This window comes from Podarcis vaucheri (genome assembly GCF_965113315.1).
Source record: "Podarcis vaucheri genome assembly, chromosome: 11".
Classification (NCBI taxonomy): Eukaryota; Metazoa; Chordata; class Lepidosauria; order Squamata; family Lacertidae; genus Podarcis; species Podarcis vaucheri.
Genome location: NC_138749.1, coordinates 23,373,134 through 23,426,940, shown reverse-complemented (window position 1 = coordinate 23,426,940; position 53,807 = coordinate 23,373,134). Strand labels below are relative to the sequence as shown.

The window sequence follows — 53,807 nt, the reverse complement described above, 5'->3', positions numbered from 1 at the left end:
TGGTTACAATGTCGGACTAGGATCTGGGAGACCTGAGTTCAAATCCCCACTCAGCCACAAAGCTCATTGGATGACCTTGGGGCAGTAACAGTCTCTCAGCCTGACCTACCTACAGGGTTGTTGCGAGGACAACATGGGAAGGAGGAAAACGATGGAACCCCCTTGAGCTCCTTGGTAGGAAAAATGTGGTATAGAAATGCAATAAAATAAAAGATTTAATGCACCATTTCTGCTTTAAGAACACATTGCAGGCTACACCCACAATAAAACACCAGACTAGAGAGGCCCAAAGTCTCAGTGCTGTCCCTTGCACAACTCAGCCTGTGTCTCTCTTTGGTGTTCCGGTTGCAGTGGCGTAGCGTGGGTTGTCAGCACCCGGGGCAAGGCAAGTAATTTGCGCCCCCTAACCCGTGGATTTGCGCCCCCTAACCCTAACCCCCAGATGTTGCGCCCGGTGCGGCCGGCCCCCCCTGCACCCCCCCCCACGCTACGCCACTGTCCGGTTGTGTGTTCATGTTTTTAAGTTCAGTCCTGGTATGTTTATTATCACGTTCACTAAAAATCTTGGGGGGGGGGGAGAACTAATAATTTGCTGCCCTTTCCAGACAACGCCTCCCCCCCCCCATCAGCCGCGGTGGGGGCTTGTTAGGATCGCGTCTCAAGTTACACCAGCCACCTCCCGGGGACTACAGCCTGGAAAGGATCTTCTCCCAGGAGATCGGTTGGGGAAGGGGGCGAGCCAGGCCCTTCCGCGCTTCTTTGCCCGCCGCCGCGCTCTTTGGCGCTGCTGTTACCTGCTCTACCCGCGCTGCCCCGCGGCAAACAATGGAGGAGTTTCCGCTTCGTGCAGCAGAAGCGGGGTTTTGCCCGGGATCGGAAGACAAGACTGAAGGGAAAGTGGAGGAGGCGGGGGCCGCGCCGTTTGTGCGAACGTTGCGCGCCGCCGCGTTCCAACGAAGGGAACCTCCTTGCGTCAGAACACCGGCTCAGCCAATCAGGAGTCGGGGCAAGGGATTCCCGCTCTCCTTGCCGCTTGTTCTGTCTCTTTAAATGGTTCCAACCGAGGAGAGACCTCAGTGGAGACTGGGAATAGGGTAACGCAGCAAGGGGGTTCTCTGCGGAGACAAGCAGCAGGTGGGCATAGACTGGAGGAGGGGGAGAATAAGGCAACCTCAGGAGAGCCTCTTGAGAAGCAGCAGGCAAGATCAGAATCTCCTCTAGTTGTTTGGAAACATTCATTCCTCTAGCCTAGGGGGGGGGGGAGAGGATTCCATCTAGTGGGGGCGGATCAGAAAAGAGAAGCGATTGTTCAGCTCCAGCAAGTAAGAAGCCAGCAAGCCCCTCTTCAGAGATGGAGTGGAAGTTAGAAAGATTCGCAGCCCGGAAGGTCAAGACGGATGAAAGTGTGTTGTGGGTAAATCTACGTCCTTCAGTCTCTCTCCGCCCCCCCATCACTTTTTTTGTTGCTATCTTTTCTTTACCCTTTTTTTTTTACATTTATATCCTGCAAAATTTTAATTTCAACGCTCAGTAGAGTGATCTGAGTGCATTAAGCACTGGACAGCTTTGCAATCCTACCCGTGTCTCCTCAGAAGTAAGTCTTATTTGAATTCAGTGGAGCTCCCCCCCCCCCATGAAGTTAGGATTTCAGCCTTAATTAAAACTTCAACTGTTAAGGGTGCAATCTTATGCACATAAGACCTGGGAGAAATCTCTTGTTTAATATGGTGGGACTCATTTCTGAATACACCCACATTGGCTCATGATGTTAGGGAAAAACTATAGTGGGACTGACTTCTGAGCAATCACACATTAGATCACTGTGTTAGAAAACCTTTGGAGGCCAAGACTGGGGAAAATTAAGGTCGGTGCCTCTAATTATGATGATGATGGGTCTGTTAGGGTGTATGTGGCGTTCCTTAAAAATAAGGACCGTCTAATTCTAATACAATAAATTGCAAGTTACGGAAGGCTACACAGCCTCATTCTCTTTCCCAATCAAGACGTGCTTCCAGATTAGTTAGGATGGGTAGTTTTTTTGTTTTGTTTTTTTAACAAAGCCCTATACAGAAATGCACCATGAGATGGATGGGAGGGTGTATGTGAAAGGTCACTAGGCCTGGGCAAACGCAGCATATGGTTTGCTACAAGTCACTAAGAATGTGAACTGACGTCTTTGTGGTTCAGACCTGATACCTAAAGGTTGAACTGCGTTATTGTAACATCTCTGTACGTTTGCTTTCTAGGAGAAAATAATGAGAACTCTGGGGACAAACCTCCAACAGACCAGAAACCTAAGTTTGCAGATTCTGGCTAAGGTGAGTGTTTATAAAACTGCAGAACTGACTCTGCAAGCTTTTGATTGCCTGCAACACTTTTCTGTCCTCCGGAAGAGAGTATGGGAAGTGATAGGCATTGTGTGGTAGTTCTTTCCTCCAGTATAAGCTTACATGGATGTTCTAGGAGCCAAAACAGATGAATGTGTTAACAGTGTGTAAATGTTGGTTGTGGCTATTTACTGTTGGGAGTGTTTGGTGGTAGAAGCAGTGCTTTTTTCTGGGGGGACGCAGGGGTACGCACACCCCTAAACATTTTGTGAATCTTGGTACTTTTGTCCATTTACTGTATTTATTTCCCCCGATTTGAACTATAAAGTGGTGATTTTCTTGAGTCAAAATGAGAGAACCCCTACACATTCTTTTAGGGGAAAAAAGCACTGGGTAGAAGCAATTCTGCGTTGTAAGTGAGAAGGAGCAGACGCTGAACGTGAACACAGGAATGTACCGCTTTGGCAGTGCAGTACTAGCTGGCTGTTTTGGATACCTGTTGTTTTACAGCTGCTGGTTGCACTCCATACTGTTGCATTCCCAAACACCGCAAATGTAATGGGAGTGCGCCCCCTTGCGAACACTACTGGGATGCCCAGCTTTAAAAGAGGTGCTTTAAAATTCCAGATTTATTGCCTTGGCTCTGCAGTCAGAATCACTAAACCATTCTTTAACCACCTTGACAACAGGGTGGCTTTTTATTTTTATATTTTGGATGTCTTGCCCACTCTTTATCATAGGGTCCTAAAGGCTGGTAGCAACGATATAAAGGTAGTAAAATCAGTTAAAATGATTCAGAAGAAAATGGTGGGTTCTAATCTATCTATATACATACACAGACGTATGTAGTTGAAAGGCTGGGGCAAAGAGGTGTGTCGCCTGCATATGAAGAAAGCTATACAACGAGGGTGCCCGTTGCACCTCTGCCCAGCTTCCCTGTTGTCGGAGTGACCCTGCTGTGAAGCTGTCTCTCTGTGTGTGTGGTGGAATGGCAGTGTATTGTTAGCTGGCTGAATATCTGAAAGGCACCAGCTGACATTCAGCTGCCAGCCTACGGCACATATTGTGATCATCGGACAACTGCAGGGGTTTGTATAGTAAGATCTTCGAAAATGTTCTGGCATTATTTGAGCACGTTTGTTAGCTGCTTTGCAGAGTTCTGAATGTCACAACAATCTTCTTCAGGCGTGGTTGTTCAGAGTGACAGTAAAATAAAGGAATAAAATGATTTTTATGGATGGGTCTGGTCACCTTGAAGTGCTTGGGAGGTTCTGGGAACTAGGATATATCTAATTTTAATGAATGTAACTTACCCAATATCAATGACTGCATTAAAAGTAAATCAATTTCCATATAAGCAGGGAACTGGACACCTAATATTGATGCCCCCTACAATATTCCTTTCATTATCCCATTTTGTTTTACATCTGCATTGGGCAGCCATAAAAAGGATCTTGTAAGCAGCCATTGCCAACCTGGTGCCCTCTAAGCTGTTTCAAACTACAACTTCCATCAGCTCCAGCCTCTGTGCTGGCTAGGGGTGATGGGAGTTGCAGCCCGAAACAGCTGGAAGGCACCAGGTTTACAAAGTCTGGTCTAAAAGCATGCACTATTTCTGAACAGCTGTTTATTTTAACAAGAGATGGCGTTTCGTGTAGCATCTCTCACCCTGGCATATCCATTTGATTCCGTTTGACCTCTCTCTGTGTGTTTGTGCGTGATGGCTTGGCAGTGTACTATTAGTTAGCTGTTGTGCCTATTCCAGCAACTAAATACACTTCCATATCATTGCATGACCATGCGTCATAGGCTAAATGCTTTCCATTTGTCTCTGATGGAAGAGGATCGTTAACAGCCACTGCTGCAGAAACCCACCAGTGCCTGCGGCGTTGTGAAAACTTGCAATAAGATAGCCTGTTTCGGATCAAACTGTTGGCTTTTATGAATTTGTTCTCTGCTCTTTCCAACTCTGGCCAATTGCTTAACTCATCTCTTCCAGACTAGCTTGTCTGCTGAAGTGAATATATTGCCATATGGTGAAAGGGAAGAAAGGAGTAACAGTAGAAATAACAGCGATGGTTGGGGTGGGGAACTTCAAGCTTGGGGGCCAAATGTCGCTCTCCAGGTCTCTCAGCTCCTCTAAGGCAGTGCCCCCTCCCCAGGCCCCACCCTTTAATGGTCCTGCTTTGTGACGTCCTTGAGTGTTTTGGCCCAGCTGGAATGTGTCCTTGAAATGCAATTATGCCTCTTGCTTGCATGGATGAATTGTATGTAGAAACCTCTGGCTTTTGCATGGCTGGAATATAGCCTACTGTACAAAGATTAAGAGGGTCGCAGGTGGCGCTGTGGGTTAAACCACAGAGCCTAGGACCTGCCGATCAGAAGGTTGGCGGTTCGAATCCCCGCGACGGGGTGAGCTCCCGTTGCTCGGTCCCCGCTCCTGCCAACCTAGCAGTTCAAAAGCACGTCAAAGTGCAAGTAGATAAATAGGTACCACTCTGGCGGGAAGGTAAACGGCATTTCCGTGCACTGCTCTGGTTCGCCAGAAGCGGCTTAGTCATGCTGGCCACATGATCCGGAAGCTGTACGCCAGCTCCCTTGGCCATTAAAGCAAGGTGAGTCGGTCACGACTGGACCTAATGGTCAGGGGTCCCTTTACCTTTACCTTTACAAAGATTAAGAGGCACTGGCATGCATCCCCCAAAAGGCAATGTGGTCTTCAAATTGGGGAAAAAAAATTCCTTCTACAGTATGCGCTGTGGCTTTGGGAGTCCAACGCAGGAAATGGGGATCTAGCCCTTGAGATCCTCTGGCACAAAGATAAGTCACATCTTTGGTAGATTAGGCAGACTTAAGACTGTCTCTCCTCAATGCCAAAGATGTTTATAAGGATCAAGGGATTTCAGAAAAGTGGCATTCAGAAGCATCTGAATGGCGAGATGTCTGATTCTACAATGTAATATCCAAAGGGGAAACTTTTAGTCAGACTGTATGCTGAAGACTTCTGGAGGACCCATATCACTGGGGTGTTCAAGTGTCTATTACATGAGAAGTCACTGCCGTTCTGAAATTCTGCTTCTTCTGCACGTGCAAATTGTTCTCAGTCTGTAATGGGAGTATTTACAACCAGCAATGGTTACATTCATTCTTTGTTCCGCAATCTAGTCTGCATTACCCTTCACACATGTACAAAATATGCAAGAGAGATTCAATGCACATGTTTAAACACCAAAGTTCACACAATCTTCTCCACACAGTCTTTCAATGTGTGAGCCAACCCCACTGTACAACTCTGCACAGTGAGGTGTTGTGTAGTGTTCTTGTCTCCATCGTTATTAACTTTCAGGGGGAATCCCTGTTTACCCAGGTATCTGGTGGCTGAGGAACACTACTGTTCTTGGCAACCCCAAGATCATTGGATGGAGGAATATTTTTAAATGCTTTTAGAATGTTTTAAACTGTAGCTGCTTTTATATTTTTTTATTATTATTAATAATGCGTTAACTGTTTCAGAACATTTCTGCTTTGCTTTTAAATTGTGCCTCTGTTTGCCACTCTGGGCTCCTTCTGGGAGGAAGGTAGGATATCAATTCAATAAATAAAAATATATATTCCCACTTGATATCTGCAAGCTCAAGCTACTTCAGAAGGAGTTCTGCTCACGTACCAATGTATGAATACCATACAAGGAGGACCTCCTCCCCTATTGCCAGTCAGGATTCTTCCTCAACTTGGGAAGAGCTTTAGACATGTACATCGGTACATCAACATAACCCCTTCTGATGTAGCTTGAACATGGGGACATCAGGGGAGTGTGGCAATTCCATAGCCACCTCCACACCTTCTTTCATCATGCTGAGGTTTGTGAGGGGGTTTGTCATATGTGTCCCCCTCTGAATAGACTGTTTCAGCAAGCAGGGTACAGTGGTACCTCAGGTTAAGAACTTAATTCGTTCTAGAGGTCCGTTCTTAACCTGAAACTGTTCTTAACCTGAGGTAACATTTTAGCTAATGGGGCCTCCCGTTGCCGCTGTGCGATTTCTGTTCTCATCCTGAGGTAAAGTTCTTAACCTGAGGTACTATTTCTGGGTTAGTGGAGTCTGTAACCTGAAGCATCTGTAACCCGAAGCATCTGTAACCTGAGGTACCACTGTATTAGGATGTGATATTGAGCAATTGCTAACTTCATCTGTTCTAACAACATGAGGTAAAATGTTTGAACTGCTGAGTTTACCAAAAGCCCAAATAATCCTTATCTATACAGGACATCATTGACACCAAGCAGTACAGGAGACAAACTTCACAGGTGGATGATCAATATTTCCCAATAACTGAGGTACGGATTCTTTTGTATGGGACTCCCAATATGAACTGTATTGGTAACCTACCATTCTCCATGCAAAATAAAGTAGAGAAACAATTATTACACATTTTAGGTGTGGTTTTTTTGGTAGTATGAAGAGGAGAACTTACTAATGGTTAAACTTGCTATGCTCTTGCACTGGTATTTATGAATGGCCTGCCATGACCATGGGATGTGGAGGAGAGCGCATGCAGGATATCTGTCAGCAAGGGACTGTGTTAAGGAAGCTTTTGACATCATGGCAACAGTTTCCCCAAAGTCAGCATTTCTTACTGGACCTGTAAAGGGTATCCATTCATTTGTATAGGATCTAGTAAAGGTTCCCTTTCGGAGTGACTACTGCAGTAGAATCTGAACCTGCTCTCGTCACTTGGGACCCCCAAATACTGACCACCAAACTAGTTCCTGTCCATGTGGCCCCCAGAAGAATATAAGATGGAACTTTTGCAAAGCTAAACACTGACGGGTGCCCCACCCCTCTTTTCACCGGAAGCCCCCCCCCTTTTAGGATCACATTCCATAATTCTGTTTCTTGGTCGTACTACAGCAGTGATGGGGAACCTGGGTCAAATCTGGTCCTTCAGGCCTATCAGTCTGGTTCTCAGGAGTCTCCCCAGCTAGAAACCTCCCTCCCCCCGCAAAAACTATTTGGGCAATCATTTCTGTAAACTCTGGAGTTCTTCCAAGCCTGCTGATACCTCCCTCTTGTATGTGGATAGTGGTGCTTTGGTTTCCTAAGTGTCCACACTCACAAGACTGAATTTGCTATTAGTATGTAGGAAAATTATAATTTCCCTCCCCCCCCCCTTAATGCTCCAGTTTACTCAATCGTGCAATAGAAAATTATTTTGCAAACCAGTGTATAGAAGAGAACACCCCAGCAGACTTGGCTGATTCTATCTCTTTTTTTAAAATAAAACTTCTTCATAAAAACTATTTACATTTTGTTATCCCCCCCCCTTCACCTCACCCCACCCGCAATGGAGCTTGCATTTCTTGCTGTTGTTGATAAAATGCTATATTTTATCAGCTTTAAACAGAATGATTCAATGGCAGGACAATTTCTCACGCTGTACTTTCAGTAACCTGCTGGGAAAGAAAGAATACCTTATTTTGATTCATCTAGGACGGGGTAGAGAACCTGTGGTCCTCCAGATGGGACTACAATTCCCATTATCCATGACCATGGGCCAGATCCAGGGCTCAGCTGGGTGAATTGCACAGCATACCGATCCTTCTCTTTGCTCATGTGGTTTAAGAGCTGCTCCTTAAACAGAAGAGTTTTCTGTCGAAAGCTACCAAAATTTTATCCAGTAAGAAAAACCACTGCTTGTCCAGCTTTTACCATTATTAAGCAGGAATGTACTAAGGGCCGAGGAGAGATGTTGCCCTGTGGAATCCAAAAGGCACACCCGCTTTGTCAGAGGTCTTCTCTTCTTTTCAAAATGATCTGCCTAACCAGAGCAGCTATATCTGGCTTGATGCTTTCTATGGGCTCTTCGGGTCTCCAGAACTTCACGACTTTCCCATCTGGGTTGATGAGATACTTCCAGAAATTCCACCGAGGCATAGCTTTGGAGGAATCTGCAAGGACAAGACAAGATTAGTTTGTATTGCAAGCAGAAAGGGGCACCATTCAGATTTTTTTTTTTAAAAAAAAAACAAAAACAAACCCCCCTTATAAGAACAGAAGAATGTTAGAATCCTAGAACTGTAGGGTTGGGCTCCAAGGGTCATCTAGCACAACCCCGTGCAATGCAGGAATCACAGCTAAAGAATCCCTGACAGATGACAGAAGACCCAGCTGCGGACTCAGTCCAGTGGTCCATCTTAGTCCAGCATCCTGTTCTCACAGCGGCCCACCACTGCCGTTTTCAGAAACTGGTATTCTGAAGCGTACTGCCTCCAAAAGATGCGTCAAAGTGCCACTGAGATCAATAGGAATGATGTGCTTAGCTCCCACTGATTCTCTGGACTGCCAAATTCTTCCTCCTAATGAATTACAGTAATATGAAACTAGGCTCCTGGAGCTAATCATTATTGCTGATCAACACACAGTCCATGGCTGCCTTTCCACATCTCTGCTCATCTCTCCCCTTTGCTCAATTCAGTGGGGTTAGGATTTCATCTTAAGGCCTAGAATCTTGGTGGTGGTTTAAAAAAAACAAGATTCTTGGGAAGCTGGGTTCTGTGTCCAGTACCACATTTTGTATGTTTTCCTGTCCACTTTCCCCCTAGAGGTAATGCTGTACATGCTTACCTATTAGAAACTGAAATGCTGGCGATGCTTCACTTCCTAGAATCTTTATTTTCTTGAAAATGGGGAAAGTTACTCTGTAATTTGATTTTGCAAGATATTCAATCTGCCGGCTTGTGTCTGGCTCCTTTTCCCCATACTGATTACAGGGGAAGGCTAGCACTGTGAAGTGGTATGGTCCAAACTCCTTGTGCAGTTCCTGCAGCATGATGTAATTTTTTTCTGTGTGCTGGCAGTAACTAGCCACGTTAACAACCAGAGACGCCTTCAGGGAGACAGAAAACAGGGCAGTGAGAAAGAAAGAGGATGAGAGACTGCTTATGCCAAAGTTAACAAAATGGCTTTACATTCTGACCATCTCAGTTATTTAAATGTAGGAAAAGTATACATGTTCAGCTTAGCTTCAATTGCAGAAAAACAGCCATCCATTTATTCAGCATTGTTTTAGCCACTGGCTGCTACAAAGTAAACTTCTTCAATTGCAGGAAGGAAAATATTAGTACCAGCGATTACTGCATAGGACTGTTCTCCCCCACTCTGGAGAAATTTGCAGGGATTATGTAAACCATCAGCACAACTTCAATTCACCGAAATGCATTGGCTAGATTATTCCTAATGTTTACAAAATCCAATTGTTAACAGTAACAGATGCATTTTTTAAAAGAAAGAAATGGGACTATTAAAAAGCCCAAGAATCAAACTCATCAATTGTTTGCATTTCACAATAGTTAGCCATTGGATTCTGCAGACGTTTGCAGCTTCGGTAATAAAACAAGAGAATCATTTTGATGACTTACAAAAGAACAGGCCTGTTAGAGCAGGCCAAGAGGCCAGCTGGATCAGACCCTCTGTTGACAACAACCAGATGACTCTGGAAGGCTCACAAGCAGCACAGGAAGGCACCAGCCCCCCCACCCCCTTGTAGATGCTAGATCAGGAACGGGGAACCTGTACTTCAACAGGTGTTGAACTACAGCTTCCATTTGCCCTGAACGTTGGCCGTGCGGGTTGGGGCTAATGGGAATTCAAGTCTAACAGATCCCCTTCTATGTGCTAGATGTTCATTGCATCTGATATTAGGAGAAGCCCTGCCGTTGCTGAAACTACTTTGTTGGAAGTTAGAACGTCTCCATTTACACCAGCAAATATTATGAACTGTTTCTTGTACTCAGGAGACTTGGATTCCCACTTCCAGTATTCTTCTAACTGCTAAAATAAATCTACATTCACAGTGTTGTTGTTTTTTACAACCAGACTGCATCTCAAAGGACGTAAAATGTCATTATTATGCACGGAGAAGACAATCGCTCCATGCAAAGATTTCAGAAACAAAATACGTGTCACTTACTTTGCCTCTGTATTTCTCCAACGAAACGGTCCTGCCTTTCGGATCCATCACTTCAAAGGAATAAAAGTCTTTGGGCTTTAAGTACTTAAGTTGCAGCAGGCCGAGTATGGCTGTGAACAAAACCATAGAGAAGAAAATGATTAAAACCCTGGTTTTCAGCCTCGAGCTTTTCAAAGAACACGCTGCCAGAGGCAGAGGCAGAGGCGGCTCCATTTTGGAGGATTTTGGGGGAAGTCTCAGCAGGCCTGGAATGTGAAGGAGGAGCTGAAACACAAAACTCACAGCAGCTTGGAAAGGGAGGTGGAAGAGGGAGCCAGAAGGCAGGCTGTGTCCTGTCCCCCCCCCCCCAGCCCAGACTTTGCCTAAAGTTCTAGGCTGCGGGGTCTAGAAACTGGTCTATTCTTTATCTTTAGAAGAAATTTATTGACAGCAAGTCAGCATTTTAGATCCCCTTTTCCATTTAAATGCAATGCCTTCTGTTTTACAATTTGGCAACAAACCATATTTCCTTCTCGCTTTCCTTCTCTCCCACATTTTTCTCCCAGACTGTCATCTGATCTATGGTTATGCAGGGGATTAGAGTGTTGTTGTTGTTGTTGTTGTTGTTGTTGTTGTTGTTGTTGTTCTTCTTCTTCTTCTTCTTCTTCTTCTTCTTCTTCTTCTTCTTCTTCTTCTTCTTCTTCTCCTCCTCCTCCTCCTCCTCCTCCTCCTCCTCCTCCTCTTCTTCTTGATTGGTTTCATTAGAAACTGGTCTACTCATCTTGCAAATGAACTAGTGGGCATAATCTGATTCTCAGAAATCGCTTTGTTAATGTTAACGAGAATGTATGTAAAGGACCTTGAACAGTTAGAAAGAGTAGGCTGGATCCAGGGTAAACAAACAAGCACAGGCATGTCTACTCAGAAGTAAGTCCCATCAAATTCAAAGAGGCTTATCCCCAGGTTAGTAGATACAGAATTGCAACCAATGTTAGTTGCACTTAATTCCCACTGGGACAAATAGGGCTTTTATCCTGTCAGGCTTCACACATTTATTTCACTGATACCTAAATGCCGCTAACTCACAGCACAGTTTCTATACCAGGCTAGTAACTCCCTCTGAGTTAAATTGGTCTTATTTCCAGAGAAGTGCAGACTTACTCTGGAAGCAATCTATAAATAATAATAGCAACAACAATAACTATTGAAACAATATTTGACTGCACAAAACCTAATCCATTTATTTATAGTGTGTTTAATAAATATAAGCAACTTTAAACTATTATGTATCACTGTTGTTGTCACTTTACTGCTTTTTGTTTTAAACAGACTCCAGGCAAGACTTCCTATTCACATTTTAAAAGTTCCCTTGTGAAGAAACTGGCATCTTCTCCAGTTGCTAGTAGCCCAATTTCCACAAGGTGGCAGCAGTCATGCAGCAGAAACCAAGGGGAGCAAAGTTTTGCAGAGAGTCCTGCTACCTCAGATGATGGGCCTGATCTGATGAAAATCATGATAGTTCCAAGTCAGTGTACAGAGATGGGTGCTTCCCTCAAAGTAAAGGGGTTATTCTAGTCATTACTCCATAACTCCAGATTAATAAATGCAAAAAATTTGAAAATGATATACAGGTGGTATTTTAACACCTAATAAACTAGCCAAGATGTAGAAGACTATATCAAGTAAATGCTGGAGAGGCAAACAGTCTGAAGGATCATTTTTTTCATATGTGGTGGACTTGTAGAAAAGTGACAGGCTTTTGGGAAATGATACATAATGAATAGAAGAATATGTTTTAAATTGTGATCCCCAAAAGTCTGAAGCATTTCTTTGGGGAATAATATGGTGCAGAGGTCCCAGAAAGTTGCTTAGATTATTTATGTATGCTACCACAGCAGGCAGAATTCCATAAGTGCAGAAATGGAAAGAAGAAGAGGTTCCAACAAAAGAGGAATGGTCTTTAAAACTATTGGACTGTATGAACATGGCGAAACTGACAGCAAAATGTTTGTGGAAGAGTGGAGATCCTTTTCAGACTCTGAGAAAATGCTATAGTCACATGAAATCGCAGGCAGGACTGCAAATATAAGCAAAGGAATGAGAATGATAAAGGAATGTAATGTAGGATATATGTTATAGAAATAAGTATTACATTTAAGGTGGTAGATGAAGGATTTGAACAGAAATGTCATGGAAGTAAGGATGGGAAGTCAAAATGTTAAGGGAATATTGCATTGAAACTGAACCGAATTTGCTAAATTGTAGGAAAATAAATAATTTATGGATCAAACAAGCAGATCTCTGCTTTCTGTCTCTGTAAGCTGAGTTTGGTAACATGGGGAAATGTTCAACAATGCAACTACAGCTGACAGTGAACAAAACAGGTGATTAAAGCCTAACATTGTTTTGGTGTAACTGAACAAATAGAGCTCAACCAGCTTGGCACATCCTGATTATTATTATTACTAGTCTAACAACAACAACAACCTTCCACATGTCTCAAGGTGACATTTAAAGACTAGGTTCCTGAAAAACTGTGTCTTCATCTCCTGACAGTTTCCTGAAACTTGACACAAACATCCTTAAAACACAATTAGAAGTACCGTACTTCTCCAGTTAATCTGTGCCAGGAAGCAAGTCCTTTGCACTTATTTAGTGGCGTAGCGTGGGTTGTCAGCACCCGGGGCAATGCAAGTAATTTGCACCCCCTAACCCGTGGATTTGCACCCCCAACCCGTGGATTTGCGCCCCCTAACCCGTGGATTTGCGCCCCCTAACCCTAACCCCCAGATGTTGCGCCCGGTGCGGCCGCCCCCCCTGCACCCCCACGCTACGCCACTGCACTTATGTGCACTGTCATAGCTGGAACAAGCTAAACTGTCATTTGCCAAAGGTGGGCTGGGTGGGTTTCTGAAGAGTCTGTATTCAAGATGAACCACAAAAGCCACTGAAAGCCAAGTGCCATGAGAAATGTGGGTGGAACTGTGATTTGCGTATGAGCTGGAAATCACCACAGAAAGGGGGGTGGGCAACCTTTCTCAGCCTCGGGGCTGCAGCCTGCTGTGGGCAACCTGCCGGGAGTCGCCTGCACACCCACCTGCGTTGTCTCTCCATCCAAGAAGGCCTTATCTGAGTTCATGGACACAGCCAGTGAGGCAAAAAGAGTTGAGGAGGACAAAGAGTGGCCAGTGAAAAGTGTGGCTGAGGAGAGGGGACACTGTTAAGTTGTGGATGAACATATCAGATGACACAGCGATTCTTCAAACAGCTCTTGTTTATTCACAGGCCAGAACAGAACTGAACTGAAGGGTTCAGCCAGCCTGCTTAAACAGAGCGCCACTACAACACAACAGTAACCACTTTCTGTAACTATCCAATCACTGAATGTCACTTTCAATCCCTTATTTGCATATGTGGACCTGAGTGAAAACTATCTACAGTATCCCCCTGCTGGCCCAGGGTGAGAACTTCAGTACATAACAGACATGGCCTAGGGAGGGTCCTAAGAGCCCAGATGTAGAGGGTTGGAGGCAGGGCTGGCCTTAGACATTTTGGCACCTGAGGCAGACCCCAAAATGGTGCCTCTTTCCCTGCTGAGGAAGAAAGGATGAGGAAAGATCTACATCAGGAGTAAGAGAGGAAGAAAGATCTACCTTGAGAACAGCTGCCCCTGTGGATTTTGACACCTGAGGCGGTTGACTCGCTTGATCTTATGGGTGGGCTGGCCCTGAATAAAAATCTACATTGGGATCAGCTGCCGCTGTCACCTCACCTGGGTGGCTGGCCCTGGTATTTGGCCCCTGGGACTGAGGTTCACCGCTTCTACTCTCATACACACCAAACTGCCTGAGCACTGTTCTTGCTGGGTCTTCTTCCGAAAGCAGTGCCTGTCCCTTCATAAGCTCCGAGGCACTGAGAGAGGATGCAACCACCCAGCCTTCTGCCCTTACTGACCCTCCTCTTGCCACCCTCTTCTGTCTGCTGTTGCCAGCAGCGCTATAGCTTTGCCCCCATTGTAGTTGGAGTCAGTAGGGCAGTTAAATAATTTTAGACTCTGGTTTTATCTTGCCGCCCCCAGATGCTAAGATGTGGTCTGATAGGGCCCTGTTGTTAGATGGTAATATTTATTATTGTGAGCCCTTGTGGTCAGTTTGCAGAGTGGGGCCCTAAAGTCCTGGCACCACTTCTGGGAGAGGAGATGGGATGAAGGGACTACTGAAACAACAGTGTGAGAGGCACAGGATTATATCCTCCCTTGCTGTTGCAGTGTTTTAAAGAGGTGAGTCTCCCAGTCTTTAGGGGATGACCCGACAAATACCAAGTCAGTTTTTAAAAAACGAATCAGCAAAGTTTGTCCTGTGTTACAAGTTATGGTGCTGGTTAAAAGACTAGAATCCGTGGCTGAAAAGCTTTTGGTAGCCCTCAGCTATGCTTGCAATAGTTCAGTTACAGGATTATGGTGCTTGCATCTAGAGGAGGACTGTTGGGCTGCAGTTCAACATACAGTGGTACCTTGGGTTACATACGCTTCAGGTTACATATGCTTCAGGTTACAGACTCCGCTAACCCAGAAATAGTGCTTCAGGTTAAGAACTTTGCTTCAGGTTGAGAACAGAAATCATGCTCCAGCGGTGCAGTAGCAGCAGGAGGCCCCATTAGCTAAAGTGGTGCTTCAGGTTAAGAACAGTTTCAGTTTAAGAACGGACCTCCGGAATGAATTAAGTACTTAACCCGAGGTACCACTGTATATTTTACTCAAAAGTAACTTTAACAGAAATCAAATGGGACTTGAAAACCAAGGGCTGTCCTTTTCTCCACCCTCTTCTCAAATTATAATACAGAATTTACAAGCATTAAGCAAATCTGTACTGTTTTTCTCAAGGGAATGTGGCATCTGCAACAAAATGTTGCAGCGTGGAGTGCTCCTGTTCAGGATTCTAGTCAGCCTGGAGACTCCATTTCAACATGGGGCTCGAACCCACAACTCTGAGATTAAGCGTCTCATGCTCTACTGACGGAGCTACCAAGGAGCTTTTGCTGTATCTGGGAGCAGACAGGAAGCCAGTAGTCTCCTCCTGCTGCCTGTATTAAGGGTTCCAGGAAGGCTGCGTCCAAGGGAGAATCAAACGGCTTCTGGTGATCCTGCCTTTCAAGACAAAGCAGGCCTGTGGCTGAGAGATTCCTGAAAAAGCATACCAGTGAGGAATATGTGTTTAAGTTGAAAGTTAAGTTCTCATATAAAATTCCCTTCATGCCACTACATGAGTTTCACATTCGCCTCAAGAAGCGTATCATGTGAACTGGGCATTTACAGGGCAGTGGCAATTCCCAATATTAGGATGCCTGGGGAAAGTGTTGCCTTAATCATGGTATTTGCTGCTAATAAAGACTTTGATTTTTCCATTTGTGTTTATTTGAGTCCACATACTGTTAACTCACACAGGGACTCTCAATGTTAGTTTCGTTTTCTAGTTTGGTTTCTGGTGAGCTCAAATGCAGTGGGAACTTGTTATCTACAGATCTATGTGAAAGGAAAACGGTGATCTGTTATTTTCCCCCAATTTGGTTGAGTTTCTTCACGAGTCATGCATGGAGGGGTGAGGCGGTGGCAAAGTCAATGTGGTGCAAACGTGACAGTGAAGTTAACCTGTTGTTTCCTGCAGGCGTGTTTTCACTACACCATCTTGCCTCTTCCCCTCTCAGTCCCACTCTAATTTCTTGCCTAGTGCAAGGAGACCTCTGTATCTCCTGCCTATTAGCTCCTATTGAGGAAATGCCAGCACCTGAACTATTCACTTCTTTTGTCAAGCCCAACACCCTGGCTAGAAATTGACTTTCAGCAAGGGTGGGGAACCTGCAACCTTCCAGATGTTGCTGTACTACAACTCCCATAATCCATGGCCATTGGCCAAGCTGGCTGAGTCTGATGAGAGTTGGAGTCCACCATATCTGATCACAAGTCCCTCCCCCTGCCTTAGGGCTAAACCATAGTGGATGTTTTTGTCACAAATCATTATAGCAATCCCATATCAATATATGGTGATCAATAAATATATTGTACTTTTGGCAAATTAGACCCTGTTACACATGGTGGATTAGAAAATTTCAGTCTTTTATCTCCATGCAGCATGGCATCCCGTAATATTTCACATATTTATCTTCTGTTAAATGTTTGCCACAAAAGATTTTCCAGGGTTCTAAAACATGTGGGGCACTTCAGGAGTACAGTGGCTCCCCACTTCAGATGTTTGCCCTCCAATCATGGAGGCCAAGGATGATGGCAATGGGAGGCAGTGTTTGTGCCTCGTCCATTTTCCCATCCCATTGCATGTTGACTTAACAGCAAAGAAGTTCTGAAGAGCCAGTCCCTTACTTGACACTCACTGAAGTTTTAGAAAACAACAATAGTCTAAAACATCTGCAGCTCTCAGTTCCATCAAGCGGGGCAGGAGGAAGGGGGGGGATAGCGCCTGAAGTAAACCTGCAGATCAGGCCATCTATGCTAGTCTACCACTACAACTCTATGGGAGAAGCGCTTGCGGTCCTTCCTCCACTTTCCCCCTCTATGGTTAGCCCTTGGAACACCTGCCAGCACCTCCACCTCCTCTCTTTGAACTGCTTTCTCTATGGTTGCCCTCGCTCTCCTCTCAAGGCTCCTCAGTCCCGGCGGGGAGGGGCTCCCGGGGGGCCAAGGCTGGTGAGAGGAGGCCAGAGGGGGGGGAGCGGGCCGGGCAGCCAAGCAACACAGTTGGAGCCTCCCTCCTTCCTGGCCGGCAGGGAGGGAGGGAGAGGAGCTGCTTCCTTTGGAACCCGGGAAATTTAAGGGACATCATCAATAAGGGACAGCAGCGGGACACAGCGCTGGGATAAGGGAGTTTCCCGCCAAATAAGGGACGGTTGACAGCTTTGGATTTGCCCCTTATGAATTTCTTATGTTTAGGTAGTCAGGTTAGGAGTGCAGTGGGTGAAGGAGGATAGGCAAACCCTCCTTTTGATTCTGCAAACAATGAGCTTGAACATGTGGATGACATCAAAGGCACAACTCCCATTTATTCAAATCAGGCAGCATGTTTGCTTCCCATGACTGCGGCTGAATGCTTTTTTGTTGTTGTTACAATCAGGCTTATGATTTAGGCTGCTAATTTGACTCCAAGTTCAATGTAATAGGTTGTATGTGGATGGTGAAATTCTCTGGGCCAGAGGCAAGAAAAACCCCTAATTATACCGACAGTAGATTGAATATTGGAACTAGATTTTAGAAGCGGGAGTTCAGATCACAGATCAGCATTTAGATCCCACACTTGGCCATGGGTGCTGAGGTATCTGCTTCCCTCGGTTAATGGGTGTTATAATTCAGCTACAGAGATGAATAAGATGAGCATATACTGAATCACAAGCAAACAAAGAAAAGCTTCATCAATGAGTATCAAAAATGAGTATCATAAAATCATGTGATCAGCTAGTGCCATTGTTCATGACTGTGTCTATCCAGGAGAGGTGGTTGGGCGTGAGTCGAGCATAGATGCCAGGGTATCGGTGACTTTCACATTTTTTAACAAATGAGAGGATTCCAGTTTGTTCCCCATGGCATATTAAAGGACTACCAGAGTCACCCTGAGGAAAAGAAAGGAAAGAAGAGATTAGATATTACCATTAAGGAGAAGCTGATCTATGGTCATAATATTCCAACAACAAATTCAGTTTTTCAATTATTCATTTTAACAAAATATTTTAATTAAAACAGTGACTGCAATGCAGCACAATACAGTCTATGGCAGGCTGAGGCAGATGGCACAGCCTATGAGCCCCAGAGTGTTTACCTGCTACTGACACCAGACTAATAATAATTATTATTGTTGATGCTGACGATGCTGATGATGCTAATACAATAATAACATCAAGCAGCATTAATCCAGATTGGTCCTCAGTCCCTAAGTTAACACACTACATTTTAATAATGACTTCAACCTAGGAAGGATTTTGCCTAGCCAATTGGGATAAAATAAATAAAACTACACAGCTATAAGGGATGCGGGTGGCGCTGTGGGTTAAACCTCAGCGCCTAGGGCTTGCCGATCGAAAGGTCGGCAGTTCGAATCCCCGCGGCGGGGTGCGCTCCCGCTGCTCGGTCCCAGCGCCTGCCAACCTAGCAGTTCGAAAGCACCCTCGGGTGCAAGTAGATAAATAGGTACCGCTTACTAGCGGGAAGGTAAACGGCGTTTCCGTGTGCGGCTCTGGCTCGCCAGAGCAGCGATGTCACGCTGGCCACGTGACCCGGAAGTGTCTGCAGACAGCGCTGGCTCCCGGCCTATAGAGTGAGATGAGCGCACAACCCTAGAGTCTGTCAAGACTGGCCCGTACGGGCAGGGGTACCCTTACCTTTACCTTTACACAGCTATAGCTTGATCCCCCAAGTCATACTGGATAAAACACTAAGCATTGTTAAGATTATGAACTCAAATCTTCACCAAAAGCTGCATGCCTTCTTCAGTGTAGTCAAAACTTTAAGCAGCTAAAAATTTACTTCATAAACAGGCAGAGGCTCAATTCTTAATAAGTGAGGGCCATTTCATTTCATTTTACTTAAACTGATTTACAGACTGATCGATTACAGAAGTTTCTAAGTGGTGATTAATTGGTTTTAATTGCACATTGAGGCCATTTCATTTTGTCTTAAGTGACTTCTGGTATCTTACTATAGAAGAGTGTTTGTTTGTTTGTTTGTTTGTTTGAAGTGTTAAAGGTGAACATTCCTTCTAAAAATGAATCAAATGGCTGTGCTTCATTCAATGCCTCAGGTTTATTATTGTTTCTTATTGAATATTTGGTAAAAAATAATAATAATTTAACTGATTCCTCGGTTGATCAGTTGAAAGGCAAAAATTTCTTCATTTTTTTTGGGGGGGGCAAGCAGCTGTATGAGTGCATGAGTGCAGAATTAGTTGAAAGAAACAAAGTCTCTCTTACCATACACCTGTCCCCGCCGCCTTTCTTTTCACCAGCACACAGCATATTCATTGTCAGAGGAGGCTGAGAATTATAGTGGTGCTTGTCATTGCAGACCTTTCTGCTAATGATGGTGACGTTGGCTCCATGCAGTGTATCAAATCCGCTTCTTCTATTAATTGTTCCCCACCCAATTACGACACACTGGGTTCCACCCTTGATGTCATCGTATGTGTGGGTAAGTGGAATGGTTTTTACAGGTGGAGGGTGGCCTTTTCCTGACTGAAACTGAAGGAATCATAAAAAGGATCTATAGTTGGGATCTATAGACAAGAAGCGGCCACAGATTTTCATGCAATCTACCTTAGGCTTCCTTCTAGCATAATATTAATTAATTAATAATAATAATAATATTTCCTTTATGAATCCCTCTCCATGAGGCATCCTGAAACAATTTTATATATAATTTTATATATAATTATTACACACACACACACACACACACACACACACACACCGTGTTTATGGAAGACAATCTTACTCGGCTATGAGTGATCGCCAAAGAAGAAGAAGATATACGGTATATATATATATATATATATATATATATATATATATATATATATGCAGGTTTTGGTGTCTTCGGGTGTCTTCCCGTGTAAGAGTCGGGGTGTCTGTGCGACGTTTCGACGAGGTCTCACTCGTCATCTTCAGGCTGGTGCTTTCGGCTTCTTGTTACTGGAACAGAGCAGAATCTGGTGTTTGAGTTCCTATAAATACTGTTGAGGGGTGTGGTGTATAGCCTGCAACGTTCTGGGCAGAGAGGAAGTTCCTAGATTAGTGTGCCTTTTCTTCTTTTGCCGTCAAAAAAGAAGAAAAAACTTCCTCTCTTTTCCAACACATGAAAGAAACAGGACACGAAATTAATTTTGCAGATTCCAAATTGCTCTTTAACATGGAACATCACCACAAGAGAATAATCATGGAAGCCATCGAGATAGAGAAACACCCTCACAACATGAACAAGCGTGACGACACGTCCCGCCTGCCAGACATCTGGAAATTAGCCCTCCCCACAAAAACCGACACCAGAACCAGAGGCACACAGAACGCCGTCACCAATCAACCACACCAGACCCAAACCCAGACCCTCTCCACAGACATATTACAGACTCCATCCAGTAGCCAAACTATAGTGGCACCTCCGGATGCTGCACCCCCCTGCAATCCCTACACAGATCTGGCTGGCACAAGGCACAAAACCACAGCTCGCCCCTATACACGAAGCCAAGCCAGAGCACAACTAAATGCAGCACAGCCATCTTCTCAGAAAAACTCTTCACAAGCTCAAGAGGTCAAGACACAAAAGCTTTAGCAACTAATCTACACTTAATGACCCACCCAGTGGTATTCAGAATATCACTCATGAAATCACTCAAGATATCCCTCAAGTAATTAAGGTACAAAAGAAGAAAAGGCACACTAATCTAGGAACTTCCTCTCTGCCCAGAACGTTGCAGGCTATACACCACACCCCTCAACAGTATTTATAGGAACTCAAACACCAGATTCTGCTCTGTTCCAGTAACAAGAAGCCGAAAGCACCAGCCTGAAGATGACGAGTGAGACCTCGTCGAAACGTCGCACAGACACCCCGACTCTTACACGGGAAGACACCCGAAGACACCAAAACCTGCATTCCTGTACCCGTGAAAATCTACGAAAGCATATATATATATATATATATGCAGGTTTTGGTGTCTTCGGGTGTCTTCCCGTGTAAGAGTAGGGGTGTCTGGGCGACGTTTCGACGAGGTCTCACTCGTCATCTTCAGGCTGGTGCTTTCGGCTTCTTGTTACTGGAACAGAGCAGAATCTGGTGTTTGAGTTCCTATAAATACTGTTGAGGGGTGTGGTGTATAGCCTCCAACGTTCTGGGCAGAGAGGAAGTTCCTAGATTAGTGTGCCTTTTCTTCTTTTGTTCCTTAATTACTTGAGGGATATCTTGAGTGATTTCATGAGTGATATTCTGAATACCCCTGGGTGGGTCATTAAGTGTAGATTAGTTGCTAAAGCTTTCGTGTCTTGACCTCTTGAGCTTGTGAAGAGTTTTTCTGAGAAGATGGCTGTGCTGCATTTAGTTGTGCTCTGGCTTGGCTTCGTGTATAGGGGCGAGCTGTGATTTTGTGCCTTGTGCCCGCCAGATCTGTGTAGGGATTGCAGGGGGGTGCAGCATCCGGAGGTGCCACTATAGTTTGGCTACTGGATGGAGTCTGTAATATGTCTGTGGAGAGGGTCTGGGTTTGGGTCTGGTGTGGTTGATTGGTGACGGCGTTCTGTGTGCCTCTGGTTCTGGTGTCGGTTTTTGTGGGGAGGGCTAATTTCCAGATGTCTGGCAGGCGGGACGTGTCGTCACGCTTGTTCATGTTGTGAAGATGACGAGTGAGACCTCGTCGAAACGTCGCCCAGACACCCCTACTCTTACACGGGAAGACACCCGAAGACACCAAAACCTGCATTCCTGTACCCGTGAAAATCTACGAAAGCATATATATATATATATATATATATATATATATATATATATATCAGGTTTTGGTGTCTTCGGGTGTCTTCCCGTGTAAGAGTCGGGGTGTCTGTGCGACGTTTCGACGAGGTCTCACTCGTCATCTTCAGGCTGGTGCTTTCGAAGCCGAAAGCACCAGCCTGAAGATGACGAGTGAGACCTCGTCGAAACGTCGCACAGACACCCCGACTCTTACACGGGAAGACACCCGAAGACACCAAAACCTGCATTCCTGTACCCGTGAAAATCTACGAAAGCATATATATATCAGCTACATATAAAGAAGTTAAAATAACTATAAAATGCTTTTGAGGTTTTATTACAATCAAGCTGCTTGTAAATTTTGTTAAACGAACACATAAAGCAATTGCATATATAAACACACACACACACACATGCAGTTTAAAACGGCGATAGCACTTACATAAAATCAACTTACCTGCAAAAGCATAATGTCATTTTCATATGTCTTTGGATTAAATCCTGGGTAAGAAAATGTTTTGGTAATGTTAGCCTTGTGTTTTCCGTGCTCCATTTTAGTTCGTGAATAAGCTCCAAAAATCATGTATGTTTCTTCATCCCTGAAAAGATGAGCCACTGATAAATTCACCACACTGATATTTGATTTTCACCATTCTGAGTGTTTGCATTCGCACACTCTTCTTTATCCATATATGTATATATTTTTCTGCCTCAGGCAGCAAAATGTTTTGGGCGAACTCTGACTGCGGGTGAGCAGTCATTTGAAGCTCATCACATATTCAGTATTAACTCTGCAGCAGCTGCCATTTTATCACCTTGCTCATTCTAATTTGTGACCACTCTTTTATAGTCAGAAAGGGGTTTCAGTGCTAATTAAAAGATTAATGAAAAAAACTGATGTTATAAAATGGCGGCTGGCAGAAAGCTTCTGGCAAGTGTGTGCTAAGCTATGAAAGGTTGACTTGTTTCACTGTCCATGTCAGAATCCCACCCTTTTTAAAAAGAGAGAAGAGTATCATGAAGGACTTCTACACCTGTGGAGACTATGCTACTCTTCCATTCTTCTGGGAAAAGTTGGATTTGTGGAAAATACATTTATTTGCTTAATTTGTATCTTCTCCTTCCTCCCAAAGGAGCCCAGGGCAGAAAACAAGAAGCATTAAAACAATGAAGACATCTTTAAAACAATTCCAATACAGATGCGGATATGTTGACAATGGCTGGATGGAGAACAGCGTCGTCTGGTTGCCTGTGAAAAATGAGTGAATAAAAATGGAAATTCCATATTAAAGGTGGAAACCAACGTAGCACGAAGGAAATTGTCCCATTTCTGCTTGCCCAATGGAATTATCTCTCTTCTCGCCACCAACTCACACTGCTCTGGGGAGTTTTCCAACTGTCCAGAGTGTACCAGCCAAGCATCTCTGGAGAGAATGGAACCAGAATGGAACTGATCTTCTCTCCTCATTAGACATGAGCAGCTACACACGCACCAGCCAATTTAACTAATGACCTTCGCCCTGTCACTTGTCACCACCCAGTTCATTTCTGCATACATTTTTGATACCCAGTGTGTGAGGAGGTTCATATGATGGTAGGCGCTTTCAGAGATTCTGATCCCAACCCAAGTAGAACTTTGTAGGTGACAGTCAGTGCCTAAATTATAATCAGAAGCCAACTGGATGCTAGTGAAGATCTTTTTAATACTGCAAAGATATGTTCTAAGCCAAGGGTCAGCAAACTTTTGCAGCAGGGGGCCGGTCCACTGTCCCTCAGGCCTTGTGGAGGGCCGGACTATATTTTTTGGGGGGAAATTGAATGAATTCCTATGCCCCACAAATAACCCAGAGATGCATTTTAAATAAAAGGACACATTCTACTCATGTAAAAACATGCTGATTCCCGGACCATCTGCAGGCCAGATTTAGAAGGCGATTGGGTTGGATCCGGCCCCCGGGCCTTAGATTGCCTACCCATGTTCTAAGCAGCTAGTATCTGGCTGTTATCCACATTTCAAGCCCACAGTTGGATATCCTTGTTCTCTTACCCTTCTTGAATTTACAAGCTGCTGCTGTAAGCAGTGGATATTATGAAGCAAATATTGCTACCTAACTTGAAAAGGTCCTTGAGGACTGATGCCAGGGAGAGGTTTCTACAAAGCATCAGTATTTCTCCAAACTTACGGAAAACAATGGGCTGCTGTTAACACCCAGTTCTCTTTGATCAAAGTTCCTCCACAGGACACACTATTTCCTTTGATGAGTGCAACCATATATGATCCTAAAGGGTGACCTTCTTCTATCCATTCAACTATATCTTGAGGTTGACCTGTAGGACATAAGTCATTTAATAATCAGGTTGGATTTGTAAACAGCTTTGAGGTCTTTTCCTCTTACAATCAAGTGGTATATATGTTTTATGAAATACCGTATTTTTTGCTCTATAAGACGCACGACCATAAGACGCACCTAGTTTTAGAGGAGGAGAACAAGAAAAAAAAAATTCTCTCCCTCTCTGCTCAGCGCCTCTCCAGCAAAGCGTGAGGAGAAACAGAAGGGGCTCCGTTTCTCCTGCTGCTTCGCTGAAGGGGCGCTGAGCAGAGAGGAAAAGGTGCGCAGTGCCTCTCCAGCAAAGCGAAGCCAGGAGAGCAAGAGGGATCGGTCTGCACCCATCCCTCTTGCTCTCCTGGCCTCAGCGAAAGCTGCGCAGCATGCATTCGCTCCATAAGACACACACACATTTCCCCTTACTTTTTAGGAGGGGAAAAGTGTGTCTTATAGAGCGAAAAACACGGTAGGTAAGTAAGTAAGTAAATGCAATGTGCTGCAGGCCAGTTCATGAGTTATGGGTGTGTGGGCAGGAACAGAGAAATTCTGTAAAGATTTCATATTTTTAAATTCCTCCATTCCACCTCTTGGCAAATAGGTGTTACTGCTGGTCTCATCCTACCCCTAGGGAGGAAATAATGGGGACTGTCCTCTGGGGTCTCCTGGACTCTGCACCTGCCTGGTATGATTTCAAAGCAGGCCGTTTCCCCCCTTTGATGCGCTTTGATACCCCCTTCAACCATTAGATAAGGTTGATTTGATGCCTTGCCTTGTTCTCAATGTAGCTCTTCACTTACCTCTTCTTCCCTGGCCAGTAGGGGGTGCCATTTTCTGGTCTGCCTCAGATGTGAATTTTTTTTGGGATGGTCCTGGTTTTTTTTGTTATACAAACTGCTCTGATATTATTTATGAAGAGCAGCATATACATATTTATATCAATATAATAAAATAAAAACACATTCCCCACACCACAAAATAACTCTCACCCTCCAGGTCCCAGGAGTCTGTGAGGAGGGAAATGTGCTTTAAATTTGTATGATATGCCTGCAGCCTGAGTGAAACTGAAATTGACAGATGGGTCCATCTTTAGACATACTTAACATATTCTGTTTCTTTGGCACGGTGGCTAGTTTAGTTCAGAATTCCACATAGCTCTAAGAATGTTTTAATACACCCCGGCCCGGCCCACAGCCTCTATCCTCTGTCCTGCTGATGACCAAGGCTAGCATTAGGCTAGCAGGGAAAAATTTGCACCAAATTACTTTTTGGCCATGTGGTCGTTCTATACACACCATGCTCTACATATACAGGAGGAGAAGAAGTGGGGTGTGCAGGAGACATATACAGATATAGCAACACTGACTTACCTCTCTGAATTTTGAGGAGGAAAATGGTCATGGAAAAGCACAAAACAAAGACACGCCCCATTGTTTGTGGCCCCCCACAATGAGATGTCTAATATGTATCGAGCATAGGAAGGAAGTGAGATTTCATTTCGTCGTCTCAAGGGCATCCTTTTATAAGCTCGGAAATTTGAAACACCCACAATAAAGCCTCTGGGCTTTCCGGAGAGGTGTTGTTTATAGGCATCGGAGAGAGTCTGGGGATCTCAGTATGTATATCAACAGTTATTCAGCTAAGAGGTACAAAGAGAGAGAGAGAGAGAAAAGAATCATTGCTATAGCTGTTGCAGTTTTCAGGAAAAAGTACTTTAAAGGTGGCTGAAAACTGCAATACTGGCCAGACTGAAGAAAACACCTACCATTAGCTGGCATGATTATGACATCACCATTCTGTTCCTCCAGTGATTGTTGTACGATGAGATAATAGCCCATCATTCTCTGACAAGCATGCTCTGACAGATAACTACCCAAAATCAATCTGTCTCAGCGACCTCCAGCTGTAAAATGGGACAGATGTATTCCAGAATATTGTAGGAAATAGTATAAATGCTTACACCTCCTTGGGAGGTGGTCTGAAACAGTTTTGGGATAATAAATTGTGTGTCTGTGGATAGCCTTAGTTGGGTATCAAGAGCAGATACCATATTTTTTGCTCTATAAGACTCACCTTTTCCCTCCTAAAAAGTAAGGGGAAATGTGTGTGCATCTTATGGAGCGAATGCAGGCTGTGCAGCTATCCCAGAAGCCAGAACAGCAAGAGGGATGGCTGCTTTCACTGTGCGGCGACCCCTCTTGCTGTTCTGGCTTCTGAGATTCAGAATATTTTTTTTCTTGTTTTCCTCCTCCAAAAACTAGGTGCGTCTTGTGGTCTGGTGCGTCTTATAGAGCGAAAAATACGGTAATTATGCAAGGAAGACTGGGGAGCACTGCCAAACCCTTTCCCTGCCCACCTGCGCAGAGGGGAGGCCAGCCTGCTGAAGCAACACTTGGTGGGTGGAAATCAGGTGCCCCCACACCGGTGATTCCAGAATGGCATGGCCCGGTGCGCTCTGTGCGAGCACTGTTTCCCTGACACCAGAAGAGGAGCACCAGGCATCATTGTGCTGTGGGTGCTGCCTTGGGGGTGCCTGTTTTGCATCCCCTCAAGAATCTGCGCCCAGGGCAATGGCCCCTCTGGCACCCCAACTGTATGCCCCTGAATGGACTCGCTACCACCTCTTCCCACAGTTCAGAGATAACCTGCTTTTGTTCCATGTTATAGGGCTTTTTAATGCTCTGTGATGTGGTCTCAGCCATGGCCAGAGCATAGCGTAGCATAGAGAAGTTGGTTATCCTCAGAGTCCCCTGTGGTTTTAATTTAAAGCAGGTGTAAAAAAACACACCCTTCAATGTTGAATTCATAAATTACAAAGAAACAAGAAGTTCCGGATTCAGTTTCTGTTATGTGCATGAAAGTTGCTGTCACTGCTATATAAAAACCTTTTAAATCAGTGGTTCTCAACCTGTGGGTCCCCAGATGTTGTTGGACTACAACTCCCATCATCCCTGAGCTCTGGCGTTGCTAGCTAGAGGTGATGGGCATTGTAGTCCAACAACATCTGGGGACCCACAGGTTGAGAAAGCCTGTTTTAAATGGTCATTAAAATGCAGATTGTCAGGAATGTGGCTCCCCAGAGCACACTGGGAGAGCCAGCCTCTGAAATTGAGGTGAGTGAGGAAGAGGTTGACTCTGTAGATGAGAGCTGTCTGTTTGATTTTAGAGAGAACGGCCCAGGGCCCATCCTCTCCAGGGAAGAAGTAGTTAGTTCCCAAGGGGGGGGGAGAGTTGGAAGTCGGCCAAGGCGTTGCCAGGCAACCAGCAGATAAGAAGGCATTGGAGGCTGAGTCTTCGTGGAAGAGGTAGCTCAGCCCTGCAGTCCTAAAACAAGGAGATTAGAGAAGCTCCAAGAGCAATGTAAGGGAAGGAGACGGGATTTTGGCGTTCTTCCTGTTGGGGGAGGAACGATGAGTCAGACTGAGCAACTAAGATTAATGAAAGCAGGCAGAACCCCATGCTCTGGATGTGTCTTTCCTTTAAATAAACTTGTATAAAACTGATGGAGAGCCTTCGTTGCTTATCAGGCTGCTCGCCTGCCAGAGATCATTATACAGATTGTGTCTCATATGTGGCAGGATCGGCCAGAACATAAGGCCAGACATCAGTTGGATGGAGCAATGAACTGAGAGTGTAACTTCTGCTCTCTCAATGAGACAATTAGACCTCCACTAGAACTCTAGGGTGGCAAGCTATGCCTTGCCAAAAAAAAAAAAGTATCACCCCCCAAAAGACAACAACATATGACAACAGTTTGCCCACATGCTGATTTTTATGTATGGAATAGATGAAACTTTAGAAATTATTACTATAATTTAAATGGGGCTCACTGTGGGCATAGAATTTCCAGGCCTCACCCGCTCTGCAATCTTATGGCACTTTCAACCAGACATGGAGACCACAGGTCCTCCAAATGGAGGAAGGCCCTCTGTGAAGTATGTCACCTGGCCCACAACCCTGGTTCACACACGCAGCTCAACAAGGGTGCACCCTGAGGTGGTAGGCAAAGTGGGCTGTGTCATTTCAAAATGCTGTTTCTGAATGCTCTTCCTCTGCAAGTAAACCCACAAGCATATTATGAAAGATTCTAGTCGAATCTGCTCCCTCGTGTGCTGCTTCTCTGCTTGCAGAGTATTGATCGTATCAGAGGCACCAGCTTTCAAGGGCAATGGGGGGGGGGCAAGGTCATGCGTGTGACGTCAGAATGCTGGGAGGAGCTGGGGGCTGAGCTGAACACAGCGGCCACATGGCTTCAATGGCTGGCAGCTCTTCCTCTGACTCCTCTTGGGGCCACCTGAAATGCTTCATTGCAGTCTAGCACAGTGGTGCCTCGCAAGACGAAAAGAATCCGTTCTGTGATTCTCTTCGTCTAGCGGTTTTTTGTCTTGCGAAGCAAGCCCATTGACGGATTAGCGGATTAGCGCTATTAGCGGCTTTTAGCGGCTTATCTGCTGATCGGATCAGCTGATAAGCAGCTTAGCGGATTAGAAAAGGGGGGGGGGACCAGCAGGAACTCGCAAGACATTGTCGTCTTGTGAAGCAAGCCCATAGGAAATTCGTTTTGCGAAGCACCTCCAAAACGGAAAACTCTTTCGTCTAGCGAGTTTTCCGTCTTGCGAGGCATTCGTCTTGCGGGGCACCACTGTACCTCAGAACTCTGCCGCTGCATCCCCACTTCATTCTGCTGCATGTGAATTTCATATCCTTCAATTTTTCTTAATTGAGAGATGGTCCTAGTACATAAAAGGCCATGACAAGGATGAATGGCATGCTGGCACCCATCTGTCTCGAGAGAATGGAGTGTGCCTCCGGGAGTGAAATCGAACTGCTGTGTTAGCAGCACCTAAGTGACCGGGTTTCATGTCTGGAGGTCCTGGCTGCCCAAATTTCAAGGGGCCCTCTTGGCTTTGCTGATGTGGTCCAAAGGAAACCAGAGCAATACAAATGGGACCAGCTTGGCTTCAGGAGTTGCCAGAATGAGGCATATAAGGTGCTATCCAACCATCTTAGGGATGCCGGATTTGTGTAGGGCTTACTCCTTAGCCCACTGGTTTTCAACCAGTGTACCAGTGCCCTCAGGGTACCCTGAGGTGCCCTGAATGATGGTCAGAGGTGCCACGGGCAACACTGGCCTCTGTCCCTCTTTCCTTCCCTTCCTCCTCTGATGCCCTCTTGCATCTCTGCCTCCCTAAGGCTTGCATAGCTGTTTGTTGCAGCAGCCCTGGCTACAAGCTCCCTGGGCGAATGATGCCTCTGGGGCTTGCCAAGGGGCGCTGGTTGCCAGGAGCTGAGGTGGCCTCGGAGTAAGCAAGCAAGCAGGCGAGGGAGTCCAGCCACAGTCCGTCAGCCCTTGCTGTTGGGAATGGACAGACAAGTCCCACACCCTGTGGGGCAGTGGGAGGAGGCACCTCCCTTTGAGGAGGGGGGGGGGTAGCTCAGATACCAGGGGGTGGCAGCAGCGGCTGCCCAGATGACTCCTAAGGAGAGGGGAGAGGAGGCTGAGGAAACACTCCACAAGGGAGGGTGTTCAAAAAGGGTGAGGGGCTGCCAGCTCTGCAGGCAAGGGGTGACATAACTGGGCTCCTGAGTCCCACAGGGGTGCCGCAGAAAGAATGTAGTTGGTCAAGGAAGCCGTGGACTCAGAAAGGTTGAAAACCTCTGGCTTAGTATTTTCTTCTCCTGAAAATATCCTGCACAGCAGTGCAGGTTTAGGATTCAGAGTTTTCCTTCTGCCAGATGGGCTACCTGCCCAGGTTGACAAGCCCCATCTGCACCTCACTTCCCTCTAGACCACAATAGGTCTCATTCCTTCAATCTGCCAGAGTCTGTGTTTGCATGCAGGGAAAGTCACTAGCTCAGCGAGGGTTTGAGATCCATCGGCTACCCTCACCTGGTTTAGCCAGCCAGTTGAAGCCGTTCCTGGGGTCTGTCCCCTCTCGCATGCTGAGAGCTTCGAGGAGGTGCAGGTGAGTGTGGAGTGCAGGGAGGGGGACCAAAGGTGGACAAACTATCCAAAAGCAGCGCAACATGTCCCCCACCAGAGATACTACCCCTCCCATAACATCCCATACACCCCATGGGTGTATGAATGACATGAACGACATGCTCATGAAGTAAAGCAGCTAGCAAGGGTTTCTTGTTGTTGTTTACATTTGATTTTATTAAAGCCAGATCAATGAGTATTTGGAGAGAGAACCACAAAATCAAACCAGCCATCTATAGGTTGCCTCCAATCGTTGTTTGTATCCAGGAGATATGCTTCTTTGTGAGAAGAGTATAGACGCCAGGTTGACGTTTATCACCACATGCTGATGTTCCACCAAAGGATACAATGGCTTTTTGTTCCCCGTTACATATCAAAGGACCACCCGAGTCACCCTGGTGGGAAAAAGAAGAGAGAGCCTTGACAAGACTATTCCCTGTTGCTGATTCATATCTTTCTTTGCTCACATTCTCAAAATGATAATAAAAGGAGAGTTTAGACAAATTAAACGCCTGCATTTCATGATTTCCCTACAGGACAGTCCTTCAACTGTTTCCCCACTATACAGTAGTACCTTGGGTTAAGTACTTAATTCGTTCCGGAGGTCTGTTCTTAACCTGAAACTGTTCTTAACCTGAAGCACCACTTTAGCTAATGGGGCCTCCTGCTGCTGCCGTGCCGCCGGAGCACAATTTCTGTTCTTATCCTGAAGCAAAGTTCTTAACCTGAAGCACTATTTCTGGGTTAGCAGAGTCTGTAACCTGCTTGCTCCACTCACCAAGTCCCCTACCTTCCTCCATATTAACTCCCTTTCCACCCCAGTTTGCTTTTCACCTCCTCAACCCCATCTCTGAAACCACTTCTCTCTTTTATTCCACAGTCTGGCTTTGCAACCCTATTTTCAACTTTGCCCCAAGTCCACACTTCCTCCCTGCTCTTTTTCTGCAACCCTCCTTCACATAAATCACTCCCTAACCCTGGTAACCTCCCGTATCTTCCTCCTCCCACACCTTACCAACTACTAAGCAGACTTGTGTGTTTATTTGTGTGTGATGGTAGCTAATCAGGGGCCCATCATAGCTGTAACAAAATCAAGGTCTGATTAGGCACTGGCTTTTCTTTAGTTTATGCTGAAACTCTGCAGAAACATTTTTCTCAGACCTTGCCCAGGCCTGTTGTTTTTAAGGGCAGGAAAGGCACTACAAAATAATTGCTGCTTCTCTCTAAACTGCTGTTTCCACTCTAATCTTCATTGGGCTGTTTAAATACAGTGGTGCCTCGCAAGACGAAATTAATTCGTTCCGCAAGTTTTTTCTTCTTGCGAGTTTTTCGTCTTGCGAAGCACGGTTTCCCATAGGAATGCATTGAAAATCAATTAATGCGTTCCTAGGGAAACCGCTTGCCAGGCTGGCGGTGGGGAGAAGGGCTTTTCTCCGCACCGCAAGCCTTCAGGACAGGTACGGGAACAGAGGGGAAGGCGCGCAGCGCTTCTCCTCTGTTCCCGGGGCTTGCGGTGGGAGGAGGGTTTTTCCTCCCCACCGCCAACATTCAGAACAGCATTCTGAATGTTGGCGGTGGGAAGGAAAACCCTCCTCCCACCGCAAGTCTTCAGGACAGCCATCCGAAGGCTGGCGCGGGGAGAAGGGCTTTCCGCCCCACCGCCAGCCTTCGGAGGAGCCTTCCGAAGGGTGGCGCGGGGAGAAGGGCTTTCCGCCCCACCGCCAGCCTTCGGAGAAGCCTTCCGAAGGCTGGCGCGGGGAGAAGGGCTTTTCTCCCCACCGCCAGCCTTCGGAGAAGCCTTCCGAAGGCTGGTGCGGGGAGAAGGGCTTTCCGCCCCACCGCCAGCCTTCGGAGGAGCCTTCCGAAGGCTGGCGCGGGGAGAAGGGCTTTCCGCCCCACCGCCAGCCTTCGGAGCAGCCTTCCGAAGGCTGGCGCGGGGAGAAGGGCTTTTCTCCCCACCGCCAGCCTTCGGAGGAGCCTTCCGAAGGCTGGTGCGGGGAGAAGGGCTTTCCGCCCCACCGCCAGCCTTCGGAGGAGGTCCGAGGACAGTGGGGAAGACGCGCTGCGCTTCCCCGCTGTCCTGGAAATTTCCCTATGGGCTTTCGTCTTGCGAAGGAAGCCCATAGGGAAATTCGTTTTGCGAAGCGCCTCCAAAACGGAAAACCCTTTCGTCTAGCGGGTTTTCCATCTTGCAAGGCGTTCGTCTTGCGGGGCACCACTGTAATAATAATAATAATAATTTATTTATTTATACCCCGCTCATCTCACTGAGTCTCCCCAGCCACTCTGGGCGGCTCCCAATCAAATGTTAAGAACAATACAGCATTAAATATTAAAAACTTCCCTAAACAGGGCGGCCTTCAGATGTCTTTTAAAGAGAAGATAACTGCTTATTTCCTTCACATCTGAAGGGAGGGTGTTCCACGGGCCGGGTGCCACTACCGAGAAGGCCCTCTGTCTGGTTCCCTGTAACCTCACTTCTTGCAATGAGGGAACTGCCAGAAGGCCCTCGGCGCTGGATCTCAGTGTCCGGGCTGAATGATGGGGGTGGAGATGCTCCTTCATGTATACAGGACCAAGGCCGTTTAAGGCTTTAAAGGTCAGCACCAGCACTTTGAATTGTGTTTGGAAACGTACTGGGAGCCAATGCAGATCTCTCAGGACCGGCGGCCACTCCCAGTCACCAGTCTAGCTGCCACATTCTGGATTAATTGCAGTTTCCGGGTCACCTTCAAAGGTAGCCCCACGTAGAGTGCTTGCAGTAGTCCAAGCGGGAGATAACCAGAGCATGCACCACTCTGGCGAGACAGTCATTTAATTCCCAGTTGGGGGAATTTCACCAAGGAAACACTGTATTTAAAAGTCTTGAGTAAACAGAGCTACTGTAAACAGAGCTAATTATTCCTCCTTATGTGTATCACGCTACTGAACAAGGTGTCAGTCACAAGAGAGTTCATATTTCAGGACAGAAATGGTAAATAAACAAGCTTACCACACACGCATCCTTTCCTCCCTTCTTGTCTCCAGCGCACACCATAGTCATTGTCACAATAGGACGTTTATAGCCATCATTGCATATTTTTCTGTCAATGACGGTGACGTCAACTTCACGCAGGGTATCAGATGGCTTCTTCTGTCTGTTTTGAGTAATTCCCCATCCAGCTACTTGACACTTGGTTCCTGCCTTGAGATCATCGCCCTTTTTGGTAAGCTTAATGGTTCTCACATCTTTGTTAATCTTTGCTGTTCCATTAAGCTTAAAAGAGATGGAAGAGAGAGCGGGGTGTGGGTGTGTGTAGGGAAAACCAACACTTATTATTAGCAGGCAGTGTGGTGTAGTGGTTAGTGTGTCAGATTAAGGCAAGGGAGAGCCAGGTTTGAAGCTCCATTCAGCCATGAAACTCTTTGCTGGGTCATTCAGCCTAACCTACCTCACTAACAAAACTGCTAAAAATGTGCTGATCTTCAATTTGAAACATTCCACACAACCGTATTTTGTGAGCAACAGTGGGTTAAATAAGTTAAAGTTTAATGAATTTATAAATACACTTTTTTTTAAAAAAAGAAGTTTTCACAATGTTCTGTGCAGTAACAAAGAACACCAACCAGACTTCACTTTTGTAATAACCAAGCAGCCCATGATAAACTCAGGATGCTATCAGCAATTCAGTGCATCATATAGGTAGCTCTGAAGGGACACAGGTGGCGCTGTGGGTTAAACCACAGAGCCTAGGACTTGCCGATCAGAAGGTCGGCGGTTCAAATCCCCGCAATGGGGTTAGCTCCCGTTGCTCGGGAAGGTAAACGACGTTTCCGTGCGCTGCTCTGGTTCGCCAGAAGCGGCTTAGTCATGCTGGCCCCATGACCCGGAAGCTGTACGCCGGCTCCCTCGGCCAATAAAGCGAGATGAGCACCGCAACCCAGAGTCGGTCACGACTGGACCTAAAGGTCAGGGGTCCCTTTACCTTTACCTTTATCGGTAGCTCAGTTTACATCAGGCAATGTAAGGGAGAGTGGGGGGAAATCTTCAGGGTCCTCCTAAAAATACTGATTCCACTAACTCTCTAGTCAGCAGCTAATTTTATGGGGCCCTCCTCAAAATCACTTTGAGTAAGAAAATGGACCAACCCCAATTCCAATGAACTGCTTGCTAATCTGGGTGTGGACAACTTGGTCCTCCAGATGTTGCTGAACTACAACTTCCATCCTTCCTTGCCTTTGGCCAGGCTTTCTAGGGCTGATGAGAGTTATAGTTCAGCAATATCTGGAGGTTCAGAGGTTTCCCACTATAATAATAAGTCACTATACCAGGTGCACTCCATGGTCTCTTGTGACAGACAGATGCCAACAACACCACCTTGTATATGCCTCACTCTCTTGTGCAATTGGAGAATGGATTAATGTTCTTCACTGGGGGGAGATATGGCCCCTCCTGGCCTCCTATTACTGAATCCTGCCATAACCCCCTCTGGATGCTGCCAGATCTTCCCTTACAGCCACCCCCTGCTAATTGGATCAGAGGAAATTAGTCATGCTCTACTCCCATTAAAATCAGTGTGGCAGGTTAGCCAGAAAACCTCCCTGGATTCTGCCTCCTGGGCATCTAAATAGATCTCAGCAGGCTTAACAGCTTACCCAACCCTCTCCCCATCTCTCTGAACATCCAGGCTTATGGTTGGGAGGGAGAGCATTTCCTATCACCCAGACAATGCCGCTGTTGTGCTCAATCTTTATGATTCCTTTTCTCTACCTTACGTCTTTAACTTCACTCCGCCAGTGTTTACCCCATTGCCAAGGCAACTGGCATATCACTATCATAGAATTTCATAGAACTGGAAGGACGTCTAGTCCTACCCCTGCTCAGTTCAGAGATCATGCTTGGCCAAGTGTGCGCCTTTTGCAGCAGCTGTGAGGAGTCCACCTATCATGATGTCATCAGTGGGTGTCACTGTCAGCAAACTCCCAACACTCCTCAGGGAAAAGACACAACATGGTAGCTTCCCTTAGCACCTATATTAGATGTATGTGCCATTTGGAGATATACCTGCAGAAGCATAAGGTCATGTTCTTTTGTCGTCTCATCATAGCATGGGTGAGCAATTTGTCTAGCAACCCTAAATATCTGCCGGGTATCCTCATGTTTAGCAAATGAATGAGCTCCAAGAACAACTGTGGGAGTTTTCTCCCTAAGAAGATAAAGAATATGGATAAGTTAAAGGAAGTCCAAAGTTCACGAACGTATGTCAGTTTCACATACGGTATGTTCATTTACAAATCCATTCCCTTTCTGCATCAATATGCATTTTTATTAAAAACCACACAAAATTTTACCTTTTTGAACTTACTTTGCACAAAATAAACAATTTAATACACTCTACCCCAATCTGCTCCCCAATGTATTTTATTATGAAACATGCATTTTTATACCCATTTTAACCTTCAATATTCATTTTTATATGCATTTTCCTAGGTTTTCTTGAGCCAAGAACTGTACTGCAAGATTTAGAGATATGTGCAACACCCAAAGGATAGCTGTGCTCTGATATTAAGCTGGTAATTGCAAATCTGCTAGCATCCCTACATGGGCAGTATTAAGTTTGTGAACCACCACCACCAAAAACAGAAACAGAAACATTTCTTGAAACTTACAGACAATGGGCTGCTGTTAACACCCAGTTGGGTTTGATCAACGTTCCTCCACAGATCTGGCGTCCTTTGATTAAGGCCATATAAGGTCTTGAGTGTGGTTTCGATTCTTTCCCTCCAATTATATCTGCACATTGATCTGAGAAAGGGGTGTTAGTCATGCTAATAATCACAATGGGTGGCATACACTGCCGTAGTAGTAATAATAATAGAAGAAAAAATAATAGAGGAAAATGAGTAATGAAGGAAAAGAATGTAATTCACTCCAGGAAGCCTGTGTAACTGATGGCCCATCAAACTGAAAAGTGCTCCCTGGCCATGTTATTCTGGTGGCCCAACCAGGTGATTGACAACCTGCCTCCTGTTTCTGCAATTCCAGGCAGTATTAAAACAGGCTTAGCGTGCCTTTGGTGAGCTGCCGTAAGTGGCTGGTGGGCTTGATGGATCACTCCTTGTGCTGACCTCCTGCAAAGGATGAAGACAGGTGCATACAGAGAGGCAGAGATTACTGGGTGCTCGCTCAGCAGACGCTGAGGGTGGTGCCAACTGTTAGATCAGGGGTGGCAAGTCTCAGGCCCAGGGGGTCAAACTCAGCCCTCCTTTGGACTCTCCCCAAGCAGCACCCCCTACTCACTATACAGTGCCTTTATGAGCAGAGTGTGATCAGAGGCTGTAATACGAGCTGACCGGGATAGATCAGTTGGTAGAGTACGAGGCTCTTAATCTCAGGGTTGTGGGTTCAAGCCCCACCTGGCGGGGAAAGATTCCTGCATTGCAGGGGGGTTGGACTAGATGACCCCTGCGGTCCCTTCTAACTCTACAATTCTACAGTTCTATGATTCTAAATACTAGCTGCTGGAGATGGGGAAGGTGCTGTGCTTCTGTTCACCCTTCTGATTAGAGACACAATTCAGTGGGAGCTGAAGCCATTTACATAGCCATCACACATGAGGCATTTGACAGAGCAGCATTGCTCTCAGAGGGAAGGATAGCATTTCCCCAGCAGTAAACGCTGCCAAATGAGGTCCGTGATATAGCTCAGCCAAAAAGGTACAGTATCAGGCTCACCTTTCAACTTCCACTGGACCAAACTGGTGTGCAGGTTCCCTTACTTTGTAAATACTGAAAGGAGCACACACATTGTAAATCAATTGCCAGTTGCTTTAAATGATTTTAATATTGCATTTTTAAATTGTTGCAACCCACCCTGGGACCTGATGATGAAGGGTGTGTAAGAAATCCAATTAATACTACTACAACTAATATATTTTGAGCTAATGATTGAACAAAAACAAGATTTCTTTGCTTAACCAATTGATTGCATTACATTGCAATCTCTCTCTCTCTCTCTCTCTCTCTCTCTCTCTCTCTCTCTCTCTCTCATATAACGGGACACTTACCTCTTGGAATCCCGAAGAGAAAAATGGCACTGAAGAACCACAAGTCAAAGAAAACACCCATCGTTGCTGCTTTGTGTTCCCCCACATCAAAGTATCTGGTATATATACACAGTGAGGTTTTCTTCTTCTTTCTCTTTATGGATGTTCATTTTGAAACTGAAACACCCACAATGTGACCTCAGAAACGTGTCAGTCATTTCCAGGCAAGAAAAGTTTGTGTCATTTAATGAACCAACATGACCAATGAATTAGGGAGGGAATGAGAGACAGGCTTACCCTGTGTTCTCAGGAGTGCTTTACTGATATTTCCTATCATACCTGAGGTTGCTGTGTAAAACTGGGTGACGACTATTGAACCTAGTGGAATGTTTGGGGTAGGCAATTGCTTCCTGCTGGTTCGCCAGAAGCAGCTTAGTCATGTTGGCCACATGACACAGAAGCTGTCTGCGGACAAACACCGGCTCCCTCAGCCTATAGAGTGAGGTGAGTGCCACAACCCCAGAGTCATCCGCGACTGGACCTAATGGTCAGGGGTCCCTTTACCTTTACTATCCAGACACGTAGTTTTATTACATATATTTGCTTTTAAGATCTGTCAATTTTATCTATATTTTGGTAGTGTATCTACTGTTTTTAAAGCCTTATTGCTGTTCATTTTAAACATCTGATACCATTTTATATTGCAGGTAAAGATCTGGACTACTGGACCAATGAGGCTCCCCCCCCCCATAAATGGCTTGCTTCTTTCTCAGTGTCCTTAGTGGGGGGGTCAGGTAAACCTCCGCCCACATCTAAAGGATGCATGAGGCAACATGGGCTACTCAGGCAGGACCTGCCACTCATATCTCTGCCAGTGGAAAAAAGACAGTCACGGAACCAAGAAATTACACAAAACAAAAGAATTGCCGTGAAAATCCCTGAAACAAGAAGTAATCGACTATAGAATTAAATTAAATAACAAAAATAAAAAAATTAAGGAAAAATTAACCTGGAATTAACAATGACTTAAGGATATGCTTGCTACAAAACTCGTTTTACTGAACTAATCAGTTTCCTCAGAAGGAAATAAAGAAATTATAAACCTTAAATGATTTTGATATCAAACAAACTCAAGAGCAGGGCTGAAACGCTTCCCTGAGTTTACAAAAAAGGTTTGAAAACCTCAGTGATAAGTTTTAAACATAGCCCTATTTAAGAGAACCAAGCGGTAGTAATAAGAAATTGAGGACTCTAGTATTGCTTTCACAAAACGGTTTTAAGAAAAACTTACAAAGGAATACGAGATAAGCTGCTTAGGTTTCAAACAAACTCAAAAACAGGGCAGAAACTCAAAAACAGGGCAGCGCTCCTGACTGCTGATATTAAAGACTCATATCTCTGCCGGCTGCACATTTGGCAGGCTTGAGAAGGGACCCTTTGCAGATCTCAGCACAAGCGCATAAACTCCCTCCACACAAAGTTTTGTGTGCCATTTGATTCATCCACATGAAAAGAAATGCCTTTGAAACACTATAGGCACCATGTGCCAATGTGCCAAAGAGGCGGCAGCAACTGAGATGGTGGAGAATGATGTTCCTCAGAGCCTTCTGTGAAGTTTACTTTTTCCCCACAGAAGTCCTAATATTTTTTATGTCCACCAGAGGGCTCTCAAACTCACATATACTGTATATTACCTTTAGCAATTTGTCTCTGGATGAATGATTTGTTTCACCCTGCTAAAAAGCCTTGGTTTGCATAGGAACTGAACATAAAATACAATATGGGGGCAGGGGGTAGTCAGGAGGGCTTCTCTATATGATTGCAATGTATAATAGGGTTGCCATATTTTTAAAGGGGGAAAGTTGTTGAGGGGTTGTTGTTTTTTGCCAAGTTGTTCAGCTTTTTGAGGTATTTTAAAGAGAATTAGCCAAAATATAGACTTCCGACATGGACTGTGGTATGTCCAGATTTTCCCCAGACACTTCAGCGATTTTCACCCAGACACTGTTTCTATGTCTATCCATATTGTCCATAGTATTTGTTACATTACAAGTGAGATTAAAATCCTGCTAATGTTTTCATCTGCTTACAGTGGTCTCCTAAATAAATTATAAACTTTTCCCATTCTTTCTTGAATTTCTTGGTATCTGAGTTTTCCAGTCAGTTTTGCCATTTCAGCGTAGTCTAACCGCTTAGTTTGCCATTCCTCTCTGGTAGGGACTCTTTCTTCTTTCCATCTCTGGGCTAGTAGCATCCCTAAGAAGACCATTTCATCACCACTGTATGAAATTAAATTGGACTGGTTGTTGGTAATTTATTGATAAACAGTTGTTTATTAATGTTGATATGTGATATGACGTGGGTGGCGCTGTGGGTTAAACCACAGTGCCTAGGACTTGCCGATCAGAAGGTCAGTGGTTCGAATCCCCGTGACAGGGTGAGCTCCCGTTGCTCAGTCCCTGCTCCTGCCAACCTTGCAGTTCGAAAGCACGTCAAAGTGCAAGTAGATAAATAGGTACCGCTCCGGCGGGAAGGTATATGGCGTTTCCATGCGCTGCTCTGGTTTGCCAGAAGCGGCTTAGTCATGCTGGCCACATGACCTGGAAGCTGTACACCGGCTCCCTTGGCCAGTAAAGCGAGATGAGCACTGCAACCCCAGAGTCAGTCACAACTGGACCTAACGGTCAGGGGTCCCTTTACCTTTACCTATGTGCATTAACCAGGATAGTTTGCATGATTTAGCTGCCTTCTTGTTTCATTCCAGATTATTTTGTAATGCTGAGTACTATCTGTATGATGTGTCCTCACATAATGATAAATATGAATGTAACAAAGGAAATTTATCCATTGCCTTGGCTGAAAATGCTGCAGAGCGCTACTTAAATCCCATTAATTCCAGTGGGATTTCAGCAGCCTAATTGTGGTCAGGACTGAAGTCCTTTTAAATAAGCTTCTAATGACTTTACCATTTACAAGGGAAATATTGGAATCAGCAGAGAGACAAGCTGGCATTAAATGTACACACGATATTCTGCACTTTATGAGCAGGATGGTAATGAAATTCTCTCTCATTCTCTTTGTCACTGCATGAAGCCCATTTCATTCCATGCAGGATTTGTTTCCCTTTCTTTGTTGTTGTTGACAGCAATTCACATCTGGCTCTCAACAGACAATGTAGACATGGCCACAAATGTTGTTTCCTGGAAGAGTGGTGTTTTGAGAATGGAACCTGTCCACTGCTGATGGGATAAATCTTTGGTTTATCTTCCAAGCAAAGGTCATTTATCCATGTAAAAGTGCCGTCAAAGGGTGCTTCCTCTTTAGTGACGTGATCTGAGGGTAGTAAGAGATGTTTACAGAGCAGAGCTGCAAGAACAAATGTTGCTGGGTTTTTAGATTATTTTATTCAGATTTACCCAAGGAGATTTTAAGAGGCAGTTGCAAAGGTATTTTAACAGACCAGAAAGCAGAGAGAAATTAAACAATAGCATACATGCTATGTTTCTTTTTTTAAAAAAAAAATAATTTTTATTTTAAAAAATTATTGGTTTTCCGTACTGTATTTCTATTTAAATTATATGAATAATTTGCATAATGTATAAATTGACACATGCAAATTTTATGCAAGTCTGGGTTCTCTTTTGCCCCCCTTTTAATGTATTAATTGCATTCTGCTTACCACCTTTTACCACCCAATGAGTTCAAGGTGGTGTGCATGTTCTCCCCTCCCACAACAACCCTGAGAGGTAGATTAAGCAGAGAGACTGGCCCAAGGTCACCCAGTGAGCTTCAGGGCTTAGTGTGGATTGGAGTGCTGGTGTGCTGTAGTCCAACATTCTGGCCCTCCTACTGCTATGTGTCTTCCAGTCGTTTATTTGCTTTCTAACAGGCAGAGCCCAGGCTCCAGGCCTTCTCTGATGCTCACCACAAAGAAGCTGCAAAATTGATCCCATGCCCTCACCCCGGGCTCTGACTATGGGCCAGAAGGCAGTTGCAAACCTCAGAATACACCAAGTTGGTTGTGGAAGGTACAGCGTACGAAACAATTCCTGCCACTCCCCAGAGGAGGAAGAGAGTGGTGATGATAGGTGACTCCCTTCTGAGGGGGACAGAGGCAGCAATGTGTGGTGGTAACAGGATGTCCCAGGATGTGTGCTGTCTCCTAGTTGAAGAGAGTCATGATGTGACAGAGAAATTGCCAAGCTGACCACAACCTCCTCCTTCTGACTCATGTGGGTACAAATGATACCGTCAGACACAGCCTTCGATGTATAGCAATGGCCTATGACAAATCCCAGCTGTATTCAGTGGCGCTTAGTTCCAGGAATTGGACTGTTATAGCATAAAGACTGTTATAGCATAAATCTTCTATTTCTGCGGTCAGAGGCAACATGTCTCTTAATGTCAGTTTCTGGAAACTGCAGGAGGGGAAGGTTCTGTTGCATTTGGCTTGTGGACTTCTCATTGGTCAGCTGCTGTGAGTGCAGAATACTGGACTTTATGATCCTTTGGCCTGATCCAGCTAGGCTCTTCTTATGCAATTCGATGCACGTCAACCTGGGAACAAATTCCATTGAGCACAGTGGGACTTAAATATGAACAAACATTTATAGGACCGCCGGAGACCGACAGCATAAGAAAAAAGCTTGGGCTCTTCAAAAATTGCAACCGTTTTACCAAGCAGTGAAGCATCTTTGAATACATCTTTTCTTTTCTTTCTAATGTCTCATTGTAAGTTACAGAGGTCAAGAAAACATAGCAGTGCAATCCTTTATGTTATGAGCTTGGTTTGGAAATTCCATAGAGCTTGGGTAGATGAACTCTGGGGTTGCACAACTTATTTCCTGTCCCTGCCCTTTGAGCCTTAAAATGTCCTCCTTTGGGGATGTTGGCGTAGGTCTGTGTGAGCAGGAATTCTGTGCCCAGATTTTAGCCAGTTTAATGCAGTACAACTAAAGACAATTAAATACTTGTAGGGAAAGTGAGTTTTGCTTTCTCAGGTTGTCTAAAAACCATGGCAATGGTGACTCATTTCGAATCAAACAGAGGCTAGTTTGCCCATCACTATTCCAAATGTGTATCTGGATGGATGATGATACTTGGAGGAAGAATGTGTGGGAAGGTTATATAACCTGAAGCCATTATTATTCCACACTTTCCAGTGCATTTTCAAATCATTTTCCTTACCACAAAAACTCTTATGCTGCTTCTTTTTTTTGGAAGTGGGTTTGTTGCGCAAGACCACCAAATCCACTTTCCCTGTGCAACTTGAATTTGACAGTGTATAATTGAATCCTGCCCACAAAACAGCAACACTCTGGAAGCAGGCTCAAAAGTAACTTTAAAAATACAATTGTATTCTGATTCAAGCCTTTTAACCTTGCTGGGATTCTTGACTTCAGAAATATCTACATCCCCTCCCACAGCCGACGAAAAAAACAAACCTTCAAATGGTACTGCTGTGGTCAAGAAAGCATCTAAATGCCCCAATCTTTCTTTTCCTCTTGCATCTATTTTTACCGGATAATCTTGAGCCACAGTGTCACATGAAACAAAGCACAATTAATAACTCTTTGAAAAGTCACAAGAGAAATAATACCAAAGGAGGGAATTGGGTGTTGTTGTTTTTTAGTCTTCTGTTCCTGGAATCTTCTTCTGGAATTCACAGAGTAGCTTTCCTTACTCTTGTTTCTTATACGTAGTATATTGTGCTTACAGCTTTGCACAAAAGAAGTGACAGGAAGGCTCAGCGAGGTCTGGAATGTGAAGAATGGTTTCTTCAAATGCACCTAAGTTTAGAAATCAGCTAATATAGTTTTTAGATGTCCAAATGGCTATTATATGTTATAACACTCAGTGAAAATATTAAATATGTACTGTATAATAAACAATAAATAAATAAATAAATAAATAAATAAATAAATGATGTATGCATCAAAAATAATAATTTATCTTTTCAGGTTTGATGAAATGAGTAGAACCTACCCAGTTTCTTTGAGTGGGGGAGAGAAAAACCTCAGGCTCAAGGACTGGATGTGCCCCCCCCATCTTTCTATTCATCCCTCAGGACTTTCCCCACAGAATTCCCATGCTATTTTCTCCCAGGCTCCCAGCATTACCAGCCATGCCCGATACTCTCCTTGATTGCTTTTGCATGGCTGGAATGTGTGGTACCTGTGATAACACCTTTTGCTTGCCTGGATGGAGAGAGGGGTGTTAGCAGGTGACCAAGGGCTTTCGTGAATGAAGGAGAGCTTCCGTGGATCCTGTCCTTGGTTGCAAATGTTGCACCATTTTCTGACATCCTTTGATATTTGCACGTCTACAAATTTTGCAATGTAGTTTGCCAGCAAAAGTAATGTGTACAAAATTGCACACATTAGGATAAAGTTTACGTAAAAATGCATATTAGAGAAAATAACATAAAATGCATTATATTGTGGGAAATGGTGTATATAAATTTATATACTAGGAGAAATTCACACTAAAACGCTGATGACTTTTCATGGTGACTTGTAAAAATAATGATAATTGTAAACTGATGTGGAAATGTGGAGAATTGAAGTTAAGGCTGGAGAATTGAGAAACTGAGAGAAACTGAGATTCAGCCATCCCTACCTTCAACTAAAGGTATTTTAACTTGTGTCTCCATTATTTCACCCAGCGTAATTAACTGTACATATTACATTCTTTTATCCTGCTTTCTTTAACATAATTTGTGTTGAATAATAATATTTCTTTTGCTGCTTGTAATATGGGCAGCTTTTCATTCTACATACCACTGGATCTGTTCCAGAAGGGTTTGTGACTGAATTTGGTGGGCTGTTTGTTTGTTTTTTTAAAAAAGTTTCTTCTTTTTTTGGGCCACATCTGTGTTCACACTTCTATTTTTATCACCTCGTTAGGATATTTTCCTCGAGGAAGCTCAAAAGTGCCAGCAATCTCTTTCATCCCATCAGATATTGTTTGGTATTTTACACAATGAGTACTTCCTAAATATATTTGCAGAAGACGCCAGGAGCAGCGCAGTCGTCCATAACAGAAAGACATTCTTGCATGGAAATACACACACACACACACACACACACACACACACACACACACACACACACAGCATCAAACAGCATGTCATGCAAGCATGTCATTCAACTAATCTCTGAAATATTATATGCATTACTGTGATTAACAAAACAGTATTTTTTATTTATGTTGCAAAACATTTTGGCTTCCACCTGAATCAGCTGCTCGAATAAAAATGAAATGACATTGTTTCCAAGCAGGCAGTTACAGAGCTTTGAGGATGGAATGATTAAAAAATCTTCATTTGCTGAACCTAAGTGATGCTGGTGTTCTCCTCCAAATTGAGCCCATGCGCAGGGGTGAAGGAAGGCGTTGTGACACCCGGGGTGGGCATCGCTACATAGGGCACAAGTGTGGCGTCACTATGTATGACGCATGTGGCGTACGTAGTGACACCACACATACGCTGCATAGCGGTTGCCAGCGGCGGCACTTCAGTGCTGTACGGACAGTGCCGGGATCCTCTGTTTGTGTCTGTTGTGGCGTTGGAGGGATCCTGGCACCGCCCGTACGGCGCTGGAGTGCCACCGCCAGCAAACCGCTATACAGCACATGTGCGGTGTTGCTACACACATGCGCTGTACATAGCTGTTGCAGCTGTGAACGGAGGATTCTTCACATGTGGCTGCAGTGGTGCGGTGGCTGCTTGCGCCGCCACGAGCCCCGGCGGGGTGACTTCTTGTCACCCCCGCAGACACGGCATCCGGGGTGCACCGCCCCCCCATTGTGATGCCACTGCCCATGTGGTGTTAGTGGTAGCGCATCTGCTGTTGCACATAGGAGCTCTCAGGTTCTATCCCTGGCAACTTCCAACATGACTGACATAAATGCATACATCATTTCATTTGTATTCCACCTTTCCACAGTTCAAACCGTGCTCAAGACGGCTTATAAGGTGAACCACATACATAAAGGCAGCATAACAGAAATAGTCACAAGCAATAAATAAAACATTAAACAATACACAACCAAACTGAACGATTTCCACATAAATCACAAGATCTAAAATAAAGATGCAAAAAAGCACAGCAGCAGCCACAACACAACACAACACAACACAACACAACACAACACAAACAATGCTCCAGCCCGAGAGTCAATTCAGTAGCCTCAGCTTTTGTAGCTGGAGTCAGTCAGGGCCCCGCCCTCCCAGGCCTGGTGGAAAAAGGCCTGTAAGGTCTTCCAGGACTCACAGCTAAGAGGGTCTCTAGCCCTTTCAGCAGCCTCAGCTTCTGTAGCTGGAGTCAGTCAGGGCCCTGACCTCCTGGGGCAGGTGGGAAAAGGCCTGCAAGTCAGGGAGCAGGTCTTCTGGGACTCAACAGTCAAGAGGGACTGAGAGAGGCCCCTACCTGAAATCCTGGAAAGCCAATACCAGTCAGTGCAGGCAATATTAAGCTATGCCAACCAATTTTCTGATTCACTGTAAAGTAGCTGCCTCTCTTCTTATGGCTTAGGATAGTCCAGCATCATGGTGAACCAAATTTCACCAAGTGGAGTGGTTGTATAAATGCCCTCTTGATGTGACGTCACTTTATACCTCTTGCGTCTTACCTACAGTGCTTTGGTAGCTTCAGCTCTGAAGCGGCTTATAAATTTGTAAAGTTAATTTTAAAATCAGTTGTCTTGACTCCAAACCACATATGTTTCGCACAAGGCAAAGCTGAAATCGACGGCTAGGAAGTGCAGAAGTGCACATTCTGGGCTCACAATAAAGGCTAGGAATAAAACCTGCTTTGTGTATATTCACTCAGTTTGGCATACTTTGCTCCGTGACAATAGTTCAATATTTTCAGAAGTTGTTGGCAAGGAGAAGGCCAAAAGAACAGAAGGAGAGGAAGGGTGTGGGCACTGGGTGGGCCAGCTGGGTTGCCAGAGAAAAGGAGCAAAGGGAGGGAGGGGGAAGAGGTTCTGTGAGTCATCATCACCAACATTCCAACATTCCAAACTGGTTCCAAACATCTTTGTATTTCCTTGGAAGCCACATTTGGGTAATAGCTTCTATTTTAAAAGAAAATAAATCACACCATGGATGCCACAGTCTGGATGAGTTAGATGCTCTTGAATTTGCATAGCAAATCTGCAATCACTTGAAATACCCATGCCCAAAGAACCTCTGGTATGTTTGTGACTCTTAATGCTCCACATCCCCATAGCCCTCTGTCATTCTTGTATTCAAGATTTCCCCTGCAATGCAGGAATCTCAACTAAAGCATCCATGATGGCTACCCAACCTCTGCTTAAAAACCTCCAAGGAAGGAGAGTCCACAAGCTCTCAACGGAGACCATTCAACTGCCGGAAACCTCTTACTGTTAGAAAGTTTTTCCTGATGTTTAGTCGGAATCTCCTTTCTTGTAACTTCAAACCATCGGTTCGAGTCCTATCCTCCAGAGCAGGGGGAAAACAAGCTTGTTCCCTGTTCCATGTGACAGCCCTTGAGATATTTGAAGATGGCTATCATATCTCCTCTCAGTCTCCTCTTTTCCAGAAGAAAAGCATACCCAGCTCCTTCAGCCGTACCTCATAAGGCTTGGTTTCCAGCCATTTGACCAGCTTGGTTGCCTTCCTCTGCACGTGTTCCAGCTTGTCAACACCCTTCTTAAATTGTGGTGCCCAAAATTGGACACAGTACACCGGGTGTGTTTTGACCAGTATTCCGGGTGTGGTTCTTATGTTCTGGAACATCCAAGGAGACTCTCAGGGTGGCTCATGATGACTCAAGAGAAGCAGCTGTTCCAAAGGTCTCGTGCTTCCTTTTGTGAATTCCCCACCATTGTACAAAATGAAACTTTTGCATCTCTCCTGGTGGAGTGTCCATCGCCGAGGATGAGGAGATTGTCTCTAGGACAGGCAGGAGCGAGGCAGTGAGCAGTGAACAGCACTTACACGTCATGCTCCTTCCCCACTGTTGTCATGTTCAAAATTGCTTTAAGTGGCACTTAATAATAGAAACGTGAAAAGATTCAAATTCCTAATTAGAAGTAAGAAAGGCCCATCGCCTTCCAAGATTTATTTCTCTTCAGCATGATTCTCATGAGTAGAGTATCTCTGTCCTACCTCCTGATCTTGAGCAGCTGTTCTCTTGGCTCTTCCTTGCAATGGCTCTGAAAGCCTGAATGCCATTTGAACAGAAAGAAATGTGAACATTTAGCCTTCTCCAATGGACGACCTGAAATTTCTCCACCAGAGTCAATGGAGTTCAGGAGCAGGAGGTTGTGTTGTTTCAGCCTCACCTGGCACGCACTTGGCACTGCCTGCATGCAGACCAGATGCTCTAACACTCAGCTGCAGCCCTTCCCTGTGGCCTTAAGGTAACTTGGAGCCTGGGCAGAGAATCATGCCCATATATTGGTCCTCTGCTCTTGAGAACAGCAAATCAGCCAAAAGATACTGAACTGATAACTGTCAGATATCTGAAGGTGAAAACACAAGACCTTGACACCTATCTTACTATGTTGTCTTTGGCATGTCTCTTTGAACTCAGTGCCTCAGTTAACTGCCTAACCTTAAATGTTGACGGGATTATTCTTTTTGCTCCAAATAAGAGTTTCCTTTAGCAGGTGTGCTACCATATTTTTTCTTTAAAGCACCCTTCTCCAACCTGGGCTCTTCCAGATGTTGTTGGATCACAACTCTCAAGAACATTGGCCATGCTAGCCGGGACGGATAGGACCCACTGTCCAAAACATCAGGAAGGCACTAGGTCAGGGAAGGCTACTTTAAAGTAACAAGACATCGCTTTATATTCCCAAGGTTGGTAGCAGGGGTTTAGAAAATGAATTGACCATGGCAGCTATGTAGTTAGATATACGATCTCTCTTTCTGACTTTTGTGAGTCAAAAGGGTGATTTGCAAGGGGATCGAGCCAATGTTGTCCTGAAGGAAAGGTATGTAACCTACTACTGCTCTTCCTCCCCAGCCCACCCCCGTGCACTTTTCTGGCAGACATCCTTGAGCATTTGAGACGGATATGAGAGTTTTCAGCCCTCACTGGAAAACAACCCAACTAAACATAACAGATTACATCAGCTCAGGCTTTTCAATTCCTGGATGGCAGCAGCGTGCTAATCCAACCTTCATCCTGGATTTCGCAAAGTAAAACAAGGGAGGCTGGCAAGAAGACAGCTTGAGGAAATTGACGACGGCAGGCCTGGTGAGCAGTGGGCTGTATAAAGGCTCAAAAAACTGCAAGCTGATCTCCCAGCTACTACTTCTGGTCCTTCACTGCTACGTCCCAGCAGCAGCAGAAGACCTCAGAGCTAAATTTCTCAACCTGCTCTTCTGCAGTGGAAACCGTGCACCTAGCACCAAAAGATATGAATCGTTTTTTGGTCTTCACTCTCTTTTTGGTACCCACGAATGCTGGACCTACCTGGAGCGCCAAGTATGCTGTGGACTGCCCCGAGTCCTGCAACAGCAGTGAATGCAAAAGCCTGGTGCACTGTAAGAAGCAGGTGTTGGATGACTGCGGCTGCTGCAGAGTCTGTGCTGCAGCCTTGGGAGAGACATGCTACCGGACAGTCGCAGGGATGGACGGCGTGAAATGTGGCCCCGGATTGAAGTGCCAGTTTTTTTCCGAAGAGGATGATTTTGGTGACGAGTTCGGTATCTGCAAAGGTAAAGGACAGTCGCTGGATAAAACTGCCAGTCATGACAATTAGGATGATACTACTCTCCATGTGTAGTGGCTGGTGATTTCATCCAGAAATACACAATTAGTACTCTTTATTTTAAAAGCAACAGCAACACCCATCCACATTTGAATTATCCTGGCGTAGCAAAAGCCTCTCTGAGATGGAGACAGACACAAATGGTTATTTATTGCTAAATCAATATTATGTCTAGTGCTTTCATTTCACAGTTTGGTAAGGTGGGTCGTAATTTCTATGTTTTGCAAACGGAGGCTGAGGCAGGGTTGCTTGAGGCTGCCAGCGAAATCTAAGGCTGAGGTAGGTCTTAAACCTAACCGACTCTTATGCTAGCCCCGTACCTTCCAGAAACTACCCAGGTCTTATCCATTTGGAAAAGGACACTTTTATCAGGAACAACATTTAGTGATTGACTGGGAGAGATGCACAGAGGGAAAAACTCTCAGGAGGGTGGTCCTAGGTGAAGATGTCCGACCAGGAGCATAGACGACCAAGAGAACATAGTGCGCTCCACAACAGGAGTTGTGGCACAAAAGATTTGTGGGGTGAGACCCTACACCCAGCAGTGAAGATACAGGGTGATATTCAACATTAGTCATACTCAGGCCCATTGAAATTAATGGGCACAACTAATTAATGCCAATGAGTCTACTCAGAATCACATTGAATTGGATGCAATCTGTTTTCGTGAACCAGAAAAAGCTATCCCAGGTGTGCAGAGCTTCCATAGCACCAAGATGGGTGCTGTGAGCCTTCAGATCCCTGCAGGTGCCTCTCCCCCCCTCCTCCCCAGCACCTAACAAGTGTTTTGTACTGTCAGAAACACAGCCTTTATTGGCACCAACTTTGTTAGAAGCAATGTACGTACTTTGTCAGATAAAGGTAATACAATTTTGACTGTTCCGCTTCAGACTGCCCATGGGGTGTGCATGAACTTTTTTTAAAAAAATGCTGAGTGCTGTCTCATATTAAAATGTTAAACCTTTTTCTCTAATGAACTAGTTTGATACTAGTTTGACATATATGGGCAGAGTCGTTTTTCCCTTTTCTTTCTCTTTGATTGTTTTTATATTCGATCCTTTTCTCCAAGGAGCTCAAAATAGCATACATGGTTCTGCCCCTCTTCTTTTAATCCCCATAACAGCCCTTTGAGGTAGGTTAGGCTGAGAGGCAGTGACTGGCCCAAGTGAGCTTCATGATGAAATGTGGATCTGACCCCTGGTCTCTCAGGCCCTTGTCCGACACTCTAACCACTATAACATACAGGGAGCTCATTTAAAAATTGCATTCTCCCACCTGCAGTCTGAAGTTGTATACACTAGTCCAATCTACCACTTTTACTCTGCTTAATATGTAACCTAATGCAGTATACAGATTGTTAGGTGCCTGGAAATGTACAGAAGCATAGTGTTCTGATCAAGGGAAGTCATGGTACAACTCTGTTCTGACTTGGTGAGATCACACCTGTGCCATGGTTTATGAAGGATATTGACAAGCTGGAACACGTGCAGAGGAGGGCAACCAAGATGATCAAGGGTCTGGAAACCAAGCCCTATGAGATATGGTTGAAGGAACTTGGTATATTTAGCATGGTAAAGGGGAGATGTGATAGCCATCTTCAAATAACTAAAAGCCTGTCACATGGAGGATGGAGCAAGCTATGACCCAAGCCAATGGCTTCAAGTTATAAGGAAGGAGACACCAACTAAACGTCAGGAAGAACTTTCCAATAGAAAGAGCTGTTCAAAAGTGGAACAGACTCCCATGGTGGATTCTCCTTCTTTTGAGGCTTTTAGGCAGAGATTGGGTTGCCATTGACAGCTGAGATTCTTGAAGTGTCAGGGATTTGGACTAGATGAGTCTATAGGTCTTTTCCAATTCTATGATTCTATGAAAATGTACACGTCCTTATGGTTTCTGCCTAGGGGGTAATAGCTTTCAGAAGCTGGTTTTTGGATTCCTCAAAGCTGGCTACCAAAAAAGACATTATTATTTCTAGAATTCTGATGGCCTAAGTGATTTGAAACGCAGGTTAGCATGCTTGCACATGAGCCAATATAGACAGTGTAGGAAGGCAGGTCATTCCTAGGATTGCAAGGATTGCATCCTTAAAGTCTAGACATATTCCCTGGGAGTTAATCTCATTTGATGTTCTCAGCACTCTCTTTGCACTAAAAGTGCATCCATTGTGCATTTAAAGCCCATGGCTCTCCCTTAAAGACTTCTGGGAACTGTAGTTTGTTAAGGATGCTGTGAACTGTAGCTCTATGAGGGTGGAACTATATTCCCAGGAATGGTTCTTTGGGGAACCATTTGCTTTAAATGTGCATAGGTGTGCTTTAAATGTACGCTGCAGATCTTAAGTCAGTGGAAACATGATCACTGATAGTGAACTTATGTTATAACTGGCACTATCAGTACGCCAGACCAGGGGTGCCAACTTGAAAAAAATATTGTGGGGGCCCAGGTAAGCCCCACCCTGCAATACTGATCACATGACGAAGTGCACAAACACCATTTGAATGGGAATGCCCATCAACTTTGCGGGGGCCCAGGCCCCTCAAATATTTTGTTGTGGGGGACCGAAAGCCTCGTGGTCTCTAGGAGTGGTCTCTATGCACCAGAGGCTTGGGAGAATCCAAAGTTTGTAGAACTGCAACAACAACAACAACATTGGACTACTGACTGAGAGGTGTGTGTGGGGGGAATGGAATGGCGTGTCTAGTAATCTGAATAGGATCACTGGGCATGACAACATTATGTTGCAGGTCCCATGCATTTACTTAGGTGCTTAGGCTTGCAGGCTTACGTTTTGATCCAATGGGGAACGAGAACCTTCCTGTAAAATAAGCTTCAAACCGGCTAATCACCTGTTTGAAAGGGGCTGGGAGTCAGAGGAGGTGCTGCAGTCAGTTTCCCACACTCTTTCCCAAGCAGCCTGATTACAGCTTATTAAAGAGCTACGCAAGAGCAGGCCTGGAATGGGTTGTGTGGGATCCTGAAAAGGTTCACATGCAAGAATTCCTCACCCATCTACGAAAGCATGTCCCTGTAGGTGATGAGTCCTAGCTGGAAGGAGGCACTTGAGTGGTTTCTTAGGCAGGGCTTAAATGACTTTTGAGGTTGCTTACAGAGTCCAGAGCCCCCGGCCAATAGATGTGAGATGGGCGCACAAACCCCAGAGTCTGTCAAGACTGGCCCGTTCGGGCAGGGGTACCTTTACCTTTACCTTTACAGAGTCCAGACAGCCTGTTCACTGTTCATTTCTCCTAATTTGTTTGCATGGAGATTAGACAATCTTTGGAGATTTATTGAGCATTCATTCTGATATGTTTGCAGGGAGGTTATGGGGCATTGCATCAAGCACATGTTTTCTCATGCACTTCCATGCATTCCTGCCCTCATCACTTTTTTATATAACAAATAGTTTGGGGTTTTTTTGGGGGGATAGGGGGCAGCTATGTTGCGAAAGACCTCCCAACCAACTTGAATTGCATCACTGAATCTGCCAGTATGTGAATGAATCCCACTCAAAAATAGCAACAGCTTGGAAGCCCCCTGAGTCTCCCGTGCACAATATATTTGGTGGTGCGGTCACTGCAAGTGAAGAGTAATTAGAAGAGATTCATAGGAGTACAATTCTTATGTGTGTTTTAGCCAATGGAGACTTTATGTTTGCATTTCAAATGGATGTAAATGAAAACCCGCTTCACGGCCTGCTTTAATTTCAGGAGCGTGGGATTGCTTTCTGCTGCTGCATCAAAGCAGCACCCAACGTCTTGCAATGGGACTGACCTTTTAGTTGTCTTCCCGGCACATTATCAAGCTTTAAATATGTAGCGGTTAGTGTCAGACTTTGGCTGGGGTGTGGGGATGTGGCTTCAGAGCTCCACTCAGCCACAAAGCTCACTGGGTAACTTGGGGCCGTCACTATTTGTGGTAAGAAGGAAAGGCCATCTTGTAATATTTGCTTTTTCATTTCCTGTTCCATTCACACCAAAACAGCCTCTGTCAGTAAACCACGGCATCCAGCTTCGCTTGTTTAGTCCACTGCTTAAATGCTTTGGTCCAGCATAGCAAATGGGAGAGGGCAGTGCGGTTTAAATGGTTTACCATCTAAAGCTCCCAAAAATCTTCAGTAGATAAAAACGCTAAGGCAGATCATATAGAGGACTGTAGGCAATGTTCTGTATTATAATACAGAGAGAGAAAACCATACTGCTACAGGAGTCCTGATCTGGTGGGTGATGAGGGAAAGCCCTAGACAGGGCTGCTGGACAAAGGCATTTTACCGCTTGAGGTACAGCAGCAAAGAGCAACACCCGTCCCAAAAAGCCAAAATGCAAGGGACCCAAACCTGGCAAATATTTTGGCAATTTAGGCAGAAAATCCCACAAGCACCTCTCCTTTGCCTTGGCAGCAACAATTCAATCACAACAAAGCTCGCTAACCTAATAAATTGAATAAATAATGTAACAATTTGTTATTTCATGACACGGCAGAGATAACTATTTAATTCCAACCAGTTTATCTCTAGCTAGCAGCCTTTGTTCCTCCTGATTATATATTTTTAGAAGATTAAAATCTGTGTTTAGCCTTCAGGAAAGGCAAAGGAAACAATTTAACTGAACATATCTTTTGCAAATAATTAAGTAATATTATTAACATGCTTGCAACTGTGGAAAATATATGAAGAGATATAAACACACACATGTTGGCATTGTTGCTTTTTTGTTTTATTATGAAGATCTTTGAATCATTAAGGGTGGGGTGGGGGAGAAGTGAGGTTCAAGGTATATAATCAGAGTCTTCCATAATTAGGAATCCATAGAATCATAGAATTGTAGAACTGGAAAGGCTCCAAAGGGTTATCTAGTCCAACCCCCTGGGTTTCATAATAGATTCACTGCTGTTTCTTTTTCTGTCTTGCAGAGTGTCCGTATGGGACCTATGGACTGGAGTGCCGAAGAACCTGCAACT

General features: G+C 44.9%; 5 protein-coding genes across 6 annotated transcripts in view; 2 read left to right on the top strand and 3 right to left on the bottom strand.

The window, feature by feature from the left end:
* Positions 1–1,140: 1,140 nt before the first annotated feature.
* CDC20B (cell division cycle 20B) lies at positions 1,141–12,545 on the top strand. Its single transcript, XM_082191322.1, has 4 exons — positions 1,141–1,414; positions 2,247–2,318; positions 6,592–6,663; positions 11,604–12,545. Exons 1-4 carry the CDS (start codon positions 1,352–1,354, stop codon positions 11,847–11,849), a joined length of 453 nt encoding a protein of 150 aa, XP_082047448.1. The 5' UTR covers positions 1,141–1,351; the 3' UTR covers positions 11,850–12,545.
* GPX8 (glutathione peroxidase 8 (putative)) lies at positions 6,791–10,547 on the bottom strand. Its single transcript, XM_082242288.1, has 3 exons — positions 10,296–10,547; positions 8,951–9,212; positions 6,791–8,274 (listed from the first exon to the last, which is right to left on the bottom strand). Exons 1-3 carry the CDS (start codon positions 10,506–10,508, stop codon positions 8,111–8,113), a joined length of 639 nt encoding a protein of 212 aa, XP_082098414.1. The 5' UTR covers positions 10,509–10,547; the 3' UTR covers positions 6,791–8,110.
* A 4,964-nt stretch (positions 12,546–17,509) lies between the features above and the next one.
* LOC309543049 (granzyme A-like) lies at positions 17,510–25,855 on the bottom strand. 2 transcript variants are annotated; one of them, XM_082242267.1, is made up of 6 exons: positions 25,463–25,854; positions 23,952–24,096; positions 22,226–22,367; positions 19,242–19,508; positions 17,730–17,888; positions 17,510–17,681 (listed from the first exon to the last, which is right to left on the bottom strand). In XM_082242267.1, the coding sequence occupies exons 1-5, from the start codon at positions 25,521–25,523 to the stop codon at positions 17,730–17,732; spliced, it is 774 nt and encodes a 257-aa protein (XP_082098393.1). In that variant the 5' UTR covers positions 25,524–25,854; the 3' UTR covers positions 17,510–17,681. The 2 variants fall into 2 exon arrangements, with proteins under 2 accessions (XP_082098393.1, XP_082098392.1); XM_082242266.1 differs by lacking the exon at positions 17,510–17,681 and having other exon boundaries at positions 17,682–17,888; positions 25,463–25,855.
* A 4,369-nt stretch (positions 25,856–30,224) lies between these two features.
* On the bottom strand, positions 30,225–37,267 carry LOC309543051 (granzyme A-like). The gene is made up of 5 exons (XM_082242269.1): positions 37,122–37,267; positions 35,725–35,860; positions 35,120–35,261; positions 33,068–33,331; positions 30,225–30,470 (listed from the first exon to the last, which is right to left on the bottom strand). The coding sequence occupies exons 1-5, from the start codon at positions 37,180–37,182 to the stop codon at positions 30,309–30,311; spliced, it is 765 nt and encodes a 254-aa protein (XP_082098395.1). The 5' UTR covers positions 37,183–37,267; the 3' UTR covers positions 30,225–30,308.
* Positions 37,268–48,243: 10,976 nt separating this feature from the next.
* Positions 48,244–53,807, top strand: part of ESM1 (endothelial cell specific molecule 1) — a 7,897-nt gene continuing 2,333 nt past the window's right edge. The window contains exons 1-2 of the mRNA XM_082242299.1: positions 48,244–48,795; positions 53,760–53,807. The exon at positions 53,760–53,807 is cut by the window's right edge and continues 108 nt beyond it. Of these exons, the coding sequence (XP_082098425.1) occupies positions 48,495–48,795; positions 53,760–53,807 (349 nt within the window). The 5' untranslated portion in view covers positions 48,244–48,494. The remainder of the gene's footprint in view (positions 48,796–53,759) is intronic.

Coding starts and splice junctions, on each gene's coding strand:
- LOC309543051 (XM_082242269.1), bottom strand. CDS start 37,182: ATGGGTGTTTTCTTTGACTTGTGGTTCTTCAGTGCCATTTTTCTCTTC. Junction 35,262..35,724: donor TTAACAGCAGCCCATTGTCT/GTAAGTTTCAAG, acceptor TTATCTTCTTAG/GGAGAAAACTCCCACAGTTG. Junction 30,471..33,067: donor GAGGAAAGGATGCGTGTGTG/GTAAGCTTGTTT, acceptor TTTTCCCACCAG/GGTGACTCGGGTGGTCCTTT.
- CDC20B (XM_082191322.1), top strand. CDS start 1,352: ATGGAGTGGAAGTTAGAAAGATTCGCAGCCCGGAAGGTCAAGACGGAT. Junction 1,415..2,246: donor CGGATGAAAGTGTGTTGTGG/GTAAATCTACGT, acceptor TTTGCTTTCTAG/GAGAAAATAATGAGAACTCT. Junction 2,319..6,591: donor GTTTGCAGATTCTGGCTAAG/GTGAGTGTTTAT, acceptor TTATCTATACAG/GACATCATTGACACCAAGCA.
- LOC309543049 (XM_082242266.1), bottom strand. CDS start 25,523: ATGGGGCGTGTCTTTGTTTTGTGCTTTTCCATGACCATTTTCCTCCTC. Junction 24,097..25,462: donor CCTCCTCAAAATTCAGAGAG/GTAAGTCAGTGT, acceptor TATGTCCTACAG/GTCAACCTCAAGATATAGTT. Junction 17,889..19,241: donor GCGGCGGGGACAGGTGTATG/GTAAGAGAGACT, acceptor TCTTTTCCTCAG/GGTGACTCTGGTAGTCCTTT.
- GPX8 (XM_082242288.1), bottom strand. CDS start 10,508: ATGGAGCCGCCTCTGCCTCTGCCTCTGGCAGCGTGTTCTTTGAAAAGC. Junction 9,213..10,295: donor TGGAGAAATACAGAGGCAAA/GTAAGTGACACG, acceptor GTCTCCCTGAAG/GCGTCTCTGGTTGTTAACGT. Junction 8,275..8,950: donor AGCATTTCAGTTTCTAATAG/GTAAGCATGTAC, acceptor TTGTCCTTGCAG/ATTCCTCCAAAGCTATGCCT.